Source organism: Piliocolobus tephrosceles, chromosome 4, assembly GCF_002776525.5.
Source record: "Piliocolobus tephrosceles isolate RC106 chromosome 4, ASM277652v3, whole genome shotgun sequence".
NCBI classification, from domain to species: Eukaryota; Metazoa; Chordata; class Mammalia; order Primates; family Cercopithecidae; genus Piliocolobus; species Piliocolobus tephrosceles.
Genome location: NC_045437.1, coordinates 155739133 through 155808859, shown reverse-complemented (window position 1 = coordinate 155808859; position 69727 = coordinate 155739133). Strand labels below are relative to the sequence as shown.

Here is a 69727-nt window from a genome sequence, read left to right as displayed (position 1 = left end):
TGGGGGTGGAGCTAAGCCAAGCCTCTGCTCCTCTCTGGGCCTCAGTTTTTCCATCTCTGAAAGAAGGAGATGGCACAGAGACTCCGTAAGCCCCCTTCCCCACAACCTGAAATGCTTTGGCCTGGTTCTCTGGTCTTCAGGAAAGATAAGTGATGATTGGCTGTCCTCCCACCTTCAGCCTCCACCCTTGGGCCCTGTGCCAGGAAACCTGCTCCCACCAACCTCCGCTCAAGGTCGCAGCCCTTGGCCTCCACCCCCAGCCCCACCCCCTGCCACTGAAAGGCAGCATTGGGGCAAACATCCTAAACCACCGAATGCTTCTAAAAATATGGTGTTTTTGTCAGAGAGCAACCTTCTACTTCCTTCAGGCTTTGATCTCCACGCAACCCACGGAGGAGAAGACACACTTACTTACAATAACAGTTTAAAGCCTTCATCTTCCTTTGGGGTCTACCTCTCAAGGATTTTGAATCCCCAGCTGGGTGGTGGTAACCTGTGGTCCTTCTGAGCATGCTCAGATCCAACTGCAGTGGCTCAGAGACTTCACACAGCTGGTCCCACCCCAATCTATGGTCAGGAAGAAAAGTCCAACAGAGAGGCTGCCAGGGCACAAACTGGCCACGGAACACTATGCAAGTTTATAAAGCCCTTTACTACCTGCACTCTAGGGAGAAAAAGTAATGCTACAGGGTAGGGCAGAATAAAATCAGTGCTCAAGCACAGAAATTGGCTGTGAAAAGCAATGGAGGGTCTAACTCTAGCACAGTCCCTGGACAGCACAGACAATAAGTATTTGTTGAAGTTTTCATAAAGATCAAGAAATAGAGCATGTCTTGTCCCCTGGAAATGCTCCCTGTCCCACCCACATCCTTCCCCCTTCCTCACTGAAGGTTACCACTATTCCAACATAGGGTAACCACTTAGAACTTTCCAAGTTTTCCCCCACCTTGCCTCTCCCCTGACACCACAGAATCTTTATGCATGGTCAGATCAGATCTCACTGGGCAGACGGGGAAAGTTCTTCACACAACCTTGTGAACTGGACATTGGAAGGATGTCGATCGATGGGGACAGAGAAGTAAAGGGAGTTCCTGGCAAAGGGAACAGCATGGGCAAAGACCGGGCCACACCGAACAAGAAAAGCACAAATGCACACCATATTTGGCAGAAATAGAACTATGGCAACTCTCCCACTAGATCTGCAGACACGAGCTCTTGCTGCCCTGCTGGAAACACAGGTACAAGCAGAAAAAACAGAGACAGTGGTAAAAGGATCATCTATAAACACCGACTGTGTACCAGGCACCGTTCTAAGCACTGACCACATGGGTCCTGGCAACAGAACTGAGTTGTCATTGTCCACATTTTTCCTGGAGGGAAACAGAGCCTCAGAGAGGGGACGTTCTTTGGCCCCAGATTAGTGACAGAGCCAGATCTGAAACCATGCAACCCACCTCCTGATGAATAAGCCCAGGCAGGCTGCACTCGAGCCTTCATGCAGGCTGGGTGTGTGCTTGATAAGTCAAATCCTGGCCTTGCTGCTTCAGCAGGTGTCCAGGGAATAACCCCAGTGCCCATGTACTCAGGTCTCCTTTGCACCATTCTCTGTTCATTGCTTCATTTAGTCTCCCAGCAACCCTTGAACTAAGTCCTGGTGTTTGTTATCAAAACCAGATGAGGAACCAAGGCTCACAGTGATTAACTCACATAGTTACTAAGTGGTAAAGTGGGGATCTGAACTCAGATCCCTCTAATCCCAAATCCTGTGCCCCTAACTTCTGTATTCTAAGGCCTCTCTAAATATCACCCCCTGCCTGGGAATTCCAGACTGTGAGTAATTCAAACATGTCTGAAAAAGTCAAAATCACTATAATTTCCTAAAGACTTTAATAGAGGCAGAACATCTCACTTCAAAACAAAAAAATTATCAGCAAAACTGCCAAGGGGGCTCTGAGTCACTAAGTCTTGGGCTTCTCCCTGTTTTGGAGAGGGAGGTGTGTGGAAGAGCTCCAGGGCACAGGCCAGCCTTGAAAGAATAAAGGTGGGACCCTGGCTTTGTCCTTCATGTGCTGTTGAATCCTGGGGTAATGTCTTGACATTTCTGGATTCATTAAATTAGCCGGGCGTGGTGGTGGACACCTGTAATCCCAGCTACTCCGGAGGCTGAGGCAGGAGAATCACTTGAACCTGGGAGGCAGAAGTTTGCCGTGAGCTGAGATCGTGCCACTGCACTCCAGCCCAGGCAACAGTGCAAGACTCCATCTCAAAAAAAAAAAAGATGTGTTGGTTTCCCTGGGTGACCTCTGACACTGATTCTGGAATCACTGGTGTCAGATAACCCCAAAACCCCAGCGATCCCCCACACAGAAGGAACAAAAGTACTATAATTATAGGATTGACACACAGTTCAGTAAATTCACTGCTAGGGCTTAGGTTACTATAGATTTGCATGCAAGTCTTCCCTCTCCATTGCACCCCTTGCCACTTCTCAGGGACTAGTGGAGTTCCTTGTCTGGTGGTTCACAGCTTTGACCAAGGTTTGCCAAAGACACCTGCAGCAAAGGCCTCTTTCAAGCTAATGCACAATCATCCTTCCAGGGGGATAAAGGTGATTTATGGATTCATGACCCTGAGTCATAAATCTACCAGCAATCTGCTGTAGTTGGGAACAGCAGCTTTCTGGCCTTTGGCAACCCTGCATGTACTTGTGAGTCATCTGAGCACAGGTGCATTTCAATTGATAGAGCTGGATATGGGTCCTGAAAGGTTAGATGTAAAGAGAACCTCATTTCAAATGCCCTGGGGGAAGCCCTTGGCTTTCTATAATGGGTAATACCACTGCCTGGCTTTTGAATGCAGTTATATACTGATGTATTGGCAGTATGAGGTATGGTGAGGAAGGTGTGTACGGTGGCAAGATTGACACACACGCATTTAAGTGTGTGTGTGTGTGTCCAGAATGGCCCAGGTTGTGTTCCTTTAGAGCGGTGTCCCAGAGTTGTGCAACATGGTAGCCATGCATATGTTTATGGCGTGTCCACAGGAAAACAGACCAGGCCATGCGCTCCAGGCCAGGGCAGGCTGTCCCCTCATGATGCAAAGCTGAGAATCCCATTTCCAGCCAAGCCCAACAAACCTGTAATTGCCTGGCTGGCTGGTGATGTCTTTCCACAGGGTCTGACCAGGCTTCCCAGATATGACTTCAGATGTGCACTGGTGTTAAGAGCGTGAGTTGGCAGAGAAGCATTCCAGTTCTTCCGTCCAGGCTCTTCAATCAGGCCCAAAGCAGTGGGCTGGAGCAGTACAGGAGAATGGGCCTCCTGGGTCAGCCCTGAGCATACATGGCTCCACCTGCACCCACAGAGTTCTGGGGGTAGTGGGGGTGAGGGTAACACTCTGCTGCCCAGAGAAGACTGAACCCAGGAAGAAACAGGCTGCTGAGCTGATACTCCCCAGAGAGGGGTAGAAAGTGGCAAAGGCAGCCCCTCTCTTGTGGGCCTTTCCCTATTCTGGGAAGCACTGTGAGATACCTCTGAATGTCCCCCAGCTGTGAGTATCCTGTCTCCCTCATCTGAGAGTAATTGTTACTTTCCTGCAATCTGTAGCACCAACCCCACTGAAATACCCAAGAGACAAGAGCTGCGTGATCCTGGACTCCATGAGGTCAATGAGGGGTGGGTGGAAGGCAGGTGCCCTGCTTCTTGGCTTAATGCAAAGTCAACAGGCTTGAGCACTGCCTCATCCAAGCAAGCACGAAGCTATTCCATCCAGAGCGTTTGGATCCTTCCTGCAGGTGCAGGTCATTCACATTCCAGGCAGCTCTGGGCCCTTGCCTCCACACTGCATACCTGGCAGTCAGAGGGAGTGCCTGATGGATATCTGCCCTGCCTTGTCTGTCTTCCCATCAGCCCAGGTACTGGAACGACAACAGAGTTTCTTCCAGATCAAACTCTGGTCAGTTAGAGGAGCAACAGATTGAAAAGACATGAAATGGCCGGGCACGGTGGCTCACGCCTGTAATCCCAGCACTTTGGGAGGCTGTGGTGGACAGATCACGAGGTCAGGAGATCGAGACCATCCTGGCTAACATGTTGAAACCCCCGTCTCTACTAAAAATAAAAACAAAAATTAGCCAGGTGTGGTGGTGGGCGCCTGTAGTCCCAGCTCAACTCGGGAGGCTGAGGCAGGAGAATGGCGTGAACCCAGCGGGTGGAGCTTGCAGTGAGCTAAGATGGCACCACTGCACTCCAGCCTGGGTGAAGAGCAAGATTCCATCTCAAAAAAAAAAGGAAAAAGAAAAGACATGAAATGGGGCAGCTGCCTTTGTGCTCCCTAGTGAGAGGCCCTAATGCCAACGGGCAGCCTGCAGAGTAGGGAGGAGGTGCCCTGGGCCCCACAGCTGCCATGTCCAGGGCAGAGTACACAGCGATGGGGCTGCCAGGGCTACTGCTGGGCTCCTGCCCAGGCTGCAAAGGCCTGGGGAAACCCAAGGAAGTGTCTTCAGTTTAACCAAGAGCTCTGAGTTTCCCACGTACACGCTGCAGAACCCAGGAGTCACCCCATTTGGGAGCATCAGTTCCTCCACATGTCCAATTTCCTTTTCTAGCATTTCCTAAGGGGAACTCCACAAAACGCCAATAGATGTGCCATGTAAAAAAGGTGGTGTGGTCAAATACATTTGGGAAATTTGAGATTAATTAAAGCGATTGTTTTCTGAGCAGAATATCTCAGTGCCTTTATTTAACATGCAAATATGCATCTCAAAACTCCAAGAGGAGGCCGGGCACAATAACACACACCTATAATCCCAGCAGTTTGAGAGGCTGAGGCAGGAGGCTCATCTGATGCCAGGAGTTCGAGACCAGCCTGTGCACTACAGCGAGACCCCATCTCTACAAAAAATTTTAAAATTAACCAGTGTGGTGGCATGTGCCTATAGTCCCTGCTACTCAGGAGGTGGAGGTGGGGTGATTGCTTGAGCCCAGGAGATTGAGGCTGCAGTGAGCTATGATTGCATCACTGCACCCCAGTCTGGGCAGCAGAGCGAGACTCTGTCTCAATAAATAAATAAATAAATAAATCCAAGAGGAAGACAGAGTGAACTGTTTGCCAGATGTGATCTAACTTTTTCTCACAGACTATCACAAGACCGGGATTTATTGGAATCCTTGGTGGCCTTCCTCTATACCTAATGCTGCCATCCCCTCCCACTGCCCAAGGATCCTAGCGAGCTGGGAGAGGTGAGCTGAGGCACAGGACTCTAGGACTGCACTGCCCAGTTTAGCAGCCACCAGCCACACATGGCTATTTACATTTAAATTAATTGCAACTAAATCAAATGTAAAGTGCAGTTCCTCGGCCACACCAGCCCCACCGTAAGCGCTCAATGGCCACATGTGGCTAGTGGCTGCTGTACCAGACAACACACAGAACATTTCTGTCACTGCAGAAAGTTATGGAGGAATGGTGCTCATCTAGCTTCTAGACAGGCTGGGAGACAAGCCCAGAGCCACAGAAAAATTCTAGGAAAGAGCCAAACCAGCTTCACCCTCCCACTCTTGGCCTCAGAATCTGAGAACCAAGCTCCCTTGAGACCGATGAGCCATGGATGCCAGCCACTGAGTCAGACTCTACCCAGTGCGCCAGAGGAGTTTCACTGAAACTGCAAGGAGGTGCGTGTTTCCTTTCCCCAGCGCCCGGGATTGTGCGGGGCAGCCCCTGACTCCCACGCCTCGGTTCCCTCCTAGGGGCTTCCTCCTCAGCCCTCCCCAGGCCCCGCTGACACTGCCGAGAGCAGTGAGTCCTGAAGACGGAAGGGAGGGGTTGCACTCCTCTCTCCAGTGTTCCTCTGAGGAGTCCCAGTCCCAGAGTGTCCTCACCCTCCATGCCAGGTGACAAGGCATCTAAAAGATTGCCTCTGCCCCCACCCGGGGACTGGGCCCACAGCTTGACTGAGCAGCCCTGGCTGCAGGATTTGGGGCAGCTTCCAGGAGCTGTCTCTGCCAGTGCTGTCGGCATTCTCCAATCCCAGTCTTGGGGAGGGGGCTGTGGGCCACCCAATCTCTCCTTCATGTAGTCGACTAAGGATGATCTGCTACCACACCCCTGCCTTCCTCCTTTCTATGCTTATCTATATTTTATTTTCTTTTCTCTTCTTTTTTTTTTTTTTTTTTTATTTTTGAGACAGGGTCTCACTCTGTCACCCAGGCTGGAGTGCAGTGGTGTGATCAACCTTCACCTCCTGGGCTCAAGCGATCCTCCCACCTCAGCCTCCCAAGTAGCTGGGATTACAGGCGTGTGCCACCACACCTGGCTACTTTTTGTATTTTAGAGAGAGGGTTTTGCCATGTTGCCCAGGCTGGTTTTGAACTCCTGAGTTCAATCCGTCTGCCTCCTAAAGTGCTGGAATTACAGGCATGCGCCACCACACCAGCCCCATCTTTAGACAGACAGTTACGGGCTCTCCAGCAGGCAAACTAAGGCCTAGTTAAGGGGCTTGCAGTCCCCTCTGGGGAAGCCGTGGATTTCCTGGGACTCAGCCCATTGCTAGAGACTCCTGGTCCAGGCGCACATCCCCACCAGCGTCTCCAGTGTTGCCTTTCTCAAAGCACACGCCTGTCTCATAAAAAGATACCAGCATTAGTGCTGTCAGGACCCTTCACATCACTGCAATTAACGAACCCCCACAGTCTCAAACATCCTGTTTCCAACATTTTGATAATGGCATCCTGTTTTCTTCTGGAAGGAAATCCAGGTTGGATTGATTAACAAATACAATCATTATTTAACCTCAGAACTTGGTTTTGAAATTAATTTACAATAAAAGAAAAAGTCCTCACTAAATAACCTCTCTAATTACATGTTAACGGCTCAGAATGGAAAACATTCAGGAACACAAAAGACCCAACCAAGCTCATTAGCTCTGTTTGCCTCTAACTTATCTCTATGGCAACTCACAGAGGGTCCAGGGAAAAAACGGTTTTTAAAATTAGATCATCAAGAACTTCATCCAGAACAGCCACAACACAAAACTCTTTCAAAGAGCCTTTGGTTGCTGACATGGTGAGGGTATGTTTCCTGATCACAGATGAGCACAGGCACAGGGAAGCCTCTTCCTGGAAGCCCTCGGCCACCTCAGTTCACCCTGCAGAGGTCATTTCAATGGCTGGAAGGTGCTCAGTCCCGCAGCCCACATCCACGGTGGAGGGGCCACTGGTGAAGGTGGTGAAAATGCTCCTCTGGGCGTGGCGGGGAGAATAGGAGAGTGTGTATTTTCTCAAAATGAGGCCCACAGACATAGAAGGAGCCAGACATCTAATTTTTCCTGCAACTGCAGCTCAAGGTTCTGCAGGTTTTTACACTGGGACCCTCACAGGACAAGTCTTGCCAACACAAGGATTCCTTTCTTTTTCTTTTTCTTCTTCTTTTTTTTTTTTTTTTTTTTTTTTGCAAGTTTTACTCTAGTTGCCCAGGCTGGAGTGCAATGGCAAGATCTTGGCTCACGGCAACCTCTGCCTCCCGAGTTCAAGTGATTCTCCAGCCTCAACCTCCCGAAGAGCTGGGATTACAGGCACCTACCAGGACGCCTGACTAATTTTTGTATTTTTAGTAGAGGTGAGGTTTGACCATTTTGCCCAGGCTGGTCTCAAACTCCTGACCTCAGGTGATCCGCTAGCCTCGGCCTCCCAAAGTGCTGGGATTTCAGGTGTGAGCTACCATGCCCTGCTTCTTCTTCTTCTTCTTCTTCTTCTTCTTCTTCTTCTTCTTCTTCTTCTTCTTATTATTATTATTATTATTATTATTATTATTATTATTTTGAGACAGAGTCTTGCTCTGTCACCCAGGCTGCAGTGCAGTGGTTCAATCTAAGCTCACTGCAACCTCCATTGCCTCTTGGGTTCAAGCAATTCTCCTGCCTCAGCCTTCCAAGTAGCTGGGATTACAGGTGCCCACCACCATGCTGAGATTGCAGGCACCCACCACCATGACCGGCTAATTTTTGTATTTTTAGTAGAGACAGGGTTTCACCATATTGGCCAGGCTGGTCTCAAACTCCTGACCTCGGGTGATCCACCTGCCTCAGCCTCCCAAAGTGCTGGGATAACAGGCATGAGCCACCGCGCCTGGTCAAGGATTCCTTTCTTTTGGAGCAGTCCTCTGCTAACCTCTGACAATGCTCCCCTCTCAGCCTCCTGGACAGGTGGTGGTGTCCTGGTGGCCCCGACCACCAGCTCCATCTTCTGGGTGACAGAGCAAGATCCTGTCTCAAAAAGTAAAAGTTAAAAAAGAAGGTGGTTGAGAAAGGTAAGAAAGTCTGCCTCCGGGAGGCCGTGCAGCACATTCAATGTGACTCCCCAGACGTGATGCCCTGACCCTCTGCAGCTGTGCCAGACTGTGCCAGGCTGGTCAGATAAGGAGCATAAGCCAGAGGAGGAAGTGGAAATGAAAGGGATGAGAGGGACCCCACAGGCTCCAGCCTCCTCTAGCATCCCCAAACAGCACATTTAGGGCCCTGAGAAGCAGAGGGACTTCCTGGGAATATAAAAGGCTGGTCCCATTGAGCAGCAATTCTGTAGCGACAGAGGGTAAGCCAGAGCCACCCTCCCCAAGCCAGACCCAACCAGATACTGGCTTTTTTTGATGGCCTAAAATCACAGTTCACCCAAAGCTCTACTTCTAAGAGGCTGTGCTCGACCTGAAGTACACAGGCTGTGAGCTGGTAAGTTTCAATGAGTTCTGCCTTTCTTGCCTGTCCACCTCTCTGCCTGCCTTCTTTCTCTCCTGCAGGGTCTCTCTATGAGTCTCCATTTCTCCTCTGTGTCAGGATTTTACCCATTATTTGTGCAGCCCCAGCGGCACCTGGTCTCCCTGTTCATTGCTCCTTCAGGATCAGAGCCTGGAGTCCAGCCTGGCTTGTCCACTGCTCCTGAACAGGTTCGGCCTTCGAATTACAGGCCTTCAAACATGACTTTGAATCTGGTGCAGCTGAGCTCGTTTGTTTTCCTACCCATTGTGGACTAAAACTTGGACCCTTTGCACTTTGCTCCCTCCCCAAGTGACTCAGCCCTCTGGGAGAGCCCCTCAGGTTAAGAGTAGGAGCTGCGTGGGCCCTGGTCACGGTGGCCTTAGCCCCCTACCTGTGCAGGCTGCTCTGTCACCCAGTCTGGAGGGCAGTGGTACAATCACAACACACAGCAGCCTTGACCTCTTTGGCTTAAGCAATCCTCCCAGCTCAGCCTCCCAAGTAGCTGGGACTACAGGCGCATGCCATCATCCCCAGCTAATTTTGTTTTTATTTTTTGTGGAGACAGGGTCTCCCTAAGTTGCCCAGGCTGGTCTCAAACTCCTGGGCTCAAGTGATCCTCCAGTCTCAGCCTCCCAAAGTGCTGGGATTGTGGGTGTGAGCCACCATATCTGGCCCCAACTACCTTCTTTATCTCCCCAGAATCCATTGTCCAGGCCCAGGGTTGAGGCAGAGTGGGAAGGGGTCTGTCCCACATTCCCCAGGCCTCGCTGGTACAGCCTGACTCCTTGGCTGGTGTGGGGTCAATCCAAACATGCCCTGTGAGCCCAGCCTCCTGTGGCTGGTCCTGTGCATAGGCACAGGCAGAGAAAACAGAAGCAGCAGGGTGCTTTTTATTTGTTAATCTAGCTCGATGCCCTACCTCCTTCTCAAGAGAAGTGGAGGCCCCTCACGGAGTACTATGTGCCAGGAGTCTATACTCTAGCAGTGGCCTGGGCTGGTCTCCAGGAGGAGGAGGCAGTCAGGGCTCTCCCTGAAAGCAAGCTAGGATTAAATATTTTTAGGGCAGAGGAGGCACAAACCAGCCAGAACTACCTTCCTTTCAAATCTTACCCAGTCACTAAGCTTTGAGAGTACCACCCTCATTTACATACATTTACATTTGATTTGCATATGATATAAAGAATGGAAAATTCCCCCGTGCTTAGCTCCAAGATTACAGTCTCAAATACTTTATTCCCACAGCTGCAGCACCCTGTGACAGGGGGTCCTGCCTGTGATCTAGATCTCAGCTCCCTGTAGCCTGGGAGCCAGCCTGCGGCCTCCTGCCTAGAGGTAGCAGCTCCTGTGAAGGGGGTGGCAGCTGCAGACACAGGCCTAGCAAAACAAGGTACTTTCACATGTGACTCACACCAAGGACCAGAAGCAGAATTACAGTGTGAAAAACCAGTGCCGGCTGAGACTCCGTCGGGGAATCCCCTCCGGCTCCGCGATTTCACTCCTTTAAAAAGCCCTGGCCATGCCCCAGCACTCTAGAACCCTCCAAGAAAGTGCTGTGCCTCCCATCCAGGATGGGCAGGGGCCATGGCACCTCAGCCAGGCCCCTTGACTTTCTCTCTGGGTTCTTGGGCTCAGAAATTACATCTAAGCAGAGAAAGAGGCAGAAATGGATTCATCCCAGGGGCAGAGCTGGAACTGGACCTAGGAGCAGTTGCTGCCTTGCAGGCCCCAGGGCTCCATGCTCATATTTTTCTTGGCCTGGCTTCCTCCTTCTGATCCATTCTCTGAGCTACCCATACACATGCAGCAAACTATTCTGCAAGACCACCAGAGCTGATTTATGTTGCTTGCAAGGAGTAATCCCAACAGAAACCAGACATTCTCTGTGAAGGCAGGATGCCCCGACGTCCTTGTCAAAGGCCACGTTCAGCTCCTGACCCATGTCTGGATTTTCTGCCACCCTGAAGGGACCAGCATGGCTTCAAATCCTGCTCCTCTCAGTTTCCAGGGGCCTGACCTCGGGCACTTGCTTCCTCCAAGCCCCTAATTCTCTCACCTGGAAGATGATGCTGTTAATTAAGAAACACAGGATGGGCCGGGCGCGGTGGCTCATGCCTATAATCCCAACACTTTGGGAGGCCGAGGCAGGCAGATCACCCGAGATCAGTAGTTCAAGACCAGCTTGGCCAACATGGTGAAACCCCATGTCTATTAAAACTACAAAAAAATTAGCCGGGCGTGGTGGTGCATGCCTGTGGTCCCAGCTACTCGGGAGGCTGAGGTTGCAGTGAGCCAAGATCCACCATCGCACTCCAGCCTGGGCGACAGAGCGAGACTCTGTCTCAAAAAAAAAAAAAAAAAGAGTCCTGGCCTGTGAGCTGTTGTGAGCTTCACCAGTGTCGGCACAGGAGGTATTCCATAAATGGGAGTTAACGTTGTTCCTGTCACCATTGTTATTGCTATTGTCCCACCAGCCTGAGTAGCTGAGCCAGGATAGGGTCGGGACTCCTGACCGTTGCATCACTCTCAGGGACACCTTGTGCCATCCCTCACTGGGGTCCTCGCCAGCTGTGTGTCACACTGAGGTAGGGCTCCAGCAGGAGTCTCAGAACTGCTGAGCAGCTGCCAGGGCTCAGATGCAGCCTGGCCCTCCCATTAGGCCCCGTGTTAGCAACTTCATTCCAAGAGACACCCTTCTAGGAGTCATGGGAACCAATATGCTGGCAACCAGGCCAACTTCGGAGTCCAGGCGAGAACGCTGTCGCAGCTCCCTGGTGACTGGAACGAGACTGCGTGCCCATCCTCCACTATTCAGCGGCAGCAGCTGTGACGGGAGGCACCAGGGAGCGGTTTCCTTTTGAGGGTCCCGGGGTCCAAACATCACCCTGGTTACTTCCCACTCCTGCAGTTCAGAGGCACGGCCCCTTCCAAATCCAGCCACCAGGGGGAGTCTGTGAGCAGCCCCCGCCGCTCTACGGGGGACTCCAGGCCTCCCCTGGGCTGAGAAGGGAGGAGGCTGCGGAACCCGCCACCGGGTAATCCCGGACCAGGGCAGTGAGTGCACTGGTGGTGTGAATGGAGCAGACTCCCCAGCTCCCCCCCGACCCCCTACCCCAAAGCTTTTATTTCCACCTGCATTTTAAAAATAATATTAGGCCTGGAGCGGCGGCTCACGCCTGTAATCCCAGCACTTTGGGAGGCCGAGGCGGGCGGATCACCTGAGATCGGGAGTTGGAGACCAGTCTGACCAACGTGGAGAAACCCCGTGTCTACTAAAAATACAAAATTAGCGGAGTGTGGTGGCGCATGCCTGTAATTCCAGCTACCTGGGAGGCTGAGGCAGGAGAATCGCTTGAACCTGGGAGGTGAAGGTTGCAGTGAGCCGAGATCATGCCATTGCACTCTAGCTTGGGCAACAAAAGTGAAACTCTGTCTCAAAAAAAAAAGATAAATAAACTAAAAACATTAAATATATATTTTTTAATTACAAAAGCAACTCATGGTCAATTCATGACATGGGTGTTCTGGGTTTTCTGGCTTGTTTTACTTTGCTGTATGTTTCAAGATTTCCTGAGTTTGGGCTATGGGGCCGAGGAGGGTCCCTGCCTCTGGGCCTCAGTTTCCCCTGGGTGCTTGTCTGGAGGTCCTAGTGTTCTCTTGAGTCTCCCTGAGTTCTCAGGGAGTTGTTAGAGTCTCTTTCTTTGGTGCTCAAGGCTGGTTCCAGGAAAGGTGGGACAGAGAGGACCAAACCGCAGCCTCTGCTCCCAAGGCCTCTGCCCCTCCCGCAGGAGCCCTCACTGTCCTCCCTCCCCTCTGAGGGCAGGCTCAGCTCAGAGTCTCTGCTATTCTGGGCACATCATGACCCCACGCCCTGTCCAGACGGTATGATTCTTTTATTTATTTATTTATTTGAAACAGGGTCTGGCTCTGTCATCCAGGCTGGAGTGCAGTGGTGCAATCTCAGCTAACTGTAGCCTCCACCTCCCAGGCTCAAGCCATCCTCCCACCTCACCTCCCGAGTAGCTGGGACTACAGACACGTACCACCATGCCTGGCTAACTTTTGTATTTTTTGTAGAGATGGGGTTTTGCCATATTGCCCAGGCTGGTCTCAAACTCCTGGGCTCAAAGTGATCTGCCCACCTTAGCCTCCCAAAGTGCTGGTATTATAAGCATAAGCTACTGTGCCAGGCTGGTGTCATTCTTTTTTTTTTTTTTTTTTTTTTTTTGAGATGGAGTCTTGCTCTGTTGTCCAGGCTGGAGTGCAGTGGCATGATCTTGGTTCACTGCAAGCTCTGCCTCCCAGGTTCACGCCATTCTCCTGCCTCAGCATCCCAAGTAGCTGGGACTACAGGCGCCCACCACCACACCTGGCTAATTTTTTTTGTATTTTTTAGTGGAGACGGGGTTTCACCGTGTTAGCCAGGATGGTCTCGATCTCCTGACTTTGTGATCCGCCCGCCTCGGCCTCCCAAAGTGCTGGGATTACAGGCGTGAACCACAGAGCCTGGCCTGGTGTCATTCTTTAACTTCACACCAACTGACACCTTTGGTTCTCTGGATGCTCTGGCACCCGCCATGGCAAGAGAGGTCTACTCCCCTCTGCACGAGCCTCATTGTTCAGCTCCTCACCAGCCTTCGAGCTGGTGCCCTGAGTACTTCGAGACTTTCTGTGGGCGCAAAGGAAAGGCCCAGACAGCATTTCTCACGCTTGAAAATGCAGACAAACTGTGAGCTTGTCTCAGGCATAAGTCCCAGCAGCTAAAGGGTTGTTTTTAAGTGCTTTCCCCCTGCAGATTTGAATCTCATCCTCAAACATAAAACGAAATGTTTACCAGCGCACCGCCACACAAGCCTGAGTAGTTCAGGCACAGGCCAGAATACCACACTATCTTGTAGCAGGAGGAGCCGAGGCAAAAAGCCTTGGGACTTCTGTCCCTCCCCAATTTGAGGTCCTAGGAGCAGGGCTGAGCAAGAGGCACTAGGAGCACTGCTCGGCTCCTAGGTAGAGGTAGAAAGGCAGGCTCATCTCTGAGGGCCTGGGGCTTCCTCAGCTCCTCAGTTCCCACCTTCTCAGAACCAGGCGCCAGGCACCAGTCCCAGGGGTAGATTGGAGGGACCCTCCCGGCCCACCCTGAGTCCTGGCCTGGTCCCGAAATCCACCACAATAGGCAAGTTGCGTCACTAGGGCCCAGCCTGCTGCAACTGAGGAAACCCCCGCCCCAACCAAGGGGCTGTGAATTTCAGAAGGGGAGTTTTTGGCCACAGAACCAGTCCCACAATGAATCAGGGATGAGCAGAGAGGCCCCATGAAAGCCCTTCCCCTCATCCCTCATCTGTCTCTGCCATGTGCCAATTTTCCCAGGCCACTACAAGCCCCAAGAAGGGAGGTGACTTGCTTACAGTGAACGGGTGCAGGGGTGCTGGCAGCTGCCTACAGTGAACGGGTGCAGGGGTGCTGGCAGCTGTCTACAGTGGGCATGCATCCCTGAGCGGGTGAGAATCCTGGAGGGAAGGAGAATGGATGGATCACCGCACAAAGGGTCTTGGACATGCAGGGCGAGAGGCACCAAAGCTCCACATAGAACATGAACAAGAATCTGCAGTTTATAAGGGTGCCCTCTCACCAAGATGCTGCCCTCCAAGCTAGGTCCACCCTGGGGGCCCCTCAGGCCTGTTGGAGATAGGGACAGGGAGGCAAGGGATGCAGGGTGGGGTTGCTTTTAACCCCCCCGCCCACACCTACCTCCTGCTTCAGCTTTTTCCAAAACCATGGACCAAGAGGAGAAAGAGGAGAAAAGGAGAGAAATTCTAAAATTCTAAAAACAAAAGACCAACTTGACCACGACGGGGAAACCCTTTAAGATGTCGGTAATAACAGAGCAGTGAACAAAGACTAAAAACAGCAAAACTGACAAGGAAAACCACAGGGGCCCACCAGTGACCCCAAAGCGAGGAGATATACTTTCACCACTCACAACGGATGCACTCGGAGGAGCTGCCCTGCCACGCCCAATCCCAGACGGCTCTGAAGTCTGCAGGCATGGGGGCAGGGGTCCCAAGCGGTTCCTTGATGCTGTCTCCCATAAACAGCATGCTATTCCCCGCAAGTGAGGCAGCACTCTGATGCCCCCACCTTGGGACAGTGACTTGGACCCATCTAGCCTACCTCCCGAGAGCTCCTGAGAGCATGGCGCTGTCTAGCCCTGGCACCCAGCAGAGGCTGGGAAATAACTCGCTCCGTAAATGGATGACCATCAGCAACCCTGAGATGCCCCACCTCCACCAGAAGCTCTGCAGCCCCAGGCTCTGTCCCCTGCTGGCTGATAACACCACCCCCAGTGATCTCCTAGGAGCTCCTCTGTGTTAAATGAGGCCAGGGGAGGCCTCCAATAACTTGGGGTTCCTGCTGCTCCCCACTATCCTCACAAAAGGAACAGGGCGAGCTCTCTGTAGGCTGCAGAACTAGAGTCAGTTTGGAGCCCCAAACCTTTGGAGCCCAAAAGTTTGAGTTGTATGACCTGGGCGAGTCACTTCCGCGCTCTGAGCCGCAGTTTCCACGTCTGTAACATAGGGTTAAAAGACCTACCTCTCTGGGCCGCTGTGAGGATGAGATGAGGTAACGCACAGGAAGGTGTCCCACTGCGTGAGTGTTCCCAGTCATTCTTAGGGCCAAGAGGTATTTACTGGACATCTGCTCTCTGCCAGGCCCTGGCTCTGCCCAGGGGACCCAATCATGAGTAAGACAGCGGAGTCCTGTTGGGACAAAACAGAAAATGAGAGTGAGCAAAACACCCTAGGCTGCAGCCACCGCCCACACCCAGGGAAGCTGCACGGGGACCCGGGTCTCCCAGCTCCTGTGCCTTGGTCCTGGAGGCTATCTGGGGTGGCCCTGCTCCCTTGGCAGTGCCCCTACCCAGACAAACACAGTCAAGCCCTGATCTGGCTTTGAGAGCTGCCCACACCAGAAACCCCCTCTCTCTAGCACCCCACAACGGAGCTTACTCAGCTGGAGGGAACAGGGCTGCAGTTTGCCATCGGAGTCACCCGGTAAATTAGTCAGAGGAATCTCTCCAGCCTGAGGGGAAGTGGCCCTTCTTGGCCCACCCCTCATCCCTCTGCCGGCTGATGCACTGTTGGTCAAAAGTGATCCAGTAGACGCTTCACTTCCGTAGAGAGGTTGCAGCCCTGGAATAGGCAGAGCTGAGTGGTGGAGAGCCCGGGTCCTGGAGACAGACCATCCTGAGTTTCAACCTTCGCTCTGCCTTTTACCAGCTGTGTGACCTCGGGCAAGGAACTTGACTTTCTTGGGTCCACTTTCCCTAATAAGAGTCATTCCAAGCTCATGAGGCTGTGGTAAAGACCAAACAAGGTAATTGATGTGAAGCCCCTTGCATAATACCAGGCATAGGTCAGCTGGGCAGTTAATTTGCATACATTTAACAAACACAGGACCACAGACTCTTCCAAGTACGTTAAAAACAGTAACCAGTTTAATCCTCACAAGAATCCAGTGAGACGGAGTCTCGTCCTGTCGCCCGGGCTGGAGTGCAATGGTGTGATCTCGGCTCACTGCAACCTCTGCCTCCTGGGTTCAAGCAATTCTCCTGCCTCAGCCTCCCGAGTAGCTGGGATTACAGGAGTACGCCTCCACGGCCAGCTAATTTTTGTATTTTTAGTGGAGATGGAGTTTCACCATGTTGGTCAGGCTGGTCTCGAACTCCCGACCTCGTGATCCACTCGCCTCGGCCTCCCAAAGTGCTGGGATTACAGGCGTGAGCCACTGCGCCCGGCCCGTCATCCTATCTTACAGATGATACCGAAGAGGGTAAGTGACAAATAGGGTAAGTGACTTACAAACCAAAAAAGGGTGACCTCCCAAAGCCACAGAGCTGCCAAGTGGTGGGAGCAAAATGGAAACCCAGGCTCTTTTCTCTCCTGTTTCTTCCCATCTTTCTCCTTCCAGTTCCTGGTTTTAGAAAAAGTTGAAGCCTGTGAGGGGTGTCTGGCTTAAGAATAATCCCTCCCTCCAGTCTCTGTCCTCCCTGGGCCCAGAAGGCCTAAGGCTACCAGCCACTGCACTAGGCTGCCTCTCCAAAAAGAAGGTGATGTTGTCGGTGTGAGGCCCCCCTGAGATCAGACTCTTGCAGTGACCACCCCTGCTCCAACCTCCTGCCCCAATGTGGAGCCAGAGGTGTCCAAACCTTTGCCCTCGCACTCACCTCAGAGCCTGCAGCTGGTCAGATGCCTGCAGTAGGCTCAACTGGGCCAAGCGATGGGCAGAGCCACACAGGAAGTAGAAGGGACTGCTCACAGCCTCAGAGGGGCCAGGAGGGCAGACAGCCCCTCTGCCACTTCCCTCCCTAGAGAGCCCCCAGCCTCTGCTCACACACCTCTGGCGACAGGGAGCTCGCTGCCTCTGCTACAGCCCGGGCGGGCCATGGCTGGCCAGCTCCGACTGCTAGATGTGCTTCCTCAAGCCGAGATGAAATCTCTCTGTGTAATTTCCTCCCATTAGTCCTGTCTCTGCCCCCAGGCCCCCACATGGCCAGCCGGCTCCTCCGGCCTGCAGACATCTGGAGATGGCCATCTCTTGGCAACAGGAGTCACCACTCAGGCTGAACGTCCTGGTGGCCTCAGCCTGGCCTCAGAAAGCAAGATTCCTGGTGCCCTCCCCACCCTGGTCCCCACTCTTCACCCATGACCCTTGCAAGACTGCAGGATTGCAAAGGCAGCTGCTTGCTCAGGCAACAGATGCTAAGCCCCATAACAGACCTGGTTCTGAGCTCAGCCCTGCTGCCTGGGAACAATAAAAATAAGTGACAACAGTCACCACTCAGCAAGTATCTACTCTGCCCTAGACATTGGGCTAAGTACTCTACAAGCAGGAACTCATTCCATCTTCCCAGCTCTTTGAGACAAGTATTACTCTTACCCCCACTCAACAGATGAGAAAAAGAAGGCTCCAAGAAAGAGGTGGCTTGCTCAAGGTCCTGCTCACACTGAGTAAGTGGAGAAGCTGAGTTCACACCCAGGCTGTGAGTTTCACGCTCAGCTCTTGACCAACAGAAAACAAAGACACAACAGCAGAGGGACAGGAGACTCACTCACAGGAAACAGAGGCCAACAGCTCAGGATATGATGGTGGCTTCAATTCTAAAGGCAATGAGATTCCTGAAAGGAGAAAGGACCTCTGTGGACCTAGGGAGGCAGGGATGCTTCCTGGATTAGGGAGAGACCAGGGATGGGCCTTAAAGAGACAAAGACGCCTCAGACTGCAGGATGCCCAGCTAACAAATGAACTGGAAACCCGTCCGTCCCCACTTCCAAACCCCACGCTGGGAGCCTGTGGAAACACAGTGGACCATTATGCAACAGCCCCATCCCCTGGGCAGAAAGCATTTATTAAGTGCCACAGTATGCTTGGCCCATGTTAGTATTCAGCAAGGGCACAGATGAAGGTACCATGATCCCAAGAAGTGAGAATCCATTTGAGCAGGAGGGAGGCCTGGTTAGAGGTGTGCTAAGCAGTGACTACAGGATCTGGTATAGGTCCTCGTCAAATTTATCCTGCCCACCACATCCTGTTGCTCCTTCCCCTACTACCCATGTTGTCCTGGGCTGGAGAGGGGTGAATATGGAATAACAGGGTGAGCTTTCCTTGGGGCACTGAGCCAGGAAAGTCTTGAAGCCCCATGCAAGGCAGTGGGTCATATACTGGGAGGCAGTCTATTCTAGGAGAGGGGCAGACAGGGAGAGCCAGTGTCCTGGGGAGGGAATGCTTGGAGGAATGGTCCCAGGTGGCAGGGAGTGGAGGACTGCAGGAACTGGGACGCGAAAAGGTGCCATTCTAGGCAAGGTTCAATGGATGGCCACACTCTCCCCCAGGACCTAGTTCACCTAGGTCCCAGGGACCCTATGGGGTCAAAGTCCACCATCACCCAGAGTGTGGCTTACTGCCCCACCTGAAAAAGGCCACATCATCTTTAATCCCTCTTCTCTCCTAGGCTGACCTAGGACCTCCTTCCTCCAGGAAGTCCTCCCTAACTGCCATGTTGTGTGCCATGACATGCATAAAACAGCCAGGAGGGTTTCTGAACCCCTGGCTCTCAAAGCCTCTTTTGGGCCTGATGTCTTCCACAAGATGGTGAGTTGCCTGACGGCAGGTATGGGGGCCTGCTAACTACTCCCTGGATTCTAAGTGATCACTGCTATGGATGATCCATCCTTCCATTCAGCCATCCATCCAAAAACTTCTGAGCACTGCAGGTTGCCAGTTCTGTGCCAGGCCCTAGGGATAAGCAACAAAGCCCTGTATAGCCCTGTCTCAAAAAGCGATATTGATAGTTCTTTCTCAATAAGACATTCCTCCCTCAATGTGTCTGAGGCTGTCTCCCCAGCCCGCATAGGATTTAGTGTGGGTGCATCCCTCTGTGAAGCTGCAGGTGACTTCCATGTGAACACTGGGCCTTGGTGTGCTCCACCTCCTGCTGCATTTGTGACGCCTCTTGTCTCTCACCTCCAGTCTCAAAGCCGTAAGCTCTTCGTGGCATCCTTAGAACTTAGAGGCACCTGGCCAGACACAGTGGCTCACGCCTGTAATCCCAGCATTTTGGGAGTCCAAGACAAGTGAATCACCTGAGGTCAGGAGTTCGAGACCAGCATGGCCAACATGGGCGAAACCCTGTCTCTACTAAAAATACAAAAATTAGCCAAGTGTGGTGGCGGGCGCCTGTAATCCCAGCTACTGGGGAGGCTGAGGCAGGAGAATCACTTGAACCTGGGAGGCAGAGGTTGCAGTGAGCTGAGATGGTGCCACTGCCCTCCAGTCTGAGCAATAAGAGCGAGGCTCCATCATCTCAAAAAAAAAAAAAAAAAAAAAAAAGAACTTAGAGGCACCTGCAGTTTCCAGGTGAATTTGGGCCCAAAGAAGGCAGAGGACTGACTTGTGTTCACTCGGCAAGCCAGTGCTAGGTCAGGGACCAGGACATAGGCTGGCACTCCCAATCCCTTAGACAAAGGGTACACCTGGCAGCCTAGGACCTGGCACACAGTGGCCACTCCACGCTTGCCTTTGCTGTCGCCGCCTTGGTGTCTCTGACTCTAGACCCCTTCCTGGGGAAATTCAAGCCTAATTTTTCCTTCTGGTGAGGGAACCCCAATCCCATTCATCAGGAACAATGGCTGGCACAATGCGGGAAAAATAACCCATGGGAAATAGTCCTAACAAGCCCTGTGAACCTCTGGGGCAGCTCTTCTTATAATTTGCCCATCACCTCTCAAACCAATTTGGCCAAATTCCCTTAGGATTTCATCAGGAAATACGAACTGCCAATTTTGTTATTAAGTCTTTATTTTAATAACAATTCTTTGTTATTGCATGAAGTCTGAGGGATGGAGCAGGAGGGGAGAACCTACAGAAGAGTCCTTCCTTCCTTATGAAGAAAGAACTGACTCCAAAGCCCCCTTGCTTCTTTTTTTTTTTTTTTTTTTTTTTTTTTTTTTTTTGAGACGGAGTCTCGCTCTGTCGCCCAGGCTGGAGTGCAGTGGCGATCTCGGCTCACTGCAAGCTCCGCCTCCCGGGTTCACGCCATTCTCCTGCCTCAACCTCCTGAGTAGCTGGGACTACAGGCGCCCGCCACCACGCCTGGCTAATTTTTTTTTTTTGTATTTTTTAGTAGAGACGGGGTTTCACCGTGTTAGCCAGGATAGTCTCGATCTCCTGACCTCATGATCCGCCCGTCTCGGCCTCCCAAAGTGCTGGGATTACAGGCTTGAGCCACCGTGCCTGGCCCCCCTTGCTTCATTTTAAGGGCAGCTGCCTGGTACCTGAGGCAGAGTAGCAGCATCCCAGCAATTGTATGTGCTTGCTTTTCTGTAGGTCACAACCACCTACATGCACACACACGGACACACACGCCTCAACAAACAGTGAAAGTACACAAAGTTTCCAGAAAGCAAACTGTGTTTCTAGTAACAAACCACAGTCTACCTCTAGGACCTGTGACCGGGTTTTGCCCTGAGAGGATGCTCCATGGGAAGTGCTCCTGCCCAGAGCCAGCAGCCCAACCTCCAGGCGGCTTTGGGCAAGCCCCAACAGGATGCCAGGCGGGCTGGTGAGCAGGAAGAGACGCCGCTCACAACCTCTCCTTGCTGTTATTTACTAAATCCATCTGGGGCTCCTTTGAGCCGTTTTCTGGAAATGCCACATTTCAAGGGTCTCCCTGTTAGAAAAGGTCAGAGAGTTTACGCGGGCCTTTCATGTTAAAGGAGCTTGGAAGAAAAGGAAAGGAAATGTATATTTTCAGCTTTAGCCATGATTAAGTGGGCTCAGGCCATGAGAACATTCAGATGATTTACGTGATGTTACACGAAGAGCCAATTAGCCTAACAACTTCCAAAAAATATCTCCTTCAAGAGCACCCATTAGACACTTGGAATGCACCAGGCGCTGTGCTAAGCTCTTCACTAGGATACAGTGATTCATCTCAACTGCACTCCAACAGAGCAGGGCAGGCCCGCATAGGATATCCATTTAACCTATGGGGAGACTGAGGCTCAGAGAGGGTCAGCAATCTGCTGGGGGTCCCACAGCTAGTAAGTGGCAGGGCAGAGATGGAAACTTAAGACTGCTCAAATCTAAAGCTGGAGCTCTTTTGCTCCAACAACCCTCAAGCCTTGGGAGTCCTGACTTAGTCCTGTTTCCAGCATCTGAGTAGTGCAAGTTCATTAGAATGAAGATGAAGCCTTATTAAATCACCAGCTCTGGCCTGGTCTGGATGAATCCAGAAGACTTTGGGGCCTCCTTGCAGCTGGTCCTGGTCCTGAAACCCCTGGTCACCTCCAGGGGGGCAACCACAGCAGATTCCACTCACTACCCTGTGGAAGAACCCCAGTGTCTATCATCTCTGTATGTGATCTGAGCCAATTCCCAGAACAGGTGGCCTCGGGTGGGCTCAGGAGAGAGACGGTACACACTGAGATCTGTCTGGCTCAAGGGAGAGATTCTAGGCCCTCTCTGCCAGCAAAGGTCTTGGGCCACCCTATACAGACCACCAAAATGATTCCCTAATCCTGTAGATGGCCCCCTTCATGCAACATGAGCCACCCAGAAAGTCAGGGCTCCAGATTAGTGACAGCTCATTTGTCAGCATTTATCTGCCAAGACCATAGAGCAAATAAGGACTCCCTCTGGAATTTTAGGGATCATAATGGAACACTAGAGTGACAGTTAGGGTGTGGGCTCAGGAGTCAGACTGCCTGGGTTTCGAATTCTGACACCTTCATTTTCAAGCTGTGAGAACTTAGGTGACTTAACCTCTCTGAGCTTCAGTTTCCTCATTAGTCAAATGGGGATACGAGTCCCTATGTCATAGGGTTGGTGTAATGACTAAATGAGATAATGTGTGTGAAGCTCTTGACAGGATGCCTGGCACATAGCAATCACTCAGTATATGAGGTTGGTCATTGTGCAGATGGTGGCGAAGGAAGCAGTGCTGCCTGGACAAGGGGCTCCTGCGGGGCTGCACCAACTTCTGGGGAACAAGTCAGAGCTCTTGTTCCTTTCCAGCTTTCCAAACCCTCCTAAGCCATCCAGGCCCACATGAAATCTACCTCCTTCGGGAAGCCACCCTGACTACTCCAGTCCACATTGATCGCACCATATCTGAGCTCTTTCTGTCCACTATCTGTATAGACCACTCTAGCACCTAAATCGGCTCTAATAACTCTTCAGCTTCTCAAAGCAACCAAAGGCTCCTGGAAGGCAGACACCTCTAGCCCTTCCCTCTCCACAGCCCAAGCCAGGGCTAGGTACACAGTAGATGATCCCTTAGCAACCCTTCAGACTGATTTCAGTGTGGCTGTGGATGCCTGTGACTCAGCCTTTCTCTCCCTCACTCCTCCTCACAGCCCTGCTCTCCCTACTCACCCACCCTCTCCTCTGGTTCCCACCAGCGCGGTGGGGAGTTGGAGCTATGACCCCATAGGACAGTTGTTCCCACACTATAAAATGTCCAAAGAAACTTGAGGGTGGGGGAGTTAACAGACGGGGAAAAAAATGTTCCTTATTTTCTTTTGCCAAATAAGGACATGAAAAAACAAACTTGTCCCACTATCATTTTAGCAAAGAAAAGATGTTTTCACACCAATAAAGCAATAAGGGCATAACCCTTGATTAAAGGCTAATACCAAGCTGGAAAGTTTTCACCTTATTGAGAAAACAAAACAAAACAAAAAGAACCTCACTGTTGTTCTGACTTCTCTCCTTTCTCCAAGGACTGGGGAACACATCAGCCTCCACTGATCTGTGTCGGGGGAACTCATGGGTCTGGGGACCGCTATTCTGGAGAAGGTTCCTGCAGAACCAGGGTTCCCTACAAACACAGGACCCCTAAAGCCATTGGGGTGGGCAGATCCGGATTTCCTTTCAGTTGTCCCAGAGGAGGCTCTACCTATAACCTTAGGAGCTGAGGTGGGGGAGGCTCTGAGACCCTGTTCCTATGCCTCTCTCCTCTGGGCAGGGCCAAGCCCCCCCCTTCCCCGCCAATCCGGAGCAGATGAGGCGTGACTGAGCGGCAAGACCACCTGGGAGGAGGCTGGGGAGACCTCTCCCCCTCATCTCCATCACCAAACTGAGCACTTATGCCCATGCCACCCCCCAGCCCCGGCCTGGGGAAAGGAGGAAAAGTGGGCACCCTAGCCCGGAGGTGGCGGGGGAGGGGGTTGTGGTGTCCGAGGTACCCCGCTGGGCGGGCACAGATAGGATCTGAACACAGGGAAGCATGCCCTGGCTCTTTGATCCGCAGCCAGCCATGCCGGGCCTGGACCCGGAGGGAGGCACGGCTGTCTTCCGGCCGGGCTTTGCACCGCTGCCAGGGGTCCTGTGGGGCCCTCAGCGGGAGAGGCGTCCAATACCCCGCCCTGCCGCAAATACCCTCTATTCCAACTGCTCTCAGAAGAGGAGTGAGCGTCTACACTGAATCCAGCACAGAAACCTGCTGGGGGGCTGCAGTTGACTGCATCGCGATCCAAAGGACGGCCGTCTTTTGTAGATTCAGTGGCTGAGCCAGGCCAAGTGTGCCGTGGAGGCCCGCGTGGACGCAGACCCGGGTGCTATGCAGATGCGCTGGAATCCAGGCACTTTCCCCGCTCCGCAAATCTAGATGTTTCAGCCTGGATCGAGCGAGGGTTAGAGGATTAGTCAGGCCAGGGTCAACTTGAGAGTCATGTGCTCCCTAAACGCGACTTCTAGGGTGGAGTTGCTGTGGACGAGGGACCCACGTCGGAATCCCGGGCCCACGTGGTTGCCCAAAGCTCTGAGTCTCCGGGCTGCAGGTTCTAGTCATGGAACCGAGTTGGGAGAGTAGTAGGGGCTGGGACTTGGAGGATCTGCTGAGGTCTGATGCTCTTGGCTGTGTTCGCGGCTCAGAGCCGTCGCCTGGCTGAGGGGCCCGTCACAGATGTGTGATGTATAAGCTCTGCATGCAACAGGAGCTCAATAAATGTACGAAGGGGGGTATGCTTGTGTTCGCGCTGTATGCAGGCAGCCTAGAAGGAAGTCCCTGATTGGCACAGGGATGGAGGATGGGGCAAGAGCCGCGACAGCGCCGCGGAGTCCCAACGCTGCCGGTTCCCTGGGGTCCGAGCACAGCCTCAAGCAGCCTCAAGCCCTAGGAAGCCCCCAGTTCAAAGCACAGGGCGCACTGGAGGCTGAGCACTATACAGTTCACACCAAGGGTGCAGTGGTAAGCCACGCCCAAGTCCCAAGGGCCTAGGGGACTCCCGCCCTCGGCAGCCGGAGGAGAAACCTGGGCGCAGGAAGCAGGGGGAATATCGGTTGTAGCTGAGTAAGGGGGGGGTCAGGAGTTCCCTTTAGAGTCTCTGCGTTTCGGAAGAAGGGTGATCATTCTCAGGCTCGTCCAACTTCTCGCTCGGGGTGCGCTCCGGGAGAGCGAGCCCTTTAAGGCTACGCCCAGTGGGCGCGTCCCGGCCTCACCCGGGAGAGAAGGGGCGGGGCGGACCTGTGTCCCGCCCCCGGCCGGACCCGCCCCCACCGCCCGCCCCGCCCCCGGCACTCGGCCGGCGGCGCCTTTGATGTTCGGACCCGCCAGCTCCCGGAGCCGCTCTGCCCGGCGCCCTAGCCCGCGCCTGCAGCCCGCCCAGGCGGAGTCAGCCCGCGCTCCGCCCGCCGCGATCCGAGCTCGGAGGTTCGGACTCCGGGCTCGCCGCCCCCCGGGCCGGCTGCGCGCCCCGCACTCCCCGCGCCCAGCGCCCCGCGCCACGGCGAGCGGAGCGCACCATGCCGCAGCTGGACTCAGGCGGGGGCGGCGCGGGCGGCGGCGACGACCTCGGCGCACCGGACGAGCTGCTGGCCTTCCAGGATGAGGGCGAGGAGCAGGACGACAAAATCCGCGACAGCGCCGCCGGTCCCGAGCGCGACCTCGCCGAGCTCAAGTCGTCGCTCGTGAACGAGTCCGAGGGCGCGGCCGGCGGCGCAGGGATCCCGGGGGCCGGCGCCGGGGCCCTCGGCGAGGCCGAGGTCGGGGCCGAGGTGAGCCCCCGCCGGCGCCGGCTCCTCCCCCGCGGTCGCCGGGCCCCGCCGCCCCAGCTGCGCGCGGCCCTCGGGGTCTCCAGCGCGCAAGGGCGTCCCTGCCTCGGCGTCTGTCCCGATCCCCGCGGTCCCACCGCCCCTCACTCCCCTCCGGTTCTCCCTCCAGGCTCTCGGGCGGGAGCACGCTGCGCAGAGACTCTTCCCGGACAAACTTCCAGAGCCCCTGGAGGACGGTGAGTTTCTGCCCGGCCCGGCCCCCCTTCCTCGCTCTCAGGCCCTGGCCTCGGTGGGACCGGGACGCCGAGGACCGCGGGAAGCCGGGTGCCTCCTCCACCGCAGCTCGGGAGGCGGCAAAACCCAGGGGTGGGGAGTGGGGGGCGGGCTTCCCGGGCGCCGCCGGGTCGAGTCACTTCCGGTGCCCTGACCTTTATAGGAGTAAACAGACCCCCGCCATCCCCGCCTCCCCTCCTGCCCAGGTGACTGACTAATCCGCCGCCTTCAGGAGACAGAACTGGCCAAGGTTTCTTCGTTGGAGGGCGAGGGGGGCGGGGGGAGGTCAAGTAGTGGCCACCTCGGGGAGGCCTGCACTCCAGGTCCTTCCCCTAAAACTTGGCACTGCGGATACTCCCAACCCGTTCCTTCCCAAGTCAGGAACTGGCAGGGGATCCCTTGGCAATTCTTTTTCTCTCAAGAGCAGGCAGCCTTCAGTCCCAGCCGCCACCAGGGCTGGTGTGTCTGACCCAGCTGTGGTTTTTCCAGGCCTGAAGGCCCCGGAGTGTACCAGCGGCATGTACAAAGAGACCGTCTACTCCGCCTTCAATCTGCTCATGCACTACCCACCCCCCTCGGGAGCAGGGCAGCACCCCCAGCCGCAGCCCCCGCTGGTAAGTGGACCCCGCAGCCAGTGCCGCCCTGTGCTTGCAGCCTCCTTGACCAGGTAGGTGAGGCACCGGCAAGAGACTTCTGCTTGGAACAAAATAGACGAGACTCCTGTGCTGGTCTTTCTTCCCATACACACCCAGTGGGATCTGAACCAAAAGGAGAACTTTGCTGAAGGAAGGAGAGGCCGCCCTGGGGCACCCCCTTACCCTCTGGCTCTTGGCTTTTGTCTTCCCAGCTTGCTCATAAGCAGGTGCAGTCTCTGTCCTGGTGCTGGGTGATGCCAGGGTGGGATCTTCTTAGAGAACTTTTGAGCCGAGACCACCCTCGCTCCTGGCTGCTCTGATCTGATCTCAGAGCTTTGCAATTAACTTTCTAACTAGCCCAGGAAACCCTGAGCCTCCTTGGCGCTTGGAGGAGTGGGCAGGAAAGCTGATCTGTTCAGGTGCCCTGGTTGTGCAGGAGAAACGTGCTGTACTCGGCTATGTCCTTACTGGCGTGAGTGCACCCTTGCCAAAGAAGGACCCTGAACACCATGTGTGGAAAGTGGGTTCTTAGGAAACTGGCTTGGTCTCAGACACACCAGGAAGGGTTGGCAAAGGTGCTACAAATCAGGGATGTTGAGAAGGGACCAGTTTAATGAATTCGTGAATTAAATATTTTTAAGTCCCAGCACTTTGAAAACATTTCATGATCATTACAAACCATGCCCATTGGTGCAGATGACCTAAAGTGTGAAGAGCCTATTCTGAGTGCTTTGGAGCAGTACAGCTGTGCTTTTAAAGAAATTCCTATCGTGTTTCACACTCTTCTCAGTTGGTCCAAGTTGGGGTGAAGGTACATGGAAGGTTTGGAGGACTGTGGTAAGCGTGTGTTGGGTGTGAATGTAAGCCCAGTGCAGGTGGGGCTGGCAGGCTGGAGGCTCACATGGCTACAGTGGGGTCACCAGAGGGAGGAGAGTAACTGCTAGGCTGTTTCAGACCAGGAGCGAAGAGGGTGGTTCTGCGAGCTGCTGGATGCGAAGTCAGTGGGAGTGAGAAGACATACAGGGTTCTTTCCAGAAGCCCAGGCTGGAAAACCTGTTATATGGCCAGCTCTAGAAACGAACTCCTTGCCCTTTGGGCCCCTATTTCCTCATCTGTAAAATGAGCATGTTTTCCAAGTAGTCTCTGTATCCGACTTTCTGCTCTGGAGTGGCTTGGTATATGAGGTGGTTCACTTCCTTCCAAGTCTGTGAGGTGAGGGGCGTGCCCCCCAGCATTCCCGCCCGATGCAGTGACTATACCCAGAGAACTCACCCTGCATGAGCCCATGCTTAACAAAGATGCATTTTGGATCCCTACAAGATGTAAACCCTCAGATTTGGGACCAGGTTGACATAACTTACCAGTGCCAAACTTCTGACAGGGGAGCCACTTGCATGGGGGCCGGGGTCACCTTGGAACCATGATTAGACAAAAGGCCTAGGCCCAAGCCTCCACTGCAGCTTCCCGGGGCTCCACAGCAGCACAGGGAAAAGGCCTCCTTTCGGAGGTCATTAGTGGTGTGGGCAAGTGCTGGGAGAGTATCTGGAGCAGGGAAGGCCTTGTTCTACTGTCAGGGTATGGGTGATGGAACCATTTGGTGTCCTTTGGCTCACATGGGTCAAGAGTGGGCTCTAAAAGTCAGGACAGTGGGGGAGGCACACCACCACTGACCTGGGTCATTTATTTTTCACCTTTCAATCTTTCTCAAGCTATACAGCAGATACATTTCTATGTATCGCACCTGCTCCTATAGGTACATATCCCCTTGCCCTCCTCCCCACGCAGCCACAGTCCCCGCTGTGTGGCTTCTGGGCATACATGAGGAGGAGAAGGATGGGCTCTGACACTGGCTCTCTGTGCCCTGGCCTCAGCTGCTCTGTGGGGCTGCAAAAAAGGACAGAGGCAAAGGTGTAAGCTGGAGTGACACTGGGTGAGGAAGATGTATGTGAATGTAGGGGAACCTCTTTTAAGCAAACCTCACCATTATAAACACATAGCAAGTCAGAGTATTTGCTTGCATTACCTGAAGACGTGTGGGCATTTAAAATGTGATTGGGTTTTACCAAGCAAAGTGAATCCACACCCACATTTGAGAAGCACATTTATCATTGGATTCAAGGTTCATGTGTCTGGAACCCGGAATGATCCTCTTATCTTGGGTCAGGAGCCCCTTGCAATGGCCCTGAGGAAAAACTGCCTTTGGAAGATTTTTCCAAAGCTGGTCACTTTCCCAAGCCCATCTTTAAAGGACAGACAGCTTGCTGCTCGGGTCCTGCCACAGGCCTTAGATCCAGGCCCCCTTGCCCTTTGCCCGGCCTTCTCTGAGGGCACCCATGTGGTCAACACTTAGCTGAGAGGCTTGAGGCCAGTCACTGGACCTCCCCTGGGAGCGGGGAAAGCCTGTACCAGGGGCCTGCTCTGCCCATGTGAGTGGGATGCGCATGCGGCTGCTGTGTTAGAGACCTCGAAACAGGCCAGCTCGAACCTTGCCGGGAGCAATGGGCTGAATGACCACCCCACAGCCAACTGCCACGGGACATACTTTTTTTTTTTCTTCCGAAAAGGTTCCTTCTTTTTGGTAGTTGGCTTCTCTTAAGCTTGTTTGAGGAAGAAAAAATTAGGTCAAAGTTTATTCCATGAACACTGTCAGGCACCTAATGTAGGCTTGCAGGCAGTTACTGGCCTAGACCAGTAACCAGGGTTTTTTTTGTTTTGTGTTTGTGTTTGTGTTTTTTTAAAGACAGGGTCTCACTCTGGTGCCCAGGCTGGAGTGCAGTGGTGTGATCTTGGCTCACTGCAGCCTCGAACTCCTGGGCTCAAGCGATCCTCCCACCTCAGCCTCCTGAGTAGCTGGGACAACAGGTATGCACTACCATGCCCAGCCAAGTTTGTTTTTGTTTCTGGAGCGATGGGTCTCACTGTGTTGCCTGGGCTTTGGTTTCGTTTTGTTTTCTCTTCTCTGCTTTGAGACCTGAGAGTAGGTGGAGGTGGTGAGTGGGAGGATAGCGAGCTGATCTTAGGCTGTACTTTGGGGGGATTCTGGGATGAGTAAGGCATCATTCCTTAGGCAAACTCAGGTTCCTGGATGCATACGGCAGTGTAGTCAGTCTTGTCACATCCAAAAATGATGTGAGGCCGCGTTGCGCTGTGGCTTCTTCTATGAGCTCCACTTGGAGTCTGTAGCTTGGACAGATGCCGAGCCTTTTGCCATTTTGATGAAATATCCAGAATAGACACATCCATAGAGACAGAAAGAGGATTCGTGCTTGCTAGGGGCTGATGGAAGAGGGGCCCAGGGAGCGACTGCGCATGGGTGTGGGGATACTTTCTGGGGTGATGAATAGGTTCTGGAATTAGATAGTGGTGGCAGCGGCACAATCTTATGAATATACTAAAAGCCACTGAATTCTATACCTTTTAAACAGCGTATTTTACGATATGTGAATTACATCTCAATTTAAATAAGAAGGCTGAAGCCTTTGGCTGTTGCAGGCTTGGGGCCATGTGTCCCTGTCCCTGATCTCCACAGCCATCCAGATGCCTAGGGATGCCCCAAGCCAGGGGGTCAGGCGTCAGGTGTCAGGTCCAGCAGAAGGAACCTCACTGAGGCAGTGGACTCATGTTGGGACTCCCGGCAGGTCCAGAGCGTGCCTGGGGGAACAGGAGGTGAGGGTATGAGCAAGGCTCCAGCAGAGGAAGGAAGTGCTGCTGACGCATGGCCAGCCTGTCCGAGGAGCTTTGCAGAGATGAGTAGGTGCAGGAGCACCCACTGGCTTCCACATGCTGCAAAGCGAGCCATGGGCCTTGCTGAAAAGTGTTAGTTATTGGTGTTGAGCGCCAGTCCTGGTTGGAGTGAAGCCTATTAGGTGGGAATTTGGCACCAGGCTGGGTACCAGGTACTGGACGCCCAGACTGGAACCAGGCTCTTCCCCTGGGAGTGCCCGGCTGAGCAGAGGAGACAGATAGAGACCTGAAGCAGAGCTGGCCAGAGGAGTGCTGTCACTGAGGTGTCCCGGGCAGAGCCAGCCCCAGCCCCGGCTGTGAGGGAGGGCCCACTGAGCAGCACTCTGAAGGCCACAGGGTGTCCAACAGATGAAGACAGAGGAGGGACTGGCAGGCCCCAGGCTTCCCTCTGAACACATCCCAAACCTCCCTACTTCTCTGCAGTCAGCACCCGAAGCCCCAGCCATCGCCATCTCTCACCCAGACAGCAGCAACAGCCTCCAGAGGACCCCTCCCTCACCCCCTGACCCCCTAACCCCCATCCTAACCCAGAGTCCAGGCTTCATGTAACAGCCAAAGGGGTCCTTTAAAAACAGAATCAGATCACATCTCTTACCTGATTAAACCCTGCATTAGCTTCCCATTGCTCTTGGAGTAAAGTCCAAGCCGCTCACCACAGCTGAGCACCTGGGTGGCCCCCACCAGCCGCCCCTCATCACCTGTACCAGCCTCTTGCTGTCTCCCTGACGGCAGTCCCCTCCCTGTCCTAGGAGGTCTTACAGCCAGCGACTTCTTTCCACCCCAGGACTCCTACACTGCTTCCCTCCGTTTGGAAGTGTCTGCCGCAGCCCTGCACACAGCCGCCACCTTTTCATTCCTCACTCAGGGCTCAATTCAGATGTCTCCACCTCAGGGAGCCTCCTCTGACCATTCCCAGTGGGACCCACCTCATCCCTCGACTCTGGCTGCCTTGCCCGCCCTGGCAACTCTTTAGGCTCAGACGGTTGGCACTGCTTTACAATGCACTCACCATGCTTAACCCAAAGAAAGCCCGGTTGTCCATTTCCTCCTCTGCACAATGGGAGTGGTGAGCCTTCCTCCCAGAGGTGGAGTGAGGACCAACAGCAGTGCCAGGGAGGGGCCCAGAGAGGTGCCAGTGCAGCCTGGCCAGGGGGGGTCAGCCGTGACTGAACCCTTGTCTCTTGCTGGCCTGGCTCCCCGGGGGCCAGTGGTGGCTCACTCATGGGCCCCACATGGACTTGGGCACGGAGGGGACTGGAGGTCTGAACCCAGGGACTGGGGACTCAGGTGTACAGGCCACCTACTCACTGCCCTGCCTGACCCAGAATTCTTAGGAGGGAAAGTGCTATCCCAGGCAGGGAGCCACAGCCACTCATTCCTTCCTCAGAATTCTCTCCTGCCATCACAAAGATTGACCTGAAAGAGACTCCTCTTCCTTGTCATGTAAAAGTCCTTTACATGAGACATTGGAAGCTTAAGCTGTTTTGTTTAAAAAAAAAAAAAAAAAAGATTGGCTGGGCGTGGTGGCTCATGCCTGTAATCCCAGCACTTTGGGAGGTCAAGGTAGGTGGATCACTTGAGGCCAGGAGTTCAAGACCAGCCTGGCCAACATGGTGAAACCCGGTCTCTACTAAAAATACAAAAATTAGCTGGGCATGGTGGCACACGCCTATAATCCCAGCTACTCTACTCGGGAGGCTGAGGCAGGAGAATCGCTTGAACCTGGGAGGTGGAGGTTGCAGTGAGCCCAGATCAGCCACTATATTCTAGCCTGGGCAACACAGCCAGACTCATCAAAAAAAAAACCAAACAACTCTCACGGCCATCAGCCTGGGAAGCCATGGCCACCCTGTGCGTGCCCCTCATTCTTGCCATGATGCCACAGGTGTGGGCAGCCTCTTTGCTCGCAGCCTCCCCTGTGGCTCTGGCTTGCTCCCGGGCTGCCTTCTTTCCCAGGCTGAATGATGTTCTGTACACCTCACTCCTTCGTTTCCACCTTGACTATTTTCCTGAAGCATAATACCCAAACAGAATTATGGGGTCAAGGGGCAGGAAAAGTCAAGGCGTTTTGCTTCCCTGGTGCCCCAGTTCGCTGTAGGTTCCGAGCTGTGAGTGTCCCGTGCTTACAGTGGCTCAGCACAGTTGACATGGAGTTCTGCCTTTTTTGCTCTGCATTGAATAGGTTTGTGGTGGGCAGTGCGACTGTGAGCTATTTTGAATTATATTTCTTTTCTTGGAAGGCTGCGTAGTATTGGCTATCACATTTGAAAAATCTGGGCCGGGCGCGGCAGCTCAAGCCTGTAATCCCAGCACTTTGGGAGGCCGAGACGGGCGAATCATGAGGTCAGGAGATCGAGACCATCCTGGCTAACACAGTGAAACCCCGTCTCTACTAAAAAATACAAAAAACTAGCCGGGCGTGGTGGCGGGCGCCTATAGTCCCAGCTACTCAGGAGGCTGAGGCAGGAGAATGGCGTGAACCCGGGAGGCGGAGCTTGCAGTGAGCTGAGATCCAGCCACTGCACTCTAGAGCCTGGGCGACAGAGCAAGACTCCGTCTCAAAAAAAAAAAAAAAAAAGGAAAAATCTGCAGCCTCTTCTCCGGTGTCTCCCCCAAAGCCTTGATGCCTTTCAAAGCCAGGAGAGCACCATGAAGGGGGCCGATGCTGCAGACTCCTGGTTAGAGCCAGGCTTCCTGCCCTACCCTGTCTTGGGAGCAGGGAGGGATGGCTGGGAATTCAGGGTGGCTTGCCCCTCCTCCGGAAAGTCAGGGTGAGTACCAGTTCATCAGGGTAGAAAAGACCTTCCCAAGACCCCCGGGCTGGCAAAGAGCCGTGGATTGGTTGCTGAGACCTGGGATCCTTCCCCCAGCTCTACCAGGTTCCACCAAGCCAGTTTCCACAGCAGCACTCGGGAATACTCACACCAGCACTGCCACCTCCTCAGCTGCTCTGAGACTCAAGTGAGCGGGGCTGAAGCAGATGAGGGTGGCCCCCTTTCTGGGTCTGTGGAGACCATACCCCATCCCCTGCCCCTCCAAGGAGGGAGGTTTAGCTGAGCTTAAGCAGGGCTTGGGGGTGCTGGTTTAGTCGCATAGCTGCTGAGGTCAGGTGGGTCAGGGGTGGGCCCAGAGCCTCCTGGAGGTGCAAGGCAAGCCGCAGCCCCTCTGAGCCTCCACAGGCTGTTGCGGTCCCAAAGCCATACAGTCACACCCCTCACACCTTGTGACTGGTGCTTCCTGCTGCTGTGTACAAACAAGGCTCCGTTGGAGGAAACAGGTGTTTTATCAGGTCACAGGGGCCCCCACCCCCAATGGTACAGTGTACAGATCCTCCTGCTGCAGGTGGGGACAGGGAGGCCAGATCAGGGAAGGGACTTAGCCAAGGCCCCTTAGAGGAGTGGACAGAGGGAAGGCGTTGAGTCTGCGCGATGCACCCTCTGATACTGTATCTGCCATTCTTTGACTGGGTGGCCCTGGCTGAGTTACTTAGCCCTCTAGGCCTTAGTTTCCTTATCGAAAACTGAGGATAATGAGGGTTCTCACCTGTTTGGGTCAGTATGGAATGGAAAGAGACAGTGATGTGAAACCCAGCACACAGTAGGTGCCTCCTGAGTGGCAGTGGTGGTGGAGGGAAGGCTTCTACTAGGAGTGTGAGTGCTCTGAAAGCTGAGGTGGGACTGGGGCCTTGGCTGCACTTTCCTTTCCTAGCTCCCCCGGGACAGTGTCCTCTGGCCTACCCTACCCTTGGGCCCTCAGCCTGTCGATAGACTACACTTTCTCTGCTGTAATCTTGGGTGCACACCCTGACTGAGTCCCTTCTCTATACTTGGCCTGGGTTAGCACGTGGCGGGCTCCCTCTGCCCTTCCAGAGCTCAATCCTGGAGACAAAGAGACTTTCATTGGGAGCCTCTAAGTTGGCTTTGAGGTTCTGTTGGAGTTGGAAAAAGGGCACAGGGGAGGGATAGGCCAGTGGGGGCAGCAGGGGAGGCTCCTGAGAGAGGGGCCTGCACAGGTGAGAGGGGGAGAACACTCTGGGTGGGGGCCCTGCTGGAACCAAGGAGGAGAGAGGCAGAAGCTGGCATGCTCCATCAGCAGAGGGACAGACAGAGGCCCAGGATCTGTGAGGGATGTGTGGTGACACTGGAGAAGAAGGGCTCAGCCTGTGACCTTGGTGCTGGGGCAGCACTGGTTCCAGAGCCTGGGAGAGGCTGATGGGCACATGCAGCATGTTGGCGTCATGGTAGGGCAAGGCGGTGCCCACCTGCAATGGTGTGAATTGGACACAGAGGACAAAGGCGGGGAGAGCCAGCTGCTGGGGCAGGGTGCATGCTAGGAGGCATGGGGATCATAGGAGGAACTTGAGCAGAGCCAAGGGAGGGGTAGGCTTTGGGCGGAGAAGACCCAAGGGTGTTGGGCAGTACAAGGCAGGGGTACCTCAGGGGTGAGAAGTTTCCATTTTCCCATCCTTCCATTTGACTCTCATGCTCTCTCGGGGTTTGGGAGCCTAGGGTCTGGCCCCCTGATTACTGAGGGGAACTCTGCCCCACAGGTCAGTGGCTTGCTCAGGTCCCGAGGCCCATTGGTGACTTCGCCATGGTGTGGAGAGCATCTCTGACCAGCACTGTCTCTAGCAGAGCTCCAGGGTCCCTGGGGCTTTGGCAGGGGTGGAGGGTGGGCGTCTCTGAGAAACCAGGACGTCATCAGCTTCTTCATTCAGGCAGTTTGCTGCCCTGTTTCGCCGACCTGTCATGCTTGGGGTCTGGACCTGGGAAACCGCCTGCCTCCCTTAAAAACGTGTGGCCCGCTTCCGCTGCCGCATGCAAGCTGTCTACCGCCTGGTGGGCTCGTCCTCCGCACAGGTTCCCCCTTCCCCGGCTTTCTGCTGGAACATGGGGCTCCTCTCGGCCAGTTCCCCAGGGAGTAGAGGGCCTCCGTCCCTTGCTGGTTAGGGATTCTGGCCTAGGGCATAGCTGGGATGAGCCTGAGTCTAGCCCTCTTCTGGGAGGAGGCCACCTGCCTGGGTTCTGCTAGCAGACTATCCTAGAGCCGGAGCAAGCCTGGGGACACACAGCCCTCACTCCACAGCCCCGACTCCACAGCTAGAACTCCCTGGAGATCAGAGGAGCAGACTCTGCGAAATAAGCTTCCTCCTAACCCCCCCGCCCTGCCCCCCATTAAAACCACCAGCTTTCTCTTCGAGGGCAGGAAAGCTGTCTGGGCCCCACACCACGTGCTTCCAAATGATGAGTGTGCGGCAGAGGCTCCGGGCGTGGATGGGCAGGACGTGGCCCCAGGGAACGGTGGGTGTGGCTTTGGGAGTTTACGTGGTTAGGGTTGCCCCCACTCCATGTCTGAGCTGGTTTGGGTGCCAGTGGTGGCAAATCATCTCCTCCCAGGAAACCCAGTTTTCCCATGAGGGCAGGGAGCTGTGAGGGGAGGAAGCCATGCCTTCCCTTGCTGTGTGACCTCACGCAAATCTGTGAACCTCTCTAGGTCTCAGTTTCTTCCTCTAAAATGGGGTGGGAATCCCTGGCCATGGAGAGGCCTGTGTGCTGGGTGGGCCTCAGCCGGGGTCTGCTGGGCAGCTCCTTGCAAGTACTGCTCCAGAGCCAGCCTCCCCATCAGGCAAGAAGGGGTCGTGGGGAGGGAGGGACAGGTGATGGGAGTCTAGGCCGAGGGATTCTGACTAACTCTGACCTGGCTCTGGTGGCAGCGGGCCCAGCCTCCTGGCCTGCTGGGCCGCCATCTGAAACGCATTACTGATGCTTTGTAAACTCCACATCATTTGGCCACATGAAAGCCTGGGACCTAAAAATAGCTGCTCCCAGAGGACGCCCCGCATTGGTGGGGCTCAGCTGACCTCTGCACGCACACCCACCCACCACCAGGCCACCTCCCTTGCCAGGGAGCCCTGACTGGCAGGGCCCCACCCACTCACCCTCCCAGTGTGGGCAGCCACTGCCTGGGGCCAGTTTATCTGGGCACAGGTCTCACTTAGCTGGTCAAAGCTTCAGGCCCTGCTGTACCCAGGGCAGAATGTCTGGGAGAGCCAGGAGGAGGCTGCTGAGGGGGAAGTGGTGGTCTCAGGACCCTTCCCCAGACTTGTCATGCCTGGAATGCCGGCGGGAAGCTTATTGGAAAGCTAGTGGAACCGTCTTACAGAAGAGGACACGGCAGCCCCAAGGAGGGGGAGCACTGGGAGGGCACTAGTCTGGTGTTTATTTGGCCACTGTCCAATGTTGGACTAAAGAGTCACTGCCAACGTGCTTGTGAGAGTAGGGCACGGCCTGCCCGGGAGACCCCAGTGTCCAGTGGAAAACCCACCAAGTAGGAGGCAGGGCAGCACAGGCCTCCGAGCTGCTAGGGTTGACTCTTTGCCCTGCTGTCTGTGGGTTCCCTCTCCTTATGGTCTCTATGACCAACTGCAAACCACTCTTTTCCCTAAAAATAAACATGCTTATGGGATTGGGGGAAGCTTTGTAGCTATCAAAGGAAATAATAGGGTGTTTTAGAAAATTACATTGTGTTTTAAATAACCAGCATGAAAGTCATTAAGTTTGAAGTTTCATTCAAATCAGATGGCTCTGTGGCTGGCCCGGTGGCCAGGCAGGCAGAGGTGGGTGGGCCCTCTGAGATGCTGAGAGGCAGCCTGTGGAGAGCCTTGCGGCGGTGGCAGCAGTGAGGTCTCTGCTGGCTGGGTACAGCCAGGGTCCAGGCTGGCTGGCCACTGAGTGTGTGCCTGGCTGCAGCAGCCACCCCAGAGCTCGCTGGCAGCCTTTGAAGCAGTGGGCAGCCCCATGGGTGGGGGTGTGGGGACAGATGAACCTGGAAGAGCCAAGGCCACAGGGTTAATGGCCATGTTGTGGGGGGTGGTGTCAGGGATGGAGTTGGGATCAGAAAGGGCTGGAGAGGATCTGTGAGGCCCAGGCCACATCTGTTCATTTCACCACTGGATTCTCAGTGCCCACCCTAGGGCCTGGCACACAGTAGGTGCTCAGTAAGCAGTTGTTGAAAGAATAACAACAACTATAGTAGTTCATGTGTCAAGCACTTCCCAAGCACCAGACCTGTGCCAGGGGCTTTTACTCATGATGATATCAAGATGGTACAAGTCGGCAGGGCGTGGTGCTTCATGCCTGTAATCCCAGCACTTTGGGAGGCTGAGGCGGGCGGATCACAAGGTCAGGAGTTCGAGACCAGATTGACCAACATGATGAAACCCTGCCTCTACTAAAAATACAAAAGTTAGCCCGGCACGGTGGCGCACGCCTGTAATCCCGCTACTCAGGAGGCTGAGGCAGGAGAACTGCGTGAACCTGGGAGGCAGAGGTTGCAGTGAGCCGAGATTGTGCCACTGCACTCCAGTCTGGGCAATAGAGCTAGACTCTGTCTCTAAAAACACACAAAGAAAGATTGTACAAGCCAAGAAAGCAGGTACTACTGTGGCCTCCCTTTTGCAGATGAGGAAACTGAGGCTCAGAGAGGATAAGGAATGCGCTAGTACCTGGCAGAGTCAGGATTTGAACTTTGGTTTGTTTTACCCTGAAACCCATGCTCCTGCCTGCTCTGTCCCACTTGCTGTAGCCTGTGTGGAGATAGGGGCACTGTGGGCCGAGAAGCTGGGTGGTACCCCCAGCACACTGCCAGATTCATCAGCTGGACCCAGCTGGATTCCTCTGGCCCCAGAGAAAGGCCGTTGCTCTCACTGCCTCTGCAGGGGTACCTCATAGCTCTGGGCCTGGGTCAGGGATGACCCCTTTTCTCCCCAAACACCTGGTTAAGTTCAGGGCTCCCAGGGCCAAAAGGGCTGTCTTTCTTACTTGAAAGGCAGATGCCCAGGGCTTCCAGAAGAAATGTTACGTGGAAAAAGTATCTGTAAATGACATTAGGATTGATTCTGATTTGGTGCGTGATGGAAGGACAGTTAAGACCTGTCTATAGGTGGACCGCTTCCTCTTCCTAGTGTTGGTCCTGATGCAGCTCAGGGCCTGCTGCTGGACTCCTGGGCCAGACAACCTCCTCTGTATGGTCCTGGACTGGGCTAGGGGGTTTCCTAGGCTCTGAGTCGTGCAAAATGCTGGATTGAGGCAGCTGAGGGAGTCCCAGCATATGGGTGCGCCCGCCCACCTTATTCACCCATGGGAAAGCTACTTAGGAACCAGAGCTTCTGCCAGCCCCACTGGGGCACTTTGAGGGCAGTTTCTTCTTCTCTCACTTCCCCGCCGCCTCCCACCCTCTCACTCTGGTCATTGTGGGCCAGCCAGGAGCTCAGCGATCTGCCTGACAGGAATCAGGCAGTGGTCCAGAGGAAATCAAGGGCTGGCGGCCCCAACCTGGCACAATGCTGGCGTTCCTGAAAAGCCTTTTTCTTGGGACATACTTGCTTTCGATTTTTCTCCTTTTGTTTCACTTTGTTCTTAAGTAAAAAAGGAATATTAAGAAAAAAAGCACAAATATGAATCTAATCCTCACAGCAACCCCATGAGACATGGACGTTTTACAGATGGGGACCCCCAGGCATGGAGAGACTTGCGCCTAGTGGGTACTGGAGGAGGGATTTGAACCCAGACATCTGACTCGGCATTCGCTGTCCCTCCCCTTACACTGCGTTGCATCTTTGGCCGTGCACATGTGTGTTGCAGCCACAGCTGGGTGCCTGGCTCACCCGTCCCATCCCTTCCCACTCCTCAACCCCAGGAGTTTGGTATTTCATCCTCTGCCCTGTTTGCGTAATGCTACACCCAGCTGTGTTTCTGAGAGCTGTCTGGGGCAGTTTTGTGTGACCCTCCCCTACTCGCCTCATGAAGGGCTCTCCTGAGGCTCCCATGCAGTTGGCACAGCCCGGCCTCCTCCCTCTGCTCACACTGGGTGTGAGGGCTCAGGCAGCAGCACATAAGGGCCTGGCACCTCCAGGAGCTCCTTTCCATGCCTTGTTTCCCTTTGGATAAATGGCTAGACAGTCCAGACAGAGCCCCAGGGGCCTTAACTGGCCGTAGCTGGGGGAGTGAGCGCTTCATGACTGTGGCCTCAGGGCAGGACTGTCCTCCTAGGGCTGGTGCAGGCTGCAGGACAGAACACATGACTTGGAGACCCCTGTTTTGTCTTTGCTCCTCAGAGGCTGCTAGATTAAATTGGGGCAAGAATGCAGGGCCGAGGCTGGGGAGGCGATCTCCAGGGCTGTCTCCCTCTGCCCTTGAGCCCCTGCCTTTCTGGGCCTTGCCTGGACTCTGTCACTCCCAGGCTTGGAGCTAGACGAGCCACGGTGAGAGCACCCCGGCCTCCGGGGGCTGTCCCACCCCTCCTCACACGTGGGGCCAGGGAGCACCAGCCAGACCCTGTGGGAGGGATGACTTCTTGCTTTTCTTTTGGTCATTTATGACTGAGAATCAAAATCACCTCCTTCAAGGACAGAGTGCCCTCACCTAGGGCCGGGGGGAGGTCAGAGCCACACTACTAGCCAGTTTGTTTCAAGACAGATTCTTGGCAGGCTGCTGCCAGCAGAAGTGCTGCCTGTTGAGGCCTGTCACTGAACGGTAAAGATCTGTGGCCAGGAACCCCAATGGGCCAGATTCTAATCCAGATCCATCACTGCTTGCTGTGAGACCTTGGGCAAGATTCTTAGCTTCGCTGTGCTTCACTTTCCTCGTCTGCAAAGTCCGTATATGCACAGCACAAAGTGGTTGGGAAGACGTGGGATTCCGGCAGGGGTGGAGCTCTGCAGACTGCGAGACACTCAGTTGGCTGTTACTAGTGGGGGCTGCCATCTCTAAATCTGCACCTCTGGTATTTTCCTGCCTTTTCTGGAAAACAGCCTGAGAACTCCTCAAACACCTGCATCCCCAGATCCCTGTTTTCCATTCCCTACTGCCAAAGACAGCGTAGCTATGAGGTTGTGCTCGGTCCACAGTCCACGGTGGGCTTCTGGACGGCTGGGCACTGATGAGGAGCTGCATGAGTAACTGCCTGGGCTGCGGGTTGCCCAGCCTCAAGGCTGCTGTGCAGTCTCCAGGCTGTGTTGGTAGCATCAACTAGCAGCTCAGTTGCAGCAGCTCCCGGAAGCTTTTATTTTCCTCTAAAAACATCCTGTCCTGAGGGGCGTTCACCTCAAAGTGGAGGAAGGAAAACGCAAGTAAACGAATGCATAGAAACCACTGGAGGCCATGGGCCAGGCCACTTGGCTAAGTGGGGCTCAGTGAGTTCCGAGGGTGCCTTGGGCCAGGCTGGGCTAGAGCAGGCCTGTGGTTTGCCAAGGCTGCATGCAGGGACACCAGTCCCCACCTCCGCTGTGGCAGGCCCCTTTATCTGATGTCAAGGTCATGCGGTGGGTGAACTGGCCACACGCACCTAGCAGAGCTCTGTGCAACTGTGGCAACAGCCTTGTGCCAGCAGGTGAGACTGAAGCCTCTTGGTCCAGGAGGGTGTGGCCTTGCCATCTCCCACCCCTTCCAGCTCAGCTGGCCACGCAGCCACACTCTGTGCTTTTTTCTGTGCTTTGTGGTGGGCGTCTGGCACAGGGCATCCAGCACGCTGTGGGCAGGGAGCTTGCGGGCCGTCCTTTGGAGAGCACTGTGTCCTGGGCAGTGGTGCCTGGAGCGGGGGCTAGGGATAAAAGGGCATGAGCAGGGGCGCCTCCAGCCTGGCTGGCACTCTCGGCCCTCCTGGAGTATTATCTGCAGAGATGGGGTCTGTGAAAGTCCACAAATTGAGGCCTGGTCCATATGCAGGCAAGCCCCGTCCTGCCCCCCGGGCAGTTGATTCTTATAGTCTGAGGCCTTGAGGGGCATCCTGCTCAGCAACTGGGCAGATTCCTTGGCACTAAAGCGCCACTGGTGCTGGACAGTGGGGCTGCAGCTCTAGACACAGACTCCTGGGGAGCTGTAGGGCTGACTGGTGGCCCTAACAGTGCAAAGAAGGAAAGTGAGAACCGGAGGGGCTGTGCCAGGGGAGCTGGGCCAAGGGCTGAGACCAGCCTGCACTGTGCTTCCCAAGCCACTGCCCTGGCATAGCATGGCCCGGGTGTCTATCCAAAAGAAGGGGTGCTTTTTCTAATTAGCACAAATGCCCTATGTAAATTAATGGCAGCCCTGATGTTGACTGGTCATTCTGACTCCCAAAGTAGTGCAGGCAGGAGAGGACAGGGGTAGGAGGAGGTCAGAGGGTCTTAGGTACCAGGTGGGATGTCCTGAGTCCAAGTAGTGGCTCTGGCTCCTCCCAGCTTCCTAACCTGTATGCTGCAGTGACCCTGTGCCCAGCCCCAGCCAGGGTGCCTTATTTAGTGCAGCCACATTCTCCCTAAACACCGGCTCACACACACCTCCCACCCAACCTGCACTGGACTCAACTTCAAGGGCCCAGCTCTAATACATTCCATATAAATAACTTAGGGCACAATCCCAGACCACAGGAAGGACAGGAGAGATGAACAGTCAGCTATAGCATAGTGGATCGGTGCTACAGAAGGAGTTGGGGATGAGGGAATGGCCAGGGACCCCTCCTCAGATAAGGAGGGTAGGATAGGCTTCTAGGAGGAAGTCTCATTTATATGAGTCCTGAAAGATGGATAGGAGTTGGCCAAGCCAAGTAGTGGAAGAGTGCTCCAAGCAGAGGGAATCATGCCCTCAGAGCCAGCGTCCCCACATGGCTATAGCACAGAGTGAGAAGGGGAGAACGAGGCTGGCACCACTGAAGACCTGGAGAGCCCATAAAGGGCCCTGGCACTGACCTGGTCGAGGAAGGGCTGTGGGGCCACGGCTGACTTTCTCACCTCACTGAGCCCTGCTTCCCACATGTGTGAAATGGGAAGAATGTATCATGCCTGCCTCAAGTGGGTTGTCACACGTGGCATTTATGTTAGTGTCACCTCTCTGTGCTTGGCAAACAGAAGAGTAACCATAGCAATAGCCCACCTTTCTGTCTGGTCAGCCTTTGCCCTGGAGGCAGCACAAGGCTCAAGGTGGGGATCTGCCCTTCCTTCCATCGGCTTTTCCCCAAGGCCTCTCCCAGCTCCGGACCAGGCTTCAGGAGCAGCCTTCCGCTTGAGGGACCTGAGGGAAGAAGTCACAGCCCCAGCCCTGTGGCTGAGGAGGGGAGCGTGCCCAGGTTCTGGAGGCTCCCCTCCAGAATCTAGAACCCCTCCGGGATTCTAGAGGTCTTCATGCAACAAGCCTGCTGAGTGCAGAGCCCAGACAAAGAGATGCTAACGAGCAGACCCTGCCTTCCAGGACCCCCAGGCTAACCTCTGCTGGCTAGGCTGGTGGCACCCCAAGCCAGGTCACAGGCCTTTCCACAAGGTGACCCTTAGACTGAGGTCAGGATGAGAGTGGGCCAGCCTGGCCCAGAGCAGGAGGAAGGCACCTGGGCCAGAGGAGCAGGCCGGCATGGCTGTACCGTGGTGAGCAGGGGCCATGGCTGGGGCCTTGGGACCGTGCTCAACTACTGCCACCAGACAGGCTGCCAGTGTAGGCAGAACCCCCATCCCAGGGGTCCTAAAACTTGTTGGAGCATTTTTTGGGTTAGGGAAGCACTGGTTCTGGTCACCCTGACCAGCCAGGCTGGGAAAGGGAGAGACTGGGTTTAGAACTGGGACAGTGTCCTGTGCACAATAATCATAGGCCCTTTGCACTGTCATGGGTGTCCCTTGCAGTGTCGTGGGTGTCGTCCCAGCTCTGCCACTTACTAGCTGTGTGACCTCATGCCTCAGCTTCCCCATCTGTCAGGTGGGCATATTGTACCTAAATATCATAGGTCTGTGTTAGGAGTATCTTGAGTTCAGCTCTGTACGGTGCTCAGAACTCTGCCTCACACATGGGAAATGCTGCGCTCACATTAGCACATGCTTTTTTCTAGGCCTGAAGCATTTTTTTGCCTGGCACATAATAGGAGCTCATCAAATACACCCTGAGCGAATGGTACCAATAGTGACCAGCTGAGCATTTTGATCTCTTGGGGGGCTGTTTCTGCTGGCACAGTCCCCTGCCACTGGGGGGCGTTCTTGGGAGGGCCTTAACAGGCCTCACCCATCCCCTACCCCCACAGGCTTGAGGCCTGAGGAAACAGCAACTTTCTTCGCTGGGAAAGTGTTGTGGGGCTCAAGCATTTGGGGGTTTTCAGAGTCAACCGTCAGAGGCGAGGGAGTTTCTCTGCTGGCGGTGGCAAGGGCTGTCAGCGTGCACACAGCCTGCGAGCAGACCGCTGCGGTCTGCAGGGAAAATGCCGACTGTGTTTATTTTTCACCTGAGCCTGCAGGAAGTTGGGGGGGTTGGGGGGTGGTGGTGAAGGGGGATGCCAAGCCAGGCCCAAGCTCGACTTCAGAACAGAGGAGAACTACCTCAGGAGTCTCCCGTTTCCACTTCCTCCTGCCTGGCCCTGCCGGGCTCTCTTCTGGGCTCCTGCCTGGCAAACAAGAGGGCATGCTGGAGCACCTGAATGAGGAATTCCTAGCCATGGGCTCAGGAAATAGTTCAAAAGGGTGAGGAGCCCCATGGGACAGTGGACTGGAGTGGCCTGAGGAAGTCTTTGAGCAGTAAGAGCAATGCAGTGGCAGGAAGGACCACCTTCGCTGGGAGTGAGCCCTGTTACCAGGTATCCAGTCGAAGGCTGGACAGGCACTGGTGGGACAGAGATGACTCAGGGTAGCCCTGGGGTGTCTGGGATGGTGGGGGAGACAGAGGGGTTCAGGCAAAGGCAAAGAGCAGGAATCTGGGGTTTGCTAATCAAGCAGTATGGACTGCTGGTGAGGCGTCAACGCATTTAAACATCCCAGCATGCTTTGAGCACTTACTGTGCACCAGCTCTGTGTTTGGTACTCTGCCCTCAGAGGGTGAGGGCAAGATGAAGGTGTGCCACTGAGATGCTCAGGGCCTGGTGGGGACAATCACCCTAGGCCTGCCTCCTTCCATTGAGGGCTGGGCACAGTCACCATCGGGGAGCAGGGGAGGGGGCCTCCAGTCACCGGGTTGCCCATATACACGCCAGGCCCCAGGTGACCCCACCCTGTTGTCTAGGCAGCCTGGCCCTGAGACAGCCTGTGCTGAGGCCCTGGAGTGGGACGTTCCACTGGGCGATGGGGGACATGGGTGCCAGGCCCTGTGCCAGACGGTTTCCCCTGGCTCCTACCACCAGGCACAAAGGGGGCTGGAGATTGAGGCTAAGAGGCAGCCTGCATGACTGTGGGAGGGACTGGCCAGGCCCTTAATGCTCTGCCCTGGAGCCCTGGCCACCCCAGGACCTCCAGCTGCCAGTGAGTTCTCTGCCCCACCCCTGCCCGTCCAGCACTTCTCCTGTGGTCTGACAGCAGACTCCTGTTTAGTGCGTTTTTTCCCAGTTCCCAAGGAAGGCTGGTAGACAGAATGAGACCACAGCCTGCCAGGCAACACCCCGCAACACTGCCCATCACATGCATATGTACTAGGCCAGTAGCTGTAGACTGGTCTGGATTTTCTTGGAGGTTTCCTAGGCCCAGCCTGAGCTGTGCTGTAACCTGGGGCTCAGGTGGCAAAGCTGGACCTGAGCCAGGCCCAGCATGGCCAAGGAGGGTCAGCTCTGGCCTGCCCGCTCCTGACAGGAGGGCTCTCCATGGCTTCCTGGCCAAAACTCCTGTGGGTAGTTTCTCGGTAAACCACCCACTCCCAGGGGGAAGGGGAGTTTACTGAGAAACTTGCCATGGAGCCATGCTCTCACTACCTTGGATCAGAGCCCCAACTCTGGGCAGAGCAGAGACTCTGGGACTGTCTTCCAAGAGCTGGCACCATGGACCCCTGGCTTAGCTCCTTAGGCTTCCATGCCTATTCTGCTAGCCAGGCACTTGGTCCATCCCAAGGGTCAAAGAGCCAGAGCCGAGGCTGGATGGCAAGGCCTCCTCTGAAGCAGGAGCTTAGACTTGAAAGCCCCCCATACTCCAGGCATTTGTGCCCTAAGGTGGTGAATGGTGGAATGCTTTCTGGCAGGATCCAATGTTCCTGAAGGAGTAGACCCTGAGGCTCAGTCTCCGTGCCCTCAGCTGTCACGAGGCCTGGTCAGGGCTGATGCTGTCTGGCTGGCTGGTGCTATTCTAGGAACCTGTTAGGACAGAAACACCCCAGGGGGTTCCAGGAAACTTCCTACTTTAACAGGCCCTTGGCTGCTTCTCCCTGGAACTTTAGGACAGAGCAGAACTTTTGCATCTGTGACCGATGAGGTGAGTAGGACTGGTATTCTCATCTCCATTTTACAAGGGGAGAAAATGCAGCCCCAGAGAAGGGATGAGACTGGCCCAGGACCCTCTAGTAAAAGGTCAGTGAAAAGGTCAACAAGCCTAGAGCCGGGCTTCCCAACCTACCTCACATCATGGCACACTTTCAGAATTATCACTGGTCAAGGATGCTGGAGGCTAAAGCACCCATGGGAAGTCCCAGGCATTGTGAACAAGGAAGAGAGTAGAAGGTGCTGGGGTTACAGAGGGAGCAGGGGCCAGATCACGTGGAGCTTTATTTGAGACAGCATCTCGCTCTGTCACCCAGGCTGGAGTGTAGTGGCACAATCACGGCTCACTGCAGCCTCGATCTCCAGGGCTCAAATGATCCTCCTGCTTCAGCCTTCTGAGTAGCTGGGGCTACAGACATGTACCACCATGCCCAGCTTAGTTATTTTTATTTTATTTTCAGTAGAGACAAGGTCTTGCTATGTTGCTCAGGCTGGTCTTGAACTCCTGATCTAAAGCAATCCTCCTGCCTCAGCCTCCCAAAGTGCTGGAATTATAGGCATGAAGCCACGGTACCCAGCCCACAGAGAACTTTGTAGGCTACAGGTCAGGAGATACCGTGGGAAGCCACTGGAAGCTTCAGGCAGAAGTGACACGATCTCATTCCTGTTGCTGCTGGATTGAGGACTGGCGGAGGGACAGGAGAGAAGCAGGGGTCTAGTGGGGGGCTGCCGCAGTCATCCAGGTGCGAAGTGATGGTGGCTTGGACTGGGTGGGGGACAAGGAAGAAGGAAGAAGTGGTGGGATTCTAGATACATTTAGAAGGTAGAGCATTAGGATTTGCTGACAAATTGGATATGGAGTATCAGAGAAAAAGGAGTCAAGAATGACTCCAAGGTCTTTAGTCTGAGCAGCTGAAAGGATGGAGTTACCATTAACTGAGGAAGGGAGGAGCGTTTGGGGCAGGAAGTCAGAGGTTCTGATCTGGATATGTTGAGTTTAGGGGGCATTTCAGACCACCAAGTAGAGTTAAGTAAGCCTTTGGAAAGTAGAGTTCCCAGAAGTGGGGCTGGAGAAGAAAGGTGGAGTCATCACATGAAGATGTTTAAAGCTGTACACCCAGATGAGAGGAAGATGGGAGCCAGAAACAAGGTCAGGAGGAGTGGCCCATGAAGCTGGAGGAATATCAGGCAGTGTGGCATTCTGCAAGCCAAGTGAAGAAACTCTTTCAAGGAAGTGGGAGAAACCATTGTGTCTGATGCTACAGAGAGGTCGCGTAAAATGAAGACGGAGAACTGACCATTGAGTTCAGGACTGTGGAAGTCGTTGGGACTTTGACAAGAGTCATCTGGTGGAGGGATTGGGCAAGAGACCGGCTGGGTTGAAGGCAGGATGAGGGCTGAGAACTAGGGGCAGTGAATGGGGACAAGTCTGCTGAGGTTTCTGTAAAAGGGAGTGAGAGAGTGAGACAGGAGGCGGTAGCTGGGGGAGGATTTAGAGATGGAAGAAATGGCAGCCTGTTTGTACCCTGATGGGAAAGACAGGGTTTACAAAATGCATGACACAGTCCCTGGCATGTGGCAGGTACCACATACCTGAAGGAGTTCACATATGTTCACACACCCTTCAGCTGCCCCAGCCTCTCCTCTTCCTTGCCAGCCACCTATAGGGACATCAGCCCCCATCTGCCTGAGGAAGGGAGGAAGCCGGGGCAGCCCTGTTATGTAAGGCTCCTCCTGGTGGGCAGATGGATGAGCAGGACCCTGACAGGTGGCAGTGTCAGCACCTTCCCCAAGACCTGAAGGGAAGGGTGAAGGCTGTAGCCTGGAGGCAGGAATGTGAGGAAAGATGTCAGCAACAGGGCTGTTGCGGGCAGGTGTGGGAGCCTGTGCCCAGCTGGGAGCTTCATTCCTTGGCTACAGTGGGGCTCATACCCAGCCTTCCATCTAAGCCTGCCCTGGGCTTCCAATAACCAAGTGCCAAGGGACTGACTATGCCAGGCTCCCTCACCATGAGCCACCCTTCTCCAGGCCTGGTAATAAAGGGGCCATGAACCCTATTCACTACTAGGAGAGACGCCTGAAGCTCTTAAGGAGTCTGGATAAATTCACCCAGTCAGGAATTGCACCCACAGAGTGGGGAGGAAACCAGGCCACAGCCCCTTATTACTGACTTGCCCCAAAGACGTCCCGTTTCCTCTGTGCCAGGGGTCAGTGATCACTCATCCATGCTCCCAGCCAACAGCAGCCCTGCAGATGGGCTTTTCAAAGTGGGAAGTTGAGCCTTGGCAGTTGCAGAAGGTGTCTCCAGGGCCCTGACCCATGCAGATGTACACTGAGAATACTGTAGAGCTAGGCCTTGGCCCTGGCAGTGACTCCCTGCAGCCAGGTCTCCCTGGGGAGCCCCTCCTTTCAGTCTGCTGACTGAGTCATCTCTTGATAGAGCAATGCAACTAGTGTTAAGAGTCTTGGCCAGGTGCAGTGGCTCACGCCTGTAATCCCAGCACTTTGGGAGACCGAGGCGGGTGGATCACTTGCGGTCAGGAGTTTGAGACCAGCCTGGCCAATGTGGCAAAACCCCATCTCTACTAAAAATACAAAAATTAGCTGGGCGTGGTGGTGGGTGCCTGTAATCCCAGCTATTCGGGAGGCTGAGGCAGGAGAATCGCTTAAACCCCCAGGAGGCGGAGGTTGCAGTGAGCTGAGATCGTGCCACTGTACTCCAGCCTGGGCCACAGAGCGAGACTCTGTCTCAAAAAAAAAAGAGTCCTGCGGTGCTGAGGAAGCAGGAAGTACGGGGGCTGGGCAAGGTTGGCCCTGGAGGAAGCCAGGCCCCATTTCCCCTGAGTTAGGGGATTGAAGAGGGCCCTTCCCTGTGTCAGAAAATCCTGTTAGGCCTGAGCTAAGACAAATGGTCAGACTCAGAATCCCCAGATTGGGGGCTAGAGGAGGAGGAAAAGAAAGCTCCAGGCTGTGCTGGGATAGGCCTGGGTCCTCAGGCCATGCCCTGCTTTAGAGGGCTGGAGGCTGTAAGCAATCCCCAAACAAGCCAAACCTGAAATGACGAGGCCAATAAGGGTTTTCTGGACAGAGGAGATGCACCTCCAGGAACTGAGTGCCCAGAAAGACCAAGAGGCTTTCTAGGGGGTGGGACTGCTTGGGCAAAGTCTTAGGGGCTAGTGGGCAGAGGCACTGGACACAGGGTGACTTGAGTGGTACCCCCTTCCCTGAGGCCTGTGGTTTTGGCCACCACTACTTTTGACAGCTGGGCTTTCTGCACACCCTCCCCCCAGTGCCTTCCCTCCCTCAGGACTCTCCACTCACCCACTCTCCTTCTTATTTTTCAGCACAAGGCCAATCAGCCCCCCCATGGTGTCCCCCAACTCTCTCTCTACGAACATTTCAACAGCCCACACCCCACCCCTGCACCTGCGGACATCAGCCAGAAGCAAGGTACAAGCCTGGGATGGGGAGGGGCCCAGTGAAACCAGAGCCTAAGGGCCAAGACCCCAGCTTCTGAGATCAGGTAGCTGGGTCCATTTTATAACTGGAGAACCTGGGGCTGTGCAAACTAAGGGCCCAAAGAAAATTCCAGAAAGATGGACTGGGGGTATGAGGGCACCAGAAGACTGGAAAAGGGGGTGCTAGATCAAACTGTGAAGGCTTCAGGTTGAGCTACAAGCCTAAATCTCATGGGTGACCTCTCTGCCAGTATGGCAGCATTGCTGAGAACTGTACAACTGTAGCCTTTCCTCCTCTCAGTGAGAAAATGGAAAGTGGTGGTTGTGACGGCTGATTCACCTCAGCCTCAGGCAAAGTCATTCTGAAATCCCTCATTGTCAGCTGTGGGAAACCTGCTGACTCAACCCTGGGGGGCAGGTGGAGCCTTGGCTCCCCAGGCTGGGCTCCCCTAGACCGGGGGCCTGCCTCCTGCCCAGAAAGCCAGGCTCGAGTCCCCCAAGCAGAGATGCCCCAAGCCTCCATGCCTGAGTGACTTCAGCTCTGCCTACTGGCCCCCTAACGTCTTAGGCAAGTCACCCCAGCCCTCTGCCCTGTCAAAGGGCAGTGTCTGTCAAAGGGGCACTATTATCACACTGGGATCCTCCTGAATAAACCAGTTTATGTCTGGTCCTCTAGCAAAGCTGGTGGGATCTTAAGGCCCCTGTAGGAGGCTCTAGGTTGCAGTAACTGCTGATGTAGCCTGCCGGGTCAGGCTAGCCCACTCACTCAGCCTCTCTCCTCTGCAGTTCACAGGCCTCTGCAGACCCCTGACCTCTCTGGCTTCTACTCCCTGACCTCAGGCAGCATGGGGCAGCTCCCCCACACTGTGAGCTGGTGAGTGGGGGTCCAATGGGAAAGGGGCACTGTGTGCTGGTCGGACCAAGACCTGCCTGCCCTTCCATTTCCTCCTCCATCCCTCTTGGCTCGCCACCCTGCTGCCAGCTCTGTTTAGATGCCAGAGGCTGGCCAGCAACTCTGTCCTAACCTGGCTCCGAGCTAGGGGTCTTCATGTACCCCTGGCCTGCATTCCCCAGGTAGCCTGACATACTTCCTTGGGGAGGCAGGAGCGCTGCTCCCTGGTCCCAGCCCTGTCTCCCTCAGTGTCCAAGAGGTCCCCTTGGATGGGAGAACTCTGGGCTGCTAAGGGACCTCCAGGGCTATATGCATATGTGAAGAAGAAGAAAGGTGGGTCCGAGCAGGGCGGGGACAGTATGAGTGGCCACCAGAGAGGCTGCTGCTTCTCAGCTCACTGTCCTCAGTGCCTACTGCTTTTGGTCCTTTCCTTGGCTGGGCTGTTTGAGGGGCAGTGTCCCTCCCTGTGGTGCCTGCTTGAGCCCAAGCCTCTGACCAGCCTGCTTGGAGAGTCTTAAGGCTGGGCCAGGAAAAGGAAGCCTGGCCTCCTCAGCCAGTAGGCCTGACTATGGGCCAAAGGGCCTGTCCTCAGCTGGAGCTGGGCCTTGGCAGGCTACTTGGCCCTTGACTCATCAACGATAGTGTGAGCTGTGCAGGTCTATAGCCTATTTCAGAGAGCTGGACTGTGGCAGTCACCCAACAGCAGGAAAACTTGACTTCCCAGGGAGATCGTGCAGGCCAGAGGCCCAACCTGCGGCCCACTTGCCCTTTACCCATGGTCAGCACCCTCCTCTGTTCCAGATTCTCCTTGGACGATCCATTCTGAATACAAATCAAGACTACTCCCATGAATACCCCTAGGATCAAGGTGTAGCAAGATGTTCAAGAGCCCAGCCTTACTGGACTAGACCAGAGTTCCGTGGATGCAAATCTTTAGGCCAGCCTTTCCAAAACATCCCCTAGGCCAGCAGTGCTAAAGACCAAGAGACTTGAGCTTAGAGCAGATTTTACCTACCAAGGCTGTAAGGAGGCGACTTTAGGCAGCCCTGTGCCCTCGCTTCCACCCGGTAGCACTTGGCTGTGAGGAAAGAAGTGGGGGTATTTTCGCCATCTTTCCACTGAGCACTACTGTGTGCCAGGCAGTGTTCTGGGCACTAGGGAAGTTGGCACTGCTGAAGCTGACTGATCCCTAGGTCCCTGCCCTCTCAGAACTCAGTCTACCTAGTGGGCAACCCAGGCAAAAAACCAGACAGTTATAGGGCACTCTTGGTAGTGCTCTGGTTAGGGACTGTAGGAGCGCAGAGGGGTACCTCATCCAGCTTGGAATCTCAGGGATTTCAGGAGAAAGGGTCACTTAGCCACGGAAGACCTGAAGGATGACCAGGAGTTGAAGCAGGCAAAGTGGTGCAAAACAATCCAGTGTTAACAGTGGCTGCAATGGCCCCAGGACAGGTATCAGCCCTATACCGTCAAAGAAACAGAAGCAGGCCGGAGGGGCCCAGGGGCCTGCTAAGCTGGGCCCCAGAAGGAGGATACCATTTCCATTCCTCAAGCACCCATACAAGTTTACAGAGGGAAACAGGTGCAGCACAAGCTGCCCTCTGGTGGCAGATGCTTGAAATTCCAGCAGAGGCCCATCTGACTCACAGGATGGGTCAAGGCCTGCCTAGCAAGGTAGGGAAGTCCTTGCCTGTGTCTGGCCAGCAGCCAGACTGCTAACAACTGTCTCTCCCAACCACAGGCCCAGCCCTCCTCTCTACCCCTTGTCCCCTTCCTGCGGATATAGACAGCACTTCCCTGCCCCCACTGCAGCCCCTGGCGCCCCCTACCCCAGGTGAGTCCCCTACACTACGGCCAGGCTCCTGCTTCCTGTTGCCCAGGCTTCAGTGCCCACACAAGGCCATGCCCGGGCCAGCGCTTGCCCTGTGTTAGTCGTTTGTCCATCTGTCCGTCTGGCATTTTGCAGCCCCCTGCTGTCCTGTGCCTGAGAATGAAGCTAGTGCAAGTGCCAAGAGGCCTCAGCCCGGGCCACACCATGCAGCAGAGCCCCAGAGGCCAGGACAGTACATGCATACATGGCTCACCCCTTGTGCAGATGTGTGTGCACTCACCTCTGTTCATCCCTACTTAGGAGGACTCTCCTGCGCATCCCCTGAGCTCTGCCCCAAGCTGAGACAGCACCTTTTACATAAGTCCCCAACCTCTGACCCTTAGGGGCTGCTGGCTCAGGGATAACACCTGTGCAAGCAGTAAGGGGCAGAATGGTCTCCACAGAACAGCAAGAAAGTGAAGTGGGAGGTGTGTGTACATGGATCCCTTCACTTAGGTCGCTCCCTCAGTGACAGACTCAGTGCCAGATACGCAACGGCAGGGGATTCCACAGACATTTCTAGCCCACTGGAGCTCACAGCCCAGTATAGCAAGTGTAGATATGGCACTAGCAGCTTAATGGGCCAGCTGAGTGATGGGGAAGCCCCAAGGAGACCACCAGGCCTGATGGGTCAGGGAGAGCTTCATGGAAAGAGTAATACATCTTTTGCGAGAGGAAGACAAGGGAACAGCCATTATTGGGGCTGACTGGGAGTGGAGAGGGACAGGAAGCAGAGGGGAAGAGAAGGGGCTAGAAAGAGCAGTAGGATGCTCATGCAAGGCTGTGTAGGCCCTTGGGAGCAGCCTGGGTTCTATTCTGTGGATGCTGGGGGAATTTCAGCAGGAGCAGGTCAGGAACATTCAGGTGTTTTTAATGGTCACTCTGGCTACTGGGTGGAGAGAGGCCTGGAAGGGTCAAGGAGGAGAGGGATGAGGCCTCACAGGGCAGCCACAGGCTCCTGAGGCTGGGTTGGTGGGGGAAGGACACGAGAAGGGGACAGATTCAAAAGCTACTTGGGACCTATGTAGTAACCACCTGAATGGCAATCTATGTAGATTTTTGCAGTGTGTCTGTGTAGTGTGCTGGGAGCAGGTATTTGTATTTATCTCTGTGTACTTATGTCTAGGCCAGTAGGGGTGGAGTATCTGTTCACCTGTGTCCTCCAGTCATGTACTATGCAGGGGCCTCTGTGTATGTCCAAAGGTCTGGCCCATAATTCTTGGCTCAGTGTTAACTTTCTTCCTGCCTCCAGGTTCACCCACCCGTCCTTGATGCTAGGTTCTAGTGTACCTGGTCACCCAGCAGCCATCCCCCACCCGGCCATTGTGCCCCCCTCAGGGAAGCAGGAGCTTCAGTCCTTCGACCGCAACCTGTGAGTGACGACAGTGATGGCAGGGGGTGTGTCAGTCAGGATACACATGCCTCCCCATCAGGCCTGAGGACTGCCACCAGCTCCCTGGCCAAGCTGTTTTGTGCCTCTGGCTACATGTTTTTGATCCTCAGAAGTAGGAGGGTGGGTGGGATGGGGAACTAGGATTTTTCTGAGCCAACAGAGGAGGGGCTCAGAAGTCCTTAACACATGCTTTTCCCACTTGGCTGTACTATCCCTATAAGGAACAGTTAACTTAGCTGTCTGCTCACCCATTTGGGGGCAGCTAGAAAAGATTCCACTTAGAAAACTCTGGTATCATACACTTGTGCACACACTAGGCCCACACTAGAGGAGGAGGCTGCCATTAGGTGGGCACTCAGGGGGCTCCTCAGCAATCTGGATTTGTGCTCCTCAGGAAGACACAGGCAGAGTCCAAAGCAGAGAAGGAGGCCAAGAAGCCAACCATCAAGAAGCCCCTCAATGCCTTCATGCTGTACATGAAGGAGATGAGAGCCAAAGTCATCGCAGAGTGCACACTTAAGGAGAGTGCTGCCATCAACCAGATCCTGGGCCGCAGGGTAAGACCATGGGCAGGTGGGCTGGCAGGGATGCTCCCCGACCCTCTTCAGCCTGGTGCAGCCTGCTGACTCCCTGATGCACCCCACCTGTCCCCCTTTCCTGTTGCAGTGGCATGCGCTGTCGCGAGAAGAGCAGGCCAAGTACTATGAGCTGGCCCGCAAGGAGAGGCAGCTGCACATGCAACTATACCCAGGCTGGTCAGCGCGGGACAACTACGTGAGTGGCCAGTGACACACAGCAGGGGTGGGCAGGGGACCCTTCCAGATACCATGCCCCAGGCCACAATCTCAGCAAGGAATGCAGAACTACTATCCTGAAGGCACTGATGAGGAAAGGCACAGAGGGTCTAAGGCTTCCCATGGCTGCCTCAGAAGAGGATAAGCCCACATCCTATTCTCCACTCCAGAATATGCTCACACATGGGCTGTTACCCAACATTTGATTGGGCCACATGGGCAGATGGGGAGAAAAGGGTCTGGAAGTCACCTCATCTCCCTCCATTCAAATTGGAGACCAGAATGGGGTAAGGGAAGAGCTTCTAAATGCACTCCATAGCAGCCTAGCAAGAACAGCAATCAAGAAACACCAGCATCCCCAAGGTAGGAGGGGCCTGTATGCCCAGAATCCCAGAGGTACCAATGCTACGCAGCAGGCTGTGGGTATCCCAGTGTCTGCCTCCCAGATCTGAGCGTCTCTCCTTTTGTTCCCTGCAGGGGAAGAAGAAGAGGCGGTCGAGGGAAAAGCACCAAGAATCCACCACAGGTGAGACCTTCCCTCAGCAGTAGTGGAGGCTCCTCTCCATGTCCCCATTTTAAGAGCAGCCCTCCTCTGACCCAAAGGGAGGAGCACGGTACCCAGCCAGGAGCCTTCAGGGCCTGGGGCCTATGAAAATAAGACCTGCATCTCACAAGTCAAATTCCCATGCAAGAAACAGCTATATTATACTAAGTCCCAGGGAAACTCAGCGGAACTGGCTTCTGCTGGGTAGAATTGGGTAGACGGTGTGTTCCTCTGCCTTGCACCCATGACCTTTGCTAGCCCCACTCACCAGAGAAACTAGCAAGGAACTGACTATGGTTTGATGCTTAGCCCAATGTCCTGGCTAGTTCTACTGAGATTGGGAGAGGCTGAGAGCTAGGCCCCATGGCTAGGCCCAGTAGTCACACAGCCTACTGGCTAGAGCCTGGCAATTTATCACCCCCACTTCAACATTTTTCATGGCAGTGCAAAGTGCTCTATATAGAGAATCCCACACCCTGCTGCAGGCCTCCTTCCTGTGGGTGAATTCCTGCCCCTCTGGTAACTTAGACTCTACATCCTTGACCTTCTCAGCTGTGCTGTCCCCATACAGGGAAGCTGGAGGCTAGGACTGGGACAGAGCAGGGCAGAGTTCCCAGCCCTTTTTCCAAGGTAAAGAATGGGCCCTTCCTTCCATCTGCAAGTGTGTAGAACAGGCATAAGGTATAGCCTTCAGCCTTATCCCTTGAAGGAATGTAGGTCAAGAATGAAGAAAAACTGGATAAAATGGGTAGGGGTTAGGGAGGAGGTGGGTGGCCCTAGGGCAGAAGAGGCTGGCTCTCCATGGTCTTCCTTGGGCTCCTCTGCAGCCTCCATGCTGCAAGGGCCCCGTAAGCCACAGAGATAAGCCAGACTGACAGGACTCCCTCCCTCCCATTCTTCCCACTGCCTCTACTGTGTAGCTGAGTGCCCACCTTTCCTGATATCTTGGCTCTGGGCTCTTGGGCTCCCACTGGGGCTGGCTGTGCCATGGAGAGGCCCACTCTGCCTATGGGGGCTGTAGGGTGTCTATAACTGGCTAACACTGATGTCACTCTTCTTTCTGGGCCCTGCTCTGCCCCGCTGCCTGCTCGCCCTCTGCCCTGCTCTGCCCCTCTGGCATGGCTGTGAGCAGACCCTGGCTCGCCTAAGAAATGCCGTGCTCGCTTTGGCCTCAACCAGCAGACGGATTGGTGTGGTCCGTGCAGGTGGGTTTGTCCCCACCATCGTTCTCCCTTTGCTTTAAGCTGCTTCCCTGACTCTGCACAATTTCCACTGGGCCTGCAGCCCACTCCTTTGGCCCCTCAGCCCACTAGCATACTCAGACTGGGGAGCCCAGGCCTCCTGAGAATAGTAGTAAATACTGAACACAGTGTGTGGAGAAGAACGCTTGGGTCTAAGTGCAGGAGGAGTGGAAAGAAACACAGAATGTTCCAGAAAGGAAGGACAGACTCAAGAAGGTAGCTCTGATACCAGCGGGCCTAGCAGGTCCTCAGCAAACAGATAGCTCAAATACCACTAAGGGGGCCTGGAGCCCATTCTCCCAGGCCTCAAAGTCATGGCCCATCGGCTCCCTCACTTCCTCTTCAAGATGGGATCCCTGCCTGTACCATCCTGAGCCCTTAATCTGAAAAAAACAAGGTGAACGACACAGAACCATCTGGTTGCCAGGCAACCATGTGACTTGCTATCTTGTACCTACTGAGACCAAAGGGCTGAAGAGGCTGGGGGAGAGAAGCCAGGGTACCCTGGCTGTCTGAGGGAAAGGGCCCATGTGTTTCACCATACAACAGAGAAATACTTGTGGTTGTGACAAAGTTTACCCAACAAGTGGTTAAAGTTTCCTCAGTCAGTTTCAGGCCAGGCCTGGCAGGGCTACTACGGAGGGTACTCCAGGCAGTAAGGCCAGTGGCTCTAAGGAACACTTATCCAGCCCCTCAGTGTATCCAGCACACTCCCTGTCCAAGGGTAAGGAGGAGTGGAGTTTGGAGTGTGTCTGTGTACCCACATATATATGCACAGTGGGAAACAACCCTGCCTTCAGAGGAAGTTCTATTCCATTCATTCCATCAGAGACAAACTGGCCCAGAGAACTCAAGGATGGTAATGGACAAGAAGAGTCACTGTCCATGTCTTCTTCTCTAGCCCAACCTGAGGACTGGGATGGCTGGGCAAGGAAGCCATAGGCATTGCGGCCCCTTGCCTTGGTGCAGATCTGAGTCCCACAGACACACCTGGAGAAGCTCAAAGGCCGGGACTGGGAGATGACTCCCTTGGAAGACAGGTGACAGCCCACAGGCCTAGTGACAGAAGGCCCCTGTGCCACCTTGTGGCTGTTCTGGGAACTGCACCTGTCCTAGGTCTGGGCCAGACCAAGCAGAGTGGTAGTCTCAGGACACTGACTTACCACCCAAGTCACGGGAAGAGAGGACAAGAAATCAGCCAGCCCTGTGCAAAGGCAGCACTTTTTGGTTGTGGTGTATGACTATGAATTCACCCTCTGTTTACAGATAACTCTCTTCACTATTCCTAGGAGGAAAAAGAAATGCATTCGGTACTTACCCGGAGAAGGCCGCTGCCCCAGCCCCGTTCCTTCCGATGACAGTGCTCTAGGCTGCCCCGGGTCCCCAGCTCCCCAGGACTCACCCTCTTACCATCTGCTGCCCCGCTTCCCCACAGAACTGCTTGCTAGCCCCGCGGAGCCGGCACCTACATCCCCAGGTCTCTCCACTGCTCTCAGCCTCCCAACCCCAGGGCCCCCACAGGCCCCCCGCAGCACTCTGCAGAGTACACAGGTACAGCAACAGGAATCTCAGAGACAGGTGGCCTAGCAGGCACAGGACATCTGGCCGCCTCCAGGAGCCTACCCTCTGAGAGAAAGCAGCAGAGACCCAGATCGCGTGAAAACCAGCCAGGGGTCCTGTGAACTCCATCTCAGGGTCCAGACCCTGAAGATTTCAGAGGCTGCAAAATTTCTACCTGAACCTGAGGCCATCGATTCAAACTGCTCCAAGTGGTGGGAATCAGATCTGTGTTGATGTGTCATCTAATTAAGGGAATCCCTTGTACCTATGGCTGCCTGCATCTATTCTTTGTACCATCTGTCTTGCCAGCCAGAAGCCTCTGCCTCTCTAGCTTTTCTGCTCTAGGTTAGAGATGGGCTGAACTGAGCCTAGCTACCTTCTCTGTCTCCCCCATCCCCCCACTGCCACACCCTCCCCATTCATGGACCAAGAATGACCCGGTTTGTCAAACAACTTGTGAGCATGGTCACAGCCACAAAGCTCAAGATGACAACTCTTTTAAGGAAATGGAGAAGCTCTGTTTATAAAACAAAACCAGCTGCTACTCATAAGTTGGACCAGAGGAAGCCTCTTACCATGTTCTCAGGAGCTTGCGAGAAGCAGGGAGGGGAATGGAATAGGTTAAGTTTAGGCCTATCAACCTAAGCAACAGAAATAACCTGACACTACCTTACCAGGCAAGTTGGGGAGCGGGGGTGTATCTAGCTCTAGTTCAAATTATTTGGAAGTGCTTCTTGAGAAACTCACTGGCCTAAGAGGCTCTGATACCAAGGCCCCAGGCTTGTCACTGGCAGCGCAGTCAACAGTTCAAAGAAGTCATGGCCCAAATTCAGTGTGCACCCCTCCCCACTCACAGAGCCTTTTTCACAGTTCCATTTCCAGTTTATGGCAGTCCAGCCAGCTCCTGGGCAGCTGTGAGATGGCAAACCCAAAACCTCACGATAGCCAGAGCCTGTTTTCCAGCATTCAGTCCAGACCAGCTCCAGTTTCCCCATGGGGCTGCGGGACAGAGGACCATTACAACTAGATCAAGGAGCCCAGAAAACCTCCAGTAGTGGAAACAGGTTTTCACCATAGCCTACTTTAACCCATTTTTGAGCCAAGCTTCAACCCTGAGCCTTGAAAAACAAGTCTTTTTTTAATTTAATTTTTGTTTTTTGCCTCCTTCTCATCGTACGTAGCCTGAATCCAAAGAAAAAGGGCTGCCTGGCCGGGTGCGGTGGCTCACGCCTGTAATCCCAGCACTTTGGCAGGCCGAGACAGGTGGATCACCTGAGGTCGGTAGTTTGGGACCAGCCTGGCCAACATGGTGAAACCCTGTACCTACTAAAAATACAAAAATTAGCCAGATGTGGTGGTGTGCGTGTGTAATCCCAGCTACTCAAGACGCTGAGGTGGGAGAATTGCTTGAATCCGGGAGGTGGAGGTTACAGTGAGCCAAGATGGTGCTACTGCACTCCAGCCTGGGTAATAGGGAGAGTGTGTCTCAAAAAACAAAAAAAAAGAGGGCTGTCCATGTACTCACACACCCCTCAAAAAAAGCCTTTAGTTCCTACTTTAGCCACTGGTTTCTCAGAATCCAAAGATCACATGTTCTAGTGTAACACTGCAAGAAGTCTTGAGAAAAAGATTAGTGTTCAAAATATTTTTGCATTGTTAATACATCATCATAGAAAAACTTTTTTAAACATGAGAATAAAGATACTTTTTACTGGGTTTGTTTTTCAAAGCCTGACCCTGAGGAATAAGTTGTTTGAGTAACAGAGCACGGTATTATTTCCTTTTCTTCACAGTCGGGAAACTTGGAGTCTGTTCCCTATGGTACATACGTTCCCAAACCTCCAGCCTGCAGAAACCAGGGATTACACTTGTCAACTCCCCTAAAGGGGTGTGGGCCCTGCCTGCCTCACCCCTGAGAGCTAGGCCTATACTCCCATTCCAAGCTTTGCTCTCTTAGCCCCCAATCCCCCCAGTGATGCAGACCCCCCAATGATGCGGGCCAGCCTGCTCCCCAGTGCTCATATAAAATAAATCAGTTGGTAACTGCTGTCCATAAAGGCTGAAAAGAGAATCCAACCTGAAATAGGTACACATGACCACTAGGCTCCATTTTCCTCTGAGAGCAGAGAGAAAAAACATTCCACAAGTGCATATCCTACTTCAAGGAAAACAAGAGCAAACAGGAGTCTTTTATAACCTGTTAGCACCACAAAATCCTAAAGAAGGATTTTTTAATAGCACCCTCTAAGACACAAAGTATTTTTCATATTTTCACACAAGCCTTTCAGTTTGATAAATCTATAACCCACTTTTTAAAAAGTCATACACACTGTTGGTGGACACGAGAGCCCCCATATCCACTTTATTTTTACATTATTTGTATACATTTAGGGGGTACAAGTACAGCTGTGTTACATGGATATATTGTGTAGCAGTGAGGTCTGGGCTTTTAGTGTGCCCCTCACCCAAATAGTGTACTGTGCATGTAAGTAGTGTACGTTGTACTCAACAGGATTTCATACCTCATCCCCTTTCATCTCCCACCTTTTGAAGTCTCCAGTGTCTATTATTCCATTCCGTATCCGTATACCATGTGTACTCACTGTGTAGCTCCCTACAACTCACTTTTTACATAACAGTTTCCACCAAGCACACTACTGTCTTCCAGAGACCCATCATGAATGTAAAAGGTGTCATGAAGGCACCTCAGTGGGTCAGTCAACAAGTAGATGATGAATGTCAGGCAAGAAGTATTTCACATGGGACAGCCAGTGGGCCACTTATCATGCACCGTCATTGTCATTCCACTGAGTTCTATTTTCTGGATTTTGTATTTAAAGATATTTATAAAGAAAGTCATCTTTCAGAGCAGTGTCTACTTAAAGTAGGCCACTGGAAGTTGTAACCCCAGACTTGCTGCTTTTGCTTCTTTCTGAGAGAGTGCTAGAGGACACTAGCCATTCTCTGGACATCTGTCCCATTTTAAATAATTCTGTTCTGGCTACTGGCCTAGTTGTTTTTTAAAAAAAAAAAAAAACCTACATTCTAACCAGGGCTTATGCAAATGCAAGACCAGGTTGCTGCATCTGATTTGGTGTCTCACTTAAGAGTACACAGGGTACATGAACAATGCAGTCTTTGTGTATTGGCGGGGAAGCCTTTGGCAACTCTGTTTAAATCAGATCAGCTTTTTTTTTTTTTTTTCAGTCTGACTTCATAAACTCAGATCCTCCCAAATCACCCTGGTGCATTCCTATGAGGCCAGAGGATGACTTGAGATTGCAACCTCAAGTTCAACTTCTAATACCGCACCAGTCCCCCTTCACTGCCAGCTGAGAACCAACCCTGTTTCCTGAGACACTGTAAGACAAGATACCTTAGCCTCCCTTGAACATTTCCAGACAAGTAGCAGACCTGCAACTTGGGTGAAAGAGGTTCGTTCCTCCTTTGGTACAGCTGCTCCCCATTTTGTGCTCAGTGGATATGGTGAGGGTTCAGCCCAGCAAGCAGACAAAAAGCTTATGTCTCCCAACCTGGCTGGACTCTCTTCTGACATGTAATTATCTTTTGAATGGCTCCTGTGGTCTCCCGTTCCTTCTGGCTGTGGACCCCAAACAGCTGGCTCAGAAGCACTGCTCCCTAGCTTTGTTCAGTGTACAGTAAGCCTGGCCAGGAAGGCCACAAGTAAAGGGAAGCGCAATAGTTCTTTATATCCCGTTCGAGAGAGGAAGAAAGGGAATCAGTTTCTGCATCTGTTTCTCAGAAAACAGCACAGAAGGGGCAAGGGTAACAAGGCCATGTTAAACAACTACTTAGGACTGTATGTCAAAGTAGAAGAATTTAAGACCCAAATGTAGTTAATTGTATAAAAAGGCTAAGTTGGCTTTTCTTTGATGTTAGAAAGGCTGCTTTAAGCTTGACTCTCAGATCTCTCCGGAGTTTTTTTTAAGCTCTTCAGGGCTTTAAGAGTTCACCAAGGGCCGGGCGCGGTGGCTCAAGCCTGTAATCCTAGCACTTTGGGAGGCCGAGACGGGCGGATCACGAGGTCAGGAGATCGAGACCATCCTGGCTAACACGGTGAAACCCCGTCTCTACTAAAAAATACAAAAAACTAGCCGGGCGAGGTGGTGGGCGCCTGTAGTCCCAGCTACTCGGGAGGCTGAGGCAGGAGAATGGCGTAAACCCGGGAAGCGGAGCTTGCAGTGAGCTGAGATTCGGCCACTGCACTCCAGCCTGGGCGACAGAGCGAGACTCCGTCTCAAAAAAAAAAAAAAAAAGAGTTCACCAAGGGTTTTTGAAACAGCTGCCCACCCAAGCAGACCCTGGTTGTGTCAACTCCCCCAATCCCAACTTATTGTGATAACCTTGTCCCAAATCTGAAATCACCCTGTGGGCATCTTTCAAATTCAGTCTCCTGAGCTCTTCTCTAATGGTTTGGAGGTACTAACAAACCATTACTGGCAGCGAGCATCTGAAAATACTCAAACAGCAGGGAGTTTGAAAACAGGGAACACAGATGGTGGGGATGTTCTCATACAGTCCCCTAGAATAAAAGCCTAGCTCAGGTCAGGAAGGATTTTCAAGCTCTTAAAGATAGCATGGGATTAGGCGTGTTAACTGGAAAGGGAAAACTTACGTCCTGGGGGTGGAACTATCCTATCACAAGCAGTCCTCACAAGGTAGGTCACTATTGGTAAGGGATGTTTCACTTGTGAAGACAAGATAGCAGCTGTGAATTATGTGGGAGATAGCCCAGGCCGACACTTCTTTCATATTCACCAGGGGCTTTGGACCAAGTCTTCCTTTTTCATTCAAGTGTTCTCATTCTTTTATCTGAAGCCTTGTTCTTTCAGGCATGTGCAATATCAGGAAGCAGGGTGGGGTCTTGGGGAGGGAATAGGAGGGAAGAGAAAAAGCCAGGTTCCACTCACCAAAAAAGAAAAAAGCCACTCTGGAAACCCTGCTTAAGTACTTCAGGATACAGAGTACAGCTTCTCTATTTTCCCACCCCTTTCCATAAGCTTCCTGGAACAGAAAAGTCTGCAAACCAATTGAAGGCGGCAAAGAATTAGAGGTTGTGAAATGGTATACTCAGGAAAGAACAAATAGGAATTTTCACCAAACAGGTGGGAGGTATTCAAAGTGAGAGCACTTTAATGAAATAGGCTGATCCTCAGTGTGCAATAAGAGGCTGCTATACAGCAGGTTGAAAATGTAAAGTTAAGACATATCAGGAGGTCTGAATATACTTAAATACTTCCAGAAAATTTAAAGTTGAGAGATATCAGGAGTCACAAGAACTACAGATGTGGAAGCAGACACTGTTGTGAGCAACTACATTCCTCCCACAGAATGCTGCTCAATACTGGCACACAGACCAGAGGTAGCCAGCAGTACACGAGACTGCAAGGCAACAAGTACATTATCAATGAATTAGCCATCTATCACTTAAACCATGTTCCGCATTGGAAGTGTGTCAAGCAAGAGCACCTTTGACAACACTTTTCTGCCACCACCAATGATCATCTCCACTGATGCATACTTCATCTTGATATGCAGTCAGTTCTCTTACTCATTCTCTTTGACCACTGGAGGTAGTGATTTTTAACAACAGTAAACAAGAAAAAGTCATCAGGACTCTTAACTGTAAAACCCGAAACATTCAAAAGACTAGTTTAGTTCAAGAGCAAAAAAAAAAAAAAATTAGAATTTAGCTCACACACTCAAAATTGCCCTGCCTAATGTGGGTCTGATGAATAAATGCTGATAAAATACTACCGAGTGTCAGCAAAGTACTATTACTAATCCTGCCCTAATTTCTCTTTACATTCTATATTCTCAGGGAAATGTACCAACACCCAGCCTTCTGCTGTTAGTTCCTAACTGAGCACTGCTTTTTCCTCACTTTGGCATCTCTCCACCCCCAAACAAATCCAACTCGATTATTAAAACCAAGTTAGTTTCACTTTACAGAACCTTTCCTAGTAACTTTCAGCTCTGTAGCCCCTCATTGGCTCATTAATCTTGCTCTGTCCAGAAACTTTTTTTTTTTGAGACGGCGTCTCGCTCTACTGCCAGGTTGGAGCGCAGTCAGTGGCGCGATCTCGGCTCACTGCAACCTCCGCCTCCCAGGTTCAAGCGGTTCTCCTGCCTCAGCCTCCCGAGTAGCTGGAACTACAGGCGTGTGCCACCACGCCCAGCTAATTTTTGTATTTTTAGTAGAGATGGGGTTTCACCATGTTGGCCAGGCTGGTCTCGATCTCTTGACCTTGTGATCCGCCCACCTCGGCCTCTAAAAATGTTGGGATTACAAGCGTGAGCCACTGAGCCTGGCCCAGGAACATTGTTATTAGAGTTATCCACTCCTTCCCAGCAGTATTTAATGCCTTGTCGCTTGAACTACACCAAAAGCTCCCAGCTCCCAAGAGGGAAACCATGTCTAATGCTTCCTATCAAGGAGAAGCCAGGAGCTACACTTTAAGGATTCAGCCATTTTGTAAGCTTTCCCTTTGCTTGCAGTCTTCTTATTCTTGACTTGTTCCTAGCTTAAAAAGTTATACACTGGTTTCAAATCCAGGTAATTGAAGATTAACTTTTCAAATCCTCAAACAACTTCGTAGGGAGAACATTTACTTGGTTGAGTCTTTCCTACCAGAATGTACACTGAGCTTTAGAAAAGGAAAAATTGGTGGGTGCTGTGGCTCACATCTATAATCCCAGCACTTTGGGAGGTTGAGGCAGGAGGATCTCGAGCCCAGGAATTAGAAAAAAGCCTGGGCAACATGGGGAGACCTCATCTCTATAAAAACAGTTTAAAAATACCAAAACTAGCAAGGCATGGTAGTACACACATGTAGTCCTAGCTATTCAGGAGGCTGAGGCAGGAGGACTGTTGCAGCCCAAGAGTTCGAGGCTGCAGTGAGCTGTGATCACACCACTGCACTCCAGCCTAGGCGGAAGAGGTGAGACCTTGTGTCTTAGAAGAATCAAAAAGCTCTTCAGGCTACTCTGGGCACACTGCCTATGGGGTAGTCCTGCTCTGCAAGGAGCAGTTAAAAAAAATCTTCAAAAGGTAATGGTGGCAAGCAAAAGTTAAGCTTGTAAAGGGTGCTTAGAGAAAGAGGTCTGCTGCTCTCTCAATTATCTCTTTTCTGGTGGAAACCACTTCATATTCCCAAACTGCCTTATTAACAGCCTAGGCAAATTAATTTAAACAAAATTTATGTTGGCATCAGAATACAGCCCATAGGATTGGCCAATTTTTAAGTAAACTGAAAGATCATGGGATTTGGAATATCTGCCTGCCCTAAGTCAGATGCCCACAGTGACTCACTGTTACTATCCTCCCCCCCAGCTAGTTTTAAGATAAGCTCAGCATTACTATGATGTCATGTTACAGGGCTGCAGTTACCTGTCCAACCAAGTCACAATACAGCTCTTGCTTAATTCCAGGAGCTGGTGTATTCTGACAGCTGTAGAGTAAAAAGTCACAGCTATAATCCCACATAGAGAGCTACAGGATGATTTTGTGAATCTTTGAGAAAACATAAGAACTGTAAAGCAGTATCTCTTTTGTATATCAAGAATAGATTAAGGCAAGCTAACACATGGCACTTCAAAAGAGGAACTTGCTTCTGCAACTTAAGAATTATTAGGGCTGTGTGTGGTGATTCACGCCTGTAATCTCAGCACTTTGGGAGGCTAAGGTGGGCAGATCACAAGGTCAGGAGTTTGAGAGCAGCCTGGCCAATATGGTAAAACTCCATCTCTAATAAAAATACAAAAAAATTAGCCAGGCATGTTGGCATGTGCTTGTAATCCCAGCTACTCGGGAGTCTGAGGCAGGAGAATCACTTGAACCCAGGAGGCGGAGGTTGCAGTGAGATGAGATTGCACCACTGCAGTCCAGCCTGGGCGACAGAGTGAGACTGTCTCAAAAAAAAAAAAGAATTTGAGGGGGCACATCTTTATTACAATGTTAAGGAGAAAGTAATAAGCTAACATTCAGGAAGGTTTTGGTTTACTTTTAGATCACAAGTGACATAATCAATGAGAAGGTGAGAAGCCAAAGGACCGTGATGGAGTCCTTGAAAGGACTTCATCATTAAAAGCAGCACACTGCAGAAAGCAGCATGCATTTTGTTTATAGAGGAAACTGAAAAATATTCTTCAGTCACCCAAATCTGCCAAATACCTTCTTCCTCTCATTCTCTTTCCTGGTGAAATAAAGGGCATTTCCTAATTAATCCCTAAGGTTACTTTATCAAGAAGGGTTTTCTTTCCTTTACTATAACAGTAATTAGAGAAAGTCTTCATAATTCAACAGTAACCACTCTCCAAACTAAGGCTATTACCAGCTATTACCAAGCTCTCCCCTCTCATGCATTAAAACTGCTCTTGTTTTCCTTATACCCTGTACCTGCATTTCACAAGGACCTTTCACTTATGTTACCTATATTGAAATTCATGAGTAGTGCTGCTAAATACAAGTTAAATCCTGCTGTCAAGTGACTTCCAATTAAGTCTTGGAACTAATATAAAACAGACTGCACTAGATCTATAAAACCATAGTACCTACTATTTCCAACTTGCCCAAGGCCATGCAGACACTAAAATGCCAGCCTCAAGGTATGACTTAATGCCACAATATTAGTTTAGAAGAATGGTTGGGAAGAGAGTAGCCAGAAATGAGTGAAGTTTTGAAGACTGAGGTTTGGCTGCTGTGATAATGAGAAAGGAGCACTCACTCCAGGTGAGAGCCTAGAAAAGTTCTAGTAGATGTATTAAAGGAATAGTGGGCATACAGCAGGGAACAGGAAAAAGAAAGGTATGAAAAGAATACTGCAACCAGACTGAAAAGGGCTTCTTAACACCATGTCTATGACTTATTTGGGTCCATAATGGTCACAAATGGCCTATTTTCTCTTGGATCTCTATTAATGTAAAAGTTTAAGATTACCAGGATTTTTTGTTGTTTGTTTAGGGACTACAGAAAGTCAAGAAGGAAACAAAAATTTAAATTACTACTATATTGTCTGTCCATCCAATCTTTCTGAAAGATCCCAGTATCCTTTAACTAGGGATAGTGACATTATTTACTTATACAATTCTAACAACTCCTGAGTATTATACAGATCAAGTGGTAATAATAACAAGCTCCAGTTTCTTAGAAGGTGATTCTTCCTTTACAAGTTAAACATGGCATATAGCAGTAATCCTGGACCTTCAGTGAAGATTTGTCATAATACTGCTAAGGATACTTTTGGTTTGTTTTTGAGACAAGGTCTTACTCTACTGCCTAGGCTGGAGTGCAGTGGTGCAATGCCAGCTCACTGTAGCCTCGACCTCTCAGGCTCAAGAGCAATCTTCCCACCTCAGCCTCCCAAGTAGTTGGGATCACAGGCATGCACCAAATGACTGCTTTTTTTTTTTTTTTTTTTTTTTGGAGAGACAGGGACTTCCTGTGTTGCCCAGGCTGGTCTCGAACTCCTGGGCTCAAATGATCCTCCTGCCTTGTCCTCCCAAAATGTTGTGATTACAGGCATAAGCCACCATGCCCAACTGCTAAGGATACTTGAGGTGGATAAGGTTTTTGCAGAAGTTGATCTTATAGCAGGAATTGGTAGATGAGACAATTCAGCTAGGACTGTACACGGCTACCTTTCCCACTAAAACCAGGACAAAGAGAAAACAAGCTTATCTCCTAAGAGTAACAGGAACCAGGAATCCAGAAGTAGTCACAGGGGTTGGCAAACATTTTCTGTAAAATGCCAGATAGTAAAATATGTTACTTTTTGGTCAAATACAGTTTCTGGTGTGTGTGTGTGTGTGTATGTATATATATATTTTAAACAATCCTTTACAATGTAAAAACCTGGCCGGGCGCGGTGGCTCAAGCCTGTAATCCCAGCACTTTGGGAGGCCGACGGGTGGATCACGAGGTCAGGAGATCAAGACCATCCTGGCTAACACGGTGAAACCCCGTCTCTACTAAAAAATACAAAAAAAAAAAACTAGCCGGACGAGGTGGTGGGTGCCTGTAGTCCCAGCTACTCTGGAGGCTAAGGCAGGAGAATGGCGTAAACCCAGGAGGCAGAGCTTGCAGTGAGCTGAGATCCGGCCACTGCACTCCAGCCTGGGCGACAGAGCGAGACTCCGTCTCAAAAAAAAAAAGTAAAAACCATTTTTAGCTCAAATACTACAAAAACAGGCTATGGGCCTGATTTGACCCACACACATTATAGTTTCCTATCTCTGGTACAGACAACAAATTGGAATTAAGTGAGACAACATATGGGACTTAGGTGAATCTGGGACAAATGAAAGGTGAGATGAAGGCAAACTACTGTCAAGGGATGATCTGAGCCTGAACAATTCAGTGAATGTGAAGAGAAAACAAGATCACATGTGAATATAGATGACAACTGGAAAAGGAAGGAGAAAAAAAGGGAGCGCAAGGAAGAAAAAAAAATCAAAATTTGTGAGCCATCTCAAGCCATCAAAAAAACTTCATTCTATTGTAGGAGAGAAGCTGGAAACAATGACAGAGTAATGTTGTGTTAAGAATTAAAGTACTAGCTCCAGTTAGGCATATAAATGACAATTAGAAGGGACAGAAGTTACGGTTATGTCAGCAGCCTCCAGTGAGCTAGGATATGAACTGTCTAAGTCTTTTCAAGCTAAACAAATATTTATACACATTCAACCCATTTAAGTGAAGAGACACATTTAAGTCCACAAAAGCAAACTTAACTACCTACTATATAACTTACTTTTTATTGAAAGTATCTTGCATTCATGATGGATGCTTTCTGGGTTTTACCACATATTTTAATGATAAAAGTTAAATTATTTTTTACATGCAAGTAGTGTGAATAATTTTCCCCACATGGGAACACTGATTATAAAAAGATGACATCCCACATGGGTTAAGTGTCTTTTTAACTGAAAAGCTAACAAACTATCCAGTTACATTTCTCCCAAAAACCCACAGACTGGGTAGTAACTGAGTCTCTAGGCAATATATTTAAAACTAAGAGGATTAAAAATAAAATTAAAGAAAAAGAAAACACGTCCTCAGATGCAATGAAGGGAGCCCTGCTACATACAGGCTAATCAGTACAGTGGTACTCCTTGACTGCAGGAGGCTGGAAGACATCCTAGTAACTCCACTCAGAACATTTACCTCAAGAAGCCTTTTTCCAGTTTCCAACTCATGAATAAAGAGAGTATTTTGTTAATTCTATTCCAAAAAACTTTTTTGCAACTTGTTTTATTTACAATGCCAACTTTCAAAAGGTCACTAAAGTTAACTGGACAATAAACTAGGCAGAAATTGCTTTACAAAAAAGAGGGAAAGCCCCAAATGCCACTTATAGAGAACCCACAGTTCAGTTTTATTCAGAGCAAAGAAAAAAGAAACTTTCGATCATACTAGAAGAAACTCAGCCATAGGTTTGGAATCTATACTCTAACTACACATGCAATGAGGACAATATTCTGCTAATACAATTGACTTGCTGCTGCATTTGTCTACTGTTTGTCTAATATTAACAATTATAAACAGAGCAGTGCAACTAGTATTTGGAACAATCCTTACAGTGTTACAGTGTCAGGCACAACATTTCACTTCTCTTCACACCACTGGTTCTCTTTGCGTACCTAAAAGAGATGAATATAAGGAAGTACCTTAACTTGAGTAGTCTTTCCTAAGACTTATAATACTACCTACTGATTCATCGATAGCCAGTGAGTTGAGTCAGAACTGAGAACGGATGGAAAATTAGAATAACATCAGATTAAGACTATATTTCTGGATTTCCTTTCTTTGCCTCCCATGGTTTTTATTCTGCCCTGCTGAAATTATGAACAAAGCAAAGGCAATGGGCAATTTACTAAAGTCGACAGAGCAAATTCAGTTAATTCATTCGCATAATTTCAGTCTGTAGTCATGTCAACAAAATCATTCTGATCTATTATTTCATTTTCTCCCCTCATTAAGTTACTCTAAAGTACCCTAGCATACACTTCTCTATAGGGCTTGCTTTTCTGAAGTCAGATATGTATGGTCTATACAGAAAGTTGCAGGTGCCAAAACTAGTAACTGTTAATACAGTAACAAGAGCTCTTCTCATTGAAAACTAATTGTTCTTATGCTTAAAATGCAGTATCACCTAAGTGTTCAGATTCATAAAGACAGACCAGTAAGAGTATGCTTAAGACACATAAAGTACATTATTATCCCTGAAGTATCAAGACTACTTGATACAGTCACCTCTTTTCCTGGCATGTTACAGGCGTTAGTCCCTTTTTAAGAGCATGTGATCAAAGACAAAACTTTGTGCTACCTACCTGGGCTTCCTCCTCTTCAGTAAAGTCATTTTTGATATTGAAGGTCTTGCGAATCTCCTCAGGAGTCTTTCCCTTGATCATATTGGCAACAGTCTTGCATGTAACATCAAGCAAACCTTTGATGTCTAAGTAGTTTGCAGCCTGTAAAGAGACAGTTGTTTTCCTTAAAGTATACTTGATGTTTTAAACTAAATCCAAAGTTAATGATTGACAGTCCATATCTAATAAAGCTTAAAATGCTAATTTTAAATTAAAGGGAGAATAAATCACTCATAAGTTCTTCTGTGAAAGACTTTTATGTGACCTTCTTTGTTACACCTCTATAATGTTGCATCCCTCTGCTTCCTTAACCAAACTATACTAGCTCAAATGTTAAATAACGGCCACTACTGTTGTGTATGTGTGTACACATGCACACAAATACCACATCAGGTCTTGGCAAAAATATTTGTCCACACTTAAAGAGTTCAAACATAAGCAGTTACAGCACTACACTTTATT

The 69727-nt window shown here is 52.3% G+C and overlaps 2 protein-coding genes across 16 annotated transcripts in view; one reads left to right on the top strand and one right to left on the bottom strand.

Annotated features, from left to right (window-relative positions):
* The first annotated feature begins 24800 nt into the window (after positions 1-24800).
* TCF7 (transcription factor 7) lies at positions 24801-58591 on the top strand. Of its 15 annotated transcripts, none has more exons than XM_023196052.2 (11): positions 24801-25294; positions 25461-25527; positions 26054-26178; positions 48468-48573; positions 49368-49455; positions 51215-51307; positions 52596-52715; positions 53131-53293; positions 53403-53510; positions 54008-54056; positions 55207-56138. In XM_023196052.2, the coding sequence occupies exons 1-11, from the start codon at positions 25043-25045 to the stop codon at positions 55533-55535; spliced, it is 1500 nt and encodes a 499-aa protein (XP_023051820.1). In that variant the 5' UTR covers positions 24801-25042; the 3' UTR covers positions 55536-56138. The 15 variants fall into 15 exon arrangements, with proteins under 15 accessions (XP_023051820.1, XP_023051829.1, XP_023051868.1 ...); XM_023196090.2 differs by lacking the exon at positions 55207-56138 and adding an exon at positions 56217-56575 and having other exon boundaries at positions 24803-25294; XM_023196072.2 differs by lacking the exon at positions 55207-56138 and adding an exon at positions 56145-56575 and having other exon boundaries at positions 24803-25294.
* Positions 58592-67799: 9208 nt separating this feature from the next.
* The window catches only part of SKP1 (S-phase kinase associated protein 1), an 18103-nt gene continuing 16175 nt past the window's right edge, over positions 67800-69727 (bottom strand). Inside the window, exons 5-6 of the mRNA XM_023196039.2 lie at positions 69227-69367; positions 67800-68536 (exon numbers count right to left, since the gene is read on the bottom strand). Of these exons, the coding sequence (XP_023051807.1) occupies positions 68501-68536; positions 69227-69367 (177 nt within the window). The 3' untranslated portion in view covers positions 67800-68500. The remainder of the gene's footprint in view (positions 68537-69226; positions 69368-69727) is intronic.

Excerpts from the sequence above, each read along its gene's own strand:
- TCF7 (XM_023196052.2), top strand. The coding sequence starts at position 25,043 with ATGCCGCAGCTGGACTCAGGCGGGGGCGGCGCGGGCGGCGGCGACGAC. Across the intron at positions 51,308-52,595 it reads CCTGGCGCCCCCTACCCCAG|GTTCACCCACCCGTCCTTGA; the intron begins GTGAGTCCCCTA and ends TCCTGCCTCCAG. Across the intron at positions 53,511-54,007 it reads GGTCAGCGCGGGACAACTAC|GGGAAGAAGAAGAGGCGGTC; the intron begins GTGAGTGGCCAG and ends TGTTCCCTGCAG.